Below are 72,089 nucleotides of genomic sequence, written 5' to 3'. Positions count from 1 at the left end.
GCTTGCCTGAGTTTTGTACGAAAAATATCCTACTGCACGACCCATTTATGGCCACGAACTTTTTTAAACTCACTTATTTTTAGCTCCCAATAATAAACCCCGACTGTACGGACAGCTTTGACGGCTCTTCACAGGTTGAAAATGCCCTGTTTTATCAATTTCACTTCATTTCCTCCCCTACACTCAAATACGAGTAGGCACTCATCTCCATCATCTTTATATCTTCTTTTCACTCATTTTCTTCATTAAATTTTCATAAAATCTCTATAGAATCTCCATTTTACCATCACATTACATCTTACATGATGCATTCTACTCAAGGCTAGCTACATTCTTTTTCTGAGAAGATGTGGATGCATTGATGAACATGAAATCTTGTAGACTTTTCTCCAAAGAATGTGTTACATGTCAACGTACTCTTATTTTTCTTCTCGAACACAAATATCACTGATAGGCGGCTGTGGAAGGTAAAGACGTTTAAATTCTTAAGAAATTACCTTGAAATTTATGGTCAATTTCACGCAATCAATTTCACGTGATCAATTTCATGCATTTTCAAGTCAATTTTACGTGGTTATCCAATAAACTTCAAGAAGTTCGCGGTCAATTTGACGAAGTTTCGCAGTCAATTTCACTTAGTTTCCGGTCAATTTACTGAATTGATCAGTCAACTTCATGCACCACTTGGTCAATTTCATGCATTTTATCGTCAAATTATAGCGCATTTTTATAATACGACTGTGAATTTGTAGTGCCTTTTTTTGTAATACGACTGTGAATGTTATATATTGAATACATTTGTTGTTTTATTTGCAATTATGAATTTCTTACCACTATGATCCAATTTTCTAATAAGACATTCATTTCATAGTCAATTACATGCATTTTACGGTCAATTCACTTCACTTCACGTCCATTTCCATGCATTTCACGGTTAATTTCATGTGATTCCCCCACTTCACGGTCAATTCAATTCATTTTGCGGTCAATTCCCTTCACTTCACAGTCAATTCAATTCATTTTGCAGTCAATTCCCTTTACTTCACGGTCAATTCAATTCATTTCATGGTTAATCGCTTTCACTTCATGGTCAATTCCATGCATTTCACGGTCAATTCCCTTCACTTCACGGTCAATTAAATTCCCTTAGGGCCTCTTTGATTTTTGAGGTAAGAGGTAATTACCTGGTAAATGAGTAATAATTACTTACCAGGTAATTACCGCATCGTTTCTTATACCGATGTTGACAGCTTAACTTTTGGGCGTTAAAACTGAGGATGGCTGCCAAATGAATATAGGGCCCACTGTGATGTACGTGATGTGTCAACACCATTCATCCTATATGTTAGCCTTATTTAGACCATGAACCCAAAAATGAGGCAAATCCAAAGCTCCAGTGGACCACACCATAAGAAATAATGGAAATTGAATGCTTGCCATATAAAAATTTATGTGGCCCGCAGAAGTTTTGGATGAAACTGATATTTGTGTTTACCCCTTATCAATGTTTTTATGAATTCATGAACAGGTTAGATTAGGGGTGTATACGAACCAAGCTAGCTCGGTTAGCTCGCTCTACTCGACTCGAAAAAGTTTGATTCGACTCAGTTCGAAGCTGAGTTCGAGCCAAGTCGAGCTGATTTTTTGAGTTCGAAAATGAGTTAGAGCTGAGTTCGAGCAGGCCCCGGCTTGACTCGACTCAAATCGAATCCAGCTCGAATCGAACCAGTTTGGTGACTCTGTTACTTGGCCATTGATGTTACTCACCAACTGTTTCATAAAATGACTCAATGAGATGTGGCTGGTGGCAAGGAAGGTTTGGTTGGTGGCAAGGAAGGTTTGGCCGGTGGCAAGCAAGGTATGTACATTAAACAAATACCTTTTTTCCCTTTTTTTTTATTTGGTTTTTATGTTACTTAAAATGTGTTTGATAAAGCACCTGTCAAACCATTGTCTCTGTTTGTAAAACAGTGGGTTTTTTAAGTTGCAGTTCAGGTGTTTGTGAAAATGGCTCAATGGCGAACTCGGCTCGATCTTGGCCCGAGTTGGCCCGAACTGCTAACCGAACCGAGCTGAGCTGGCTAGTCAGGCTCGAGGATCGAGCCAAGCCTAGTTCGAGTTGAGGTCAGCCAGTGTTCGAGCTGAGTCGAGCTGAGGCCAGCTCGACTCGGTTCGACTCGATGTACACCCCTAGGTTAAATGACAAATAAACATTAATGTGGGCCCAATAAACAAAATAACTTTAAATGGCGGACATTTAAGGCCATTGTTTCCTATGATATGGGCCACTTGAGCATTGCATTTGTCTCAATTTTGGACTTAGGCCCTAAAATCTTCTGATAAAACAGATGGACAGTGTGGATATGTCATGCACATCACAATGGGATCCACAAATGTAAGTCAGCTTTTTTGGACCAATTTTCGAGATGAAAATACATTTGAAAATTCAAACAAGTGAAAAGGTAATAATGACCTTTTTCAAGCGTAGTTCCCTAATACATAAAAATCAAACATGCTCTTAAGTTCACTCTCTTTGCGGTCATTTTCAATCACTTCAGGACCAAGAAGTGAGTGAAATTCATCGCGAAGTGAGTGAACTTGCCCTATAAGTGAGTGAAAATCATCGTGAACTGAGTAGCATAGATCCCTGCAATTGAGAACTTTGAAAATTTGACCGATAAGTAGGTCATATTCGAGCTAGTACAACGGTGGATTTCCTACTACTTGGTCAAATCCACCTTATACATGTGAATACTAAACGAGCTATATCATTGTGTTTGTTTTCAGAAAATGGGTTCAATAATAATCCTATACTCATATGGTGGGAAGTTAGTAAGCGAAAACAATCGATATATGTACAAGGATGGAGACTCGAAAACTATTGTTGTAGGCGTTAACACTACATATGATGAGCTTCTATTGAAAATGTACAGGATTGAGAAGAGTGGACCTGAGGATTATGATATTAGGTTAAAAGCATTGTATCCTTGCACAAACGAATCTGTCTCTCCCACTGTAATTGAAGATGACGAAGATGTAAGAATGTTCTTGGTAGCACAGTTGAAGCATCCAGATCACTACATCCCTTTATTCATCAAGACAATGTAGCGTGTTAATGAGGCAATACTAGAAGACCCGATGGCTTACAGTGCTTTCGAACATGATGCCCCAGCCATAGAAAGTTTGGGTGAGGAACATTTCTTGAAATATGAATATATGGCATCACCTTTACAGGTTCCTCTAAGCAACACTCCAGTACCCGAGCCGGCTCAGATATAAAACTTCATGATAAGTCAAGTGAGGGTGTCGGATGACGTGAAGCTCAAAAGTGAATATATGACATCACCTTCATTTACAAGAGTAGATTTGCCCTCAACATTCAATGCCAGAAACGTAAGTGGAAGCGACATTCCATTGGCTGAGCAGGCTCGAACATCGGACTTCACCACCGGCCTTCCCATTGTGCCTTTTCGAGGATACTGGTTTCACCAATGCAAACATGTCATTGTATTCATATCCACTTAATGACCTGATTGATATAGTCATTGGTTAAACATTTAAGGACAAGAGCCAGTGCAAGTATGTTTTGAGTCAATTTGCAATTCGCAACAACTTTAAATACAAGGTCCTGTTACTCCTGTATTTCACATCCAAGAAATTCATCGTGGCGCGTATGGAAGATAAGTGTGATTGGATGGTACACGCATCTAGGGTGAATGATGCGGGGACTTTCAAGATTAAGACTTACCGTCCATACATACATGTAGAATGTCACGGATGAAGAGTAATCATCGACAAGCAAGCAGTAAGCTAGCTAGTGAACTGGTTGTCAATCACATTGAGCAACGGCTGGGATTAAGGCTAAAGGACATTATATCGACAATGCAAGAGAAGTATAATATTTTTATTAGTTATAAGAAGGCATGGCGCGCTAAAGAAATTGCAATCAATCATGTAATGGGGTCTTATGAAGACTCTTGCAAAGAACTCCCGATGTACTTGCATGAGTTGAGGATAGTGAACCCGGGGACAGTGACTGCCCTGCTTGTGGATCAACAAACAGGGAGGTTCGAGAGATGTTTACGAACAGTGCGTCTGAATTTGTTGCGCTCGGAGAGTGCATCTAAATTTTTCGAACATGTTTATGAAGGGTCTTTGCCGTTGACGAGACGCATCTAAAAGGTAAGTATAAGGGTGTTTTGTTCGTTGTTACAGCTTTGGATGGAATTGACCGCGAAATATATGGAATTAACTATGAAGTGAAGGGAATTGACCGTGAAATGCATGAAATTGACCGTGAAGTGAAGTAAAATCGCCGAAATTGACCATGAAATGAATGGAAATCACCGTGAAGTGAAAGGGAATCACCGGAATTGACCGTGAAATGCATGGAATTAACCATGAAGTGAAGGGAATTGATCGTGAAATGAATGGAAATGACCGTAAAGTGAAGGGAATTGTAACGCCCTGGAAATCGGGGGTCGTGCATACACTCGACTCCCGAGTTCCCAAGTGTCACTGATAACCGATTTTCATTAACGCGTTTAATCAGGTTTAAATGTGCAGCCTGAAATTTCCTGGATCATGAAGTACAACCACACAAGTCTACTGAAATGAAAGAAATCTATCATATATACAGGTCCAAAAATATAAATGGGTCACACAAGGCGTTGTCCAACCAAAACAACAAAAGAATATTATGTCCAAAAAAGAATAAGGCTGAGCCCACTGCTCAACAATCCCAATCCTGCCCATCAAGCCGATGGAGAGCCGTCCATCAACTAGAAATAGGATAGCTCGTCCTCCCCGTCGAAGCTCGCCTCGCCAGGCTCCTCCAGCCCTGAGCCACCTGCATTTATGAACGGGGTCTGGTTGGTGTTTTAAAACACCATCCTAGAGTAGGAGTGAGTGATCAACTCAATGGGTGCTATTAATCTTAAGTTATCACAGGCATCAATTATAATATGATTTTAATGAAAAGCAGTCAATCATAAACATCTAATTAATCTTATTAATGCGCATGCATGCAGGATGATATGATGCATGCCCTCGCCACAACGCTCCCTCGAGCGACTCCATCTAACGATCCCGTATGACAATACTCCCTCTGAGCGACCTCGACTGCCGAGTCGCCACCTTAACTAATGCGATGCAATGTGATCGTGTTAGCTGAGTTATTAGTTAAGTCCATTCATCCAGTAGGTTGGGGAATCTGGTACACCCCACGTATCAATGCCCTAAACTGGTTGCGGGGCCAAGACCCCCCAATGCGTGGGGCTGAGACCCCGCAGTCCGTGATCCCGTCGGGTTCCTCATCCCCGACTTCAAGCACATGAGGAGTGCTGAGAGAAAGGGATCGCTCGCGGTCACTACGGGGAGGCACGGTATCCTAGCGTAGGCCGACAGCTCGAACATAGTGTCTCATTCTACCATGCCCGGCTCACTAGGCTGTGGACCAATTTCACGTGGTTTATTGATAGGCTACAACGGTGGTAAGGTGGATCAGGTTCCATATATAGGTGAGCAAATAGGGTTAGCAAACAAGGATGGTCAGACAGTAAGCTAGACCGCACGAGTCAGGCGAGCATAAGACGAATGACGTTGGGCAAAAAAGACCCATATAGTCGAACTACAGCCACCCGAACACACCCGCCCAAACCCACAGGTCTAGCCATAGCATAGTCCTACCGATGGGACTACCGTCTCTCATCATGTTCCCAACCAGCCCATTAGAATATTGGTAATCCATAACATGCCAACTATCACAATTATCAACTGACATAACAATATCATATTCTCATACATCTCAACCGTACAAACGAATACTCCTACCAAGCAAGTAAACATTATCAAGAAAAAAGGTGCGTGTGAGTGTGTGGGTTTGTGAGGAAGTTAAGCACTTCCTCCAATTAAAGAAATCATGAGCATAATGGTAGTAAATCATTCACCCAATAAAGCACACATATGAGGGAAAGAAATCTACAACCATGAGCAAACTATCATCCATACATAATATCCTGTGAGAGACAAGATCCACACCAATTTGAGAGCAAAGCATGCAAATCTATACAATTCCTAAGGTTTCTCTAGACTTTCCAAATATAGCATCCAAGCAATCAAAATCATTAAACTCGTATTAAAATTGGAGCTAGGCCACCTAAGAACAATAGTCCGCACCTATAGGTCGTTGGAGACTTGGAAAGCGACCTAGGAATGAGGGCTTCGGGTCGGACGGCCGGAATCCCTAAAATAAGTTCTTGTATGTGAGAAATACATGCAAATCCCTTCTCAATATATGGGTTTCAAGGAAAAGAGGGTGAAGGATCTTACCTAAATGTCCCACGGATGATTGTTGAGGTTGTGGTGGAGAGTTTCCTTTGGAGAAGGGATAAAGAGTTGAAAGGGTTGATTTCCTTGGGCCTCACCTTGATCTAGGGTCCACCTTTCTTACCTTCACTCTCTCTTTCTTCTCATCGCTCTCACTTTACTCCATTAGCAATGTTGGTTATGATGGGGGTTATGAGATAAGGGCTAGGGCTTTATTTCCTAGAGTTGGGCCAAGTGGCCTTAAGTTTCAATGAATGCCCACGATGATTCTCTAGGACTCCATATTGGCCTAGGGGAGGCCCTAACCCCCCTCCCGGCCACCAAATTTGGTGGGTAGGTGCCCTATGGCCCATTGAGGGGCCATATAAAATTCGAGAACAAACGGATGAATAGTTATGGGGTTTGAGTCAAATGTTCCGATCTTTAAATGGCCCTATAGGGGCCATTTCGGTAATTGGAGCGGTTCTGGTGGCCCTCTGGCTATGAAATTTATAAGATAGCTGCTCCATGGCCCGATGAAGGGCCATGCAAAATTCGAGGACGATCGAATCTAGGGTTTGGTCGTACGGGTCCGATTTACAATCAACGGTTACCGCTCCTCGATCAGGTCCCAGAGTTTGTGGATGGGTGTAGGAAAATTTATTAGACCTTCACCGTAAATGTAGAAAAGATCCGATGGCTGGATAGCCTGAAATCTCAGTTTTTATTTCAAGTGCCAGATTTCAATCCTGGCATTGGTGGGGTGCATTGGGCAAGTGTCAGATCCCAGTTTTGGGTGTCCACTGGGTTCGTGGTCCGCGATGGTTCATAAGCCCAGTGAGTTCTATGGTTCCCTAAATTTTTAGATTTTTCTATCCTTCACGCTTCGCAGTATAGCCCGTACGGGTTGTTGCTAGGTGCAGATAAGCCATCTAACTTGACGGCCCGCACCGGGCCTTGTCGTGACCCGTCTGGTCTATTCTAATGGGATAATCCTAGGTTGATTAACTTGTGGTACCCCACCGCGAGTGGTTTAAATAAATTGTACTAAGAAAAATCCTACGTGGACGCCTCAGGACACTATGCTGGTAAGACGGGATGTTACAATCTACCCCTCTAACAAATAAATTTCATCCTCAAAATTTGTACCTGTTCGTATTGCTGAAGCAGGCTTGGGTAATGCCTGCGGACTTTCGCTTCTGTCTCCCAAGTGGCCTTTTCTTCATCGTGATGAGTCCATAGCACCTTGACCAATGGGATGACTTTGTTGCGTAGGACCTGCTCCTTCTTATCAAGTATTCGAGTGGGTCAGAGAATATACGTGGCATTTTCCTTAAGCTCCACATGCTCCCACTTGATGATATGTGAAGGATCGGGGACGTACTTCTTCAACATTGACACATGAAAGATGTTATACACTCCGACGAGGGGCGTGGGTAGGGCCAAGTGATAGGCAACCACACCCACGCCATCCAAAATCTGGAAGGATCCTATGAACCGTGACGCGAGCTTTCCCTTCTTGCCGAAGCATAAAACGCCTTCATTGGAGAGATCTTGAGAAACACGTGGTCCCCAGCTTCAAATTCTAAGTCTCTCCGCCTTGTGTCGACATAGCTTTTTTATCTGCTTTAAGCCGTCAAGAGGCTGCGTCAGATAATTCCAATCTTCTCGGTCGTGATCTGCACCTAATCCGATCCTATCAAACTCTTCTCACCAATTTTCTCCTAACAATGCGGGGCTCGACACGGACGCCCATACAAAGCCTCGTAAGGCATCATACCGATGCTAGCCTGGAAGCTATTGTTGTAGGTGAACTCGGCATATGGGAGACAATCGTCCCAACTCTCCTGAAAGTCAAGAACACAAGCCCGCTGTTGAGGGTCAAATATTGCATATCAGACCCCAGTTATTGCCAGGATTTACAAACATAGTATTGTTTAACGGCCTGATTTAATCATGTTTGTGATGCAGGGCGTATTCACGAGCACGGACTGGAAAAGATGCTAAAAGCATGAATTTAAAGCTCAGGCATCACCAAGGCAATGGACGGGACCCCATGGGACCATGAACGAGGATTTACACATCAGAGATCAAAGAAAGTCCAGTCACTCACTTCAAACAGGCCTGAAAGACATCCAGAATGCAGGATCATGGGGTTCCCACCATCTGATTGGCTCCAAACTTTATATGAGGCCTGATGATCATGAATTAACCGTACACATCAAAAATCAGCCATTGGATCGCTGTGGAAGTGGCTCAACGGATAGAGCAGCCCCTTAAAACCTTAAGTGGGGCCCACCTAATCTCTGGATGCGCTTCAGTTTTGGACTCAACATCTTAAATTAAATGGGGAAGAAGATGGACGGAGAGGATTGTACAGATTCATCACGAGTGGACCCCATTGACATCGCCAGTGCACAGTGCGTAATTGCACTCGATGTGCATCGAATCAAGCCGATCGGGTCAGCGCTGCTGACCCGATCCTTCTCGCATACGGAAAACAGCGGGCGGACGCTGTTCGTCCGTTTTCATGTAGTGGGCCCCATCCATCATAGGTTTCGACAATCAGAGTCGTCCATATGCTCTGCAAGGTGACCAAAACCGTCACCTAGCTTTCCTTTTTGTCCCATGCACACACACACAGGTAGAGTGCATGTAAACGCAGGATAGACGGTGCAACGAAGAAATCCGTGGGCCACACCAAGTTTGATCCGAAACCAGCCATTCCCACCTGGTTTTTCATTCTTCATTCAATGGACGGAGTGGATTTTCAACTCGGCCTCAACAAATGGGCCATCGCATGTGGCAGAGTCGACTTGCGGCGACTCTGTTCCGCAGCAGGAAGCTACGGTCGACTCTGGTGGGCCACCATCATCAAACCTCATGATGATCTAAGCCATTCGGATGGAGCAGGAGTGAAAACCGACCGTGCAAGGAAGTTTGCTCGAAGATATCCGCGGTGAACATCACCGACCACGTCGTCCTTCCGGCTGCGAAAATCTCGGCTGCGTCAGCTCTGTCTGAGTAAACAGATGGGTTTCCATTTCAAATACAACCACCTCTCTCCTCCGTCCCCAGCAAGGGATAAAAGGAAGAAAAGAGAGAGCTCAGAGGGGGATGAAAGGAGGCCGTGGCTGGAAAGGAGGGAGCTTGGTTGGGACGGAAGAAAGGAAGAAAAAGCTGGAACGTGAGAGAGAGAGTGAGGCAGCGTGGAAAGGAGGACGTGAAGCTGTTTTGTTAGCTGGTTTTTTTCCTTTCCCTCTTGTTCTTTTCTTTCTCTTTTTTCTATTATCACTTGCTTTGGTTAGCCCAGCCATGTGTGGCAGCCCGCAACATGTCTTCCAAAATCTGGTTCACCCGCTCGGTTTGCCCATCTGTCTGCGGGTGGAAAGCGGTGCTAAACTTTGACTTCACTCTCATAGCCTCTTAGATGGGGGTCCAAAAGATCGACGTGAATCGTGTGTCCCGGTCCGACACAATTTCTAGCGGGAAGTCATGGAGTCGCACAATTTCCTTGATATATAGCTTGGCCAAATCATTGGCGGAGCTAGATGTCTTGATTGGCAGAAAATGGGCTGATTTGGTTAGCCTGTCCACAATCACCCATATCGAGTCATGCCTCTTCCTTGTCTTGGGCAAGCCAACAATGAAGTCCATAGATATGAAGTCCCGCTTCCACTTTGCAATGGGCATGAGCTGCAATAGACCTAGGGGTCGGCGGTGCTCGGCCTTAACTTGTTGACACGTGAGGCATTGAGACACATACTTTGCTATTTCTTTCTTCATGTTGTCCCGCCAATAATTTCACTTCAGATCCTGATACATTTTGGTACTACCCAGATACATCGCTAACTTGGAGTTGTAAGCGGCATTTAGAACTTCTTCTCGTAGTCCCTGAAGATTTGAAACACAGAGGCGGCCTCGAAACCACAACCCTCCATTGGTACCAATCCTCCACTCAGTCTTCTCATCCTTCCTTGCTTTTTTCCTCATATTCTTCAATAACTCATCGCCCTTTTGGGCTTCAATGATTTTACTGTCAACTAGTGGCTGGGCCTGAATGTGGGCTATGACCACATACGGCTCCTCCACGGTTAGCTTCGTGTCAAAGTCCCGAACGAATTCCACCATATCTCATTCTCTCACCATTAGCGGGGCTGCAAATTCGATTGCCTTTTTGCGACTCAAGGCATCCGCCACCAGATTGGCCTTGCTAGGATAATATGAGACATCGAACTTGAAGTCCTTCAACGTTTCCATCCAACGTCGCTGCCTCATGTTCAGGTCCTTCTGGGTGAAGATGTATTTGAGACTCTTATGATCAGAAAAGAGCTCAAACTCCTAATCATAAAGATAGTGTCTCCAGATCTTTAATACGAAAACTACCGCCGCAAGCTCGAGGTCATGTGTAGGGTAGTTATCCTTATGTTTTCATAATTGCCGAGACGCATAAGCAATTGCTCTATCCCTTTGCATGAGTACACATCCCAAGCCCACATGAGAAGCGTCAGTATAGTCGGTGTACTTGACCCCTTGCTCAGGTAGCACAAGCACAAGTGAGGACGTCAGTTTATCCTTCAACTCTTGGAAGGCCGCCTCCGCCTTCTCATTCCAAGTAATTTTGAGATCCTTCTGCATAAGCTGGGATAGCGGTCAGGTTATCTTCGAAAAGTCTTTAATGAATCTTCGATAATAGCCGGCGAGACCGAGAAAACTTTGCACTTCCGTAACCGACTTCGGTTGCTTCCAATCTTGTACCGCCACCACCTTGGCGAGATCCACAGATATTCCTTCCTTGGACACTACATGTCTCAGAAATTTAACCTCCTCCTTCCAGAAGGCGCATTTCCTAAATTGTGCAAACAGTTGAGTTTTCTTTAGGGTCTCGAAAACTACCCTTAAATGTTCTCCATGCTCTTCACAGCTCCTTGAATAAATCAATATGTCGTCGATGAACACGATGACGAATTTGTATAAGAATGGCCTAAAGATCCTGTTCATGAGGTCCATGAATACCGTTAGGGCATTGGTGAACCCGAACGACATAACCAGGAACTCATAATGGCCAAAATAGGTCCTGAATGCCGTTTTCTGTATATCCTCGTCCCTAACTCACAGCTGATGGTACCCTGATTGTAGATCGATCTTTGAGAAATATTGAGCACCCCTCAATTGATCGAATAAATCGTCGATTCTGTGCAACGGGTATTTTTTCCGAACCATCACTTGGTTCAATCTTCTGTAATTCACACATAGTCGTAAAGAGCCGTCTTTCTTCTTTACAAATAGGATCAGGGCTCCCCATGATGATACACTGGGTCGGATGAAGCTCGACTCTAGAAAATTATCGATTTGAGACTGTAGTTCTTCCATCTCATATGGGGACATGCGGTAAGTAAGCAAGGACATGGGTTTGGCACCCGGAACCAGATCGATCGTGAAGTCTATCTCATGTCGAGGTGGAAGTCCAGGTATGGGCTTAAACACGTCCCAAAAATCTTGGACCACCGGTGTGTCCGTTATCGAGGGTCCATCATAACCCTCCTCCAATGAAGCATAACACAAAATTCTTTCTTGGTGGCTGACCTGGAATGGGAAAATGAAGAGAATTTCGTCGCCCTTGTATATTTTCAGTCCTTGTTTCACAATTGATTTCCACCTTCATCGGTGTCAACGAGTTCATACTCAGGAAAACGTCGTAATGGAAAATCTTAGTTGCAATGAGGTCGACGAGTACCACCTTGCCCCCTAAGTCTATGGGGTAGTCACAACACATCCTCATCGCATCAGAAACAGTTCCAACGACAGCAATGATTTTCACCCTTATGATAGGAGTGAGGCGTAGCCCTAAGCGCTTGACAGTTTCATGCGATATGAGTGAAACAATAGCTCCAGTGTCCACTAGTAGAAGTATGAGAGTACCTTTAACGTGGGCCGTCACATCGAAAGCCGTAAGATTGAGAATAACTGCATCTTGGTCATCGGCCGCTAAGGCATGAACCCGAGCTTGCTGTGAAAAATTTGATCGTTGCATAGGCCGTTGTGGTGGTCTAACTTGAGGTGGTGATGGACGGCGAAACTGCTGACTATGCCTCATTGCCCGTAAAGGAGGAATCTGCAAAGCCTGCTGTGGGGGCCTATTGTTGCGCTGTGGTGGCATGAAGTCGAGGTCCCTCATCCTGGTAAAACAATAAGGATCAAAGTGACCCGCCCTCTTACAGTAGCTACATGTCTGGGCAGGTCGTGCAGAGGGGGCCGGTGTGGCGGCCAGTTGGGGAGGAGAGTTAGGGCACGGCTTTTTTTCTGTAAAAGAAGAGGACGACCCCTCCATCCTGTTTCGTGGCCCTAACTGCGAATGAGTCTGTGCGACACGCTCCTCATCCTGCTCCGCCCGCGTCGACATCTCAACGAGCTCGGCATATGTTATGATGTTGGTACAACACATCTTCGAGCGGATGCCGCTCCTCAACCTTGTTGAAAATTGCCTTATCCTAATCGCCTCGTTGGTGATCATTTCAGATGCGTAGCGCGACAACTCGGTGAACCGATTCTCGTACTGCGCTACAGTCATTCCCCCTTGTTGGAGGTGGAGGAATTCATTCTCCCTCTCATGCTGGTACGTCTGAGATAGATATTTCTCATTGAAGCGGCTTTCAAACTCCTCCCGTGTCCACATGTGGTCCTCGGGGATGGAGCGGAGGATGCTCTCCCACCATAGATCCGCCTCTTTCTCAAAGAGGTAGGAAATGAGTTCAACATTCTTGGCTTCTGTGCAATGGAGAGGTCGAAGCAGTTTGGTGACTCGGTTGAGCTAGTACTCCGCTTCCTTGGGGCAGTGGGTGCCTGCAAACGTAGGCAGCCTGTACCACTGGTACCGCTCAAATAGGTTGCTCATATTGTTTGCGGGTGCAGTTAAGCCGCGTTGCGCCGGTTGCGGCATACCCATGTTCTAGGTCATGGCTCCCATCATAGTGGCCATCATCTGTTGTTACTGTTGTATATTAGTGATCATCATCTGTTGTTGTTGTTGCATGAGAAGCAACATCTGGTCTACTCGATCCATAACTTGTGGTGTAGGAGGTACGGGTGCCACGGCTTGCGGTGGCAGAGCACTCGGGGCCGCCTCCTGGGTAGTACTACCCGTATTTTGAGAACTGTTCCCCCCTTGGGGGCCTTGTTGATCGTCGGGGAGGAGGTCCCTATCGACTAGGCCGCCGTGAGGAAGGCGGATGTATTGACCTTCCGGTCACGGAGGCATTTCCTGGAAAGAAATTTCGTAAAGTATTAGTCACCAAAACATCGCATACACTAGACATACCAGACCTATAGCCTGTTATTCATGACTATAACCACAACACAGGCAAGGCACACTTCTAGCAAAGAGAACTTCAAGTCAATCTACACATTAGCATTAATTTCAAAATGCCATTAACATAGCCAGTTACATGCTGCAACATGGATTACACAGATTACTATATATGCTAAACGAAAAGGAAATATAAGCTAGTTAAACAAAAGTCCTACGCATCCATCAGTACATAAGATTAGACTTAAACAACTTAAAACAGACTACTAATCATCAGCAGAGTCGTGGTGCTACTCGTCCGAGTCAGGCGAAAGTGGCGGTGCTTCTTCCCTTTTGCTGCAGCAGAGCAGGGCCTTTATGGCCCGATACATCTTCTTGTTCCACTTCTCTTGCTTCGCTTGGTTCTCCTCGATCCTTGCTTGGTTCTCCTCGATCCTAGCCATCCTAGTGTAGAGTGCTTCCAAGCGCCCAATTATGTCCGAAGTGGCAAGGGATCCACCGCCAACTCCTTCAGCTCCATCAGCTTCACCCTCGCCTTCATTTTCATCGTCGCTCTCATCGTCCCCATCACTCTCCTCTTCTTCTTCACTAGCATCCCCATATTGGTCGATGCGGGCTTATCGCTGCTTGGGGCCTATTCCCATCCTATTCAATATGTCATCCCCCAGTAGTTGAGTCGGTACCGGATTTCCATTCGATCCGCCTACTCCATATTGTTGAGCCAACCGACAGACTAGGCGACTAAATGGGAGGCACGTACTCTTCCTCGTAGCTCTCGCGACCTGCACAATCCTGGTAGAGTACTATGTTGGGAAGGCACACATTTGCCCCCTATCCCACCTGATATAGGTACTCTACCATATAGTAGGAGCACTCAGAGCGGTTTAGTAACCTCAGATAAATATTTTAAGTGCAGATGCAGTGAAACACTCGGTACTCTGGCTTAAGGTTGGTCGAGCTCAGACTGACCTCTTGCTGCCCCCACTTCCACTAGGCAACCTGCCCACACAAGAAGCGGGTCCGCTCCTTATGGGCTCGACTCATGTTCAAATCCTTCTCGTCGATCTGCACCTCCCCTAGTGGCACTCCTAGTACGCTGGTAATGACCTCCACCCCAATTGGGAACCTCTTGCCTCCCACCACTAGATCAAAGCCCGGTGGCTCGAATTGAGGGTTTCTAATCCGCAAGTAGAAAGCCCTAGCTTGACCTTCATCTGCCTGGAAGTCTTCATAGAATACTGGGCCCCATCCCTTTTACATAAGTTGACCGAGTAGGGTGTACTTATCGAACAGATGCTCCTCCACGAAGGCTTCGAAAGCGACACTGCGTACGCGAAAATTTCCTCTATCCTCAACGGGTAGTCGGGACATTTAAATCGCGGGAGCCCCTTGAGAGTCCTTCTTGTGCTTGGATCGGACTTCCACTATTTCCTTCCCCTTCGAATCGCCCCTTTGATTACTTCACCTCTCTCGGCTCGGCCCTCGCTCGGCGGTTGTTGGTCTTTTCTTCCCCATAAGTGAAAGAATCACCAGGATGGAGAAGAAGGCGGTGACGATAGGCAGAAATGTCATTTCTTTGGCAAGGAGATGGATGGTTGTTGTTGGTTTTGTGATGTGGGATGTTTGGAAATGAGAGAGTGGAGGTAGGTTAGGGAGATGGAATTGAAAATGGGAGAACTATGGTTTTTTTTATTTTTTGAAGATGGACTTTAAAGATGTGGTTTGGGGGAAATGGGTTGAGTGTGGGTTTGAAGAAATGAACTTGAAGATTGGTTGAAGGTATGGGATTTGAGAAGGGTTTTGAGATGGGTTTTATGAGAAATGGAGTTGGAGAATGGGAGTTGAGATGTGGGTTTAAAGAAATGACTAAGAAGGGTTTTGAGATGGGTTTTGGGAAATGAAATTTTGAAATGGGGAAGAAGAGAGTGAAATGAGTGGGGTTTTGGTGAATGAGTATTGAAAGAAATATGGGTGGTGAGAGAGGATGGGAAATGTGCAAGAGATGAAGGTGGGTTTGATGTTGAATGGGTGGAACAAGAAGGAATGGATTTTGTGAAAGAGAAGAAAATGGTTTGGAGGAATGGGTTTTGGGAATGGAGTTTGGAGATGATGGAGGGGAGAGGGTTTTTCTCTCTTTTTTTTTTCTTTTCCAAGTGTTTGGGAGCAATGGTAAGGAAGGAAATGAAGTGGTTTGAGTCCTATTTGTAAGGAGAGAGGACCCCACTCGTGTGCATGTACTAAAGGGGAGAGGGGTGCTCGAATTTGGCCTGGGTGAGGCCACACCGGCACGCTGGAACCCTAGGCGTGGCCATGCCGGATGGGCGTGGCCACGCCAGTACACTGGAAATCTGGGCGTGGCCACGCCGGACGCTGGAGATCTAGCGTGGCTTAGCGTGAGCTGGGTGTGGGCACGCTGGTGGGTTGGGCATGGGCACACCAGCATTCTGAGCACTTGGGCGTGGGCACGCCGGGGCCCTACTTGTGTCTTGTTATTTTTTGATTTTTCGAGCACCAGTAAAGCCCCCCAAGACATGTCATATATGAATTTGGGGTAGGATAAGCCGATCTACACAATGGGCCTGGTGGTTTCGTGAGATTCCCCCCAATTTACGGCCAAAATCTCAGGTTTCTTCTGTTCCACTAATCTCGATAAAATCTCACTCACTCCTAAGTCCCTACCCTCAAATGGGTCGAATCTAATAACTTGACACGATACTAGTTCATTCGCACGTGGATGTTAGCTTCGACCTTCAAATTGTTCAACCTCCGGCTCGCTCCTATCCGTGGATAGAGATCCGGTACGACTCCCAGACCCATTTTCTAGCGTCGTTACCTACTCTTGCTATCAATCCAAATCCCTAGGAAGTCTCGCTATCCATCCAAGACTGCCGGTTCGAGGTATGGGATGGGTCCTAACGTCTTAAATCTCTGTTGAGTTTTCCTAATACGTATCCCCTCAAGTCAGCGGGCGCGTAGTAAGTTCATGGCCCATGGCTCAATTAATTCCAAATCATGCTTTGATACTAACTTGTAACGCCCTGAAAATCGAGGGTCGTGCATACAATCGACTCCCGAGTTCCCGAGTGTCACTGATAACCGATTTTCATTAATGCGTTTAATCAGGTTTAAATGCGCAACCTGGAATTTCCTGGATCATGAAGCACAACTACACAAATCTACTAAAATGAAAGAAATCTATCATATATACAGGTCCAAAAATATAAATGAGTCGCACAAGGCGTTGCCTAACCAAAACAACAAAAGAATACTATGTCCAAAAAAGAATAAGGCTGAGCCCACTACTCAGCAATCCCAATCCTACCCATCAAGCCGATGGAGAGCTGTCCATCAACTGGAAATAGGATAGCTCGTCCTCCTCGTCGAAGCTCGCCTCACCATACTCCTCCAGCTCTGAGCCACCTGCATCTATGAATGGGTCTAGTTGGTGTTTTAAAACACCGTCCCAGAGTGGGAGTTAGTGATCAACTCAGTGGGTGCTATTAATCTTAAGTTATCACATGCATCAATTATAATATGATCTTAATGAAAAGTAGTCAATCATAAACATCTAATTAATCTTATTAATGCGCATACATGCAAGATGATATAAAGCATGCCCTCGCCACAACGCTCCCTCGGGCGACTCCATCTAACGATCACGCATGACAACACTCCCTTAAAGCGACCTCGACTGCCGAGTCGCTATCCTAACTAGTGCGATGCAATGCGATCATGTTAACCGAGTTATTAGTTAAGTCCATTCATCCAGCAGGTTGAGGAATCCGGTACACCCCACGTATCAATGCCCTAAACTGGTTGCGGGGCCAAGACCCCCCAATGCGTGGAGCTGAGACCTCGCGATCCGTGATCTTGTCGAGTTTCTTATCCCTGACTTCAAGCACATGAGGAGTGCTGAGAGAAAGGGATCGCTCGCGGTCACTACGGGGAGGCGCGATACCCCAGTGTAGGCCGACAGCTCGGACACAATGTCTCATTCTACCATGCCAGGCTCACAAGGCTGTGGACCAATTTCACGTAGTTTATTGATGGGTTACAATAGTGGTAGGATGGATCAGGTTCCATACATAGGTGAGCAAACAGGGTTAGCAAATAAGGTTAGTCAGACAGTAGGCTAGACCGCACGAGTCAAGCGAGCATGAGACGAGTGACATCGGGCACAAAAGACCCATGTAGTCGAACTACAGCCACCCAAACACACCCGCCCGAACCCATAGGTCTAGCCATAGCATAGTCCTACCGATGGGACTACCGTCTCTCATCATGTTCCCGACCAGCTCATTAGAATTTTGGCGATCCATAACATACCAACTATCCCGATTATCAACTGACATAACAATATCATATTCTCATGTATCTCAACCATACAAACGAATACTCCTACCAAGCAAGTAAAGATTATCAAGAAACAAGGTGCGTGTGAGTGTGTGGGTTTGTGAGGAAGTTAAGCACTTCCTCCAACTAAAGAAATATGAGCATAATGATAGTAAATCATTCACCCAATAAAGCACACATATGAGGAAAATGAATCTACAACCATGAGCAAACTATCATCCATACATAATATCATGTGAGAGGCAAGATCCACACCAATTTGAGAGCTAAGCATGCAAATCTATACAATTCTTAAGGTTTCTCTAGACTTTCCAAATATAGCATCTAAGCAATCAAAATCATTAAATTCGTATTAAAATTGGTGCTATGCCACCTAAAAACAATAGTCCGCACCTATAGGTCGTTGGAAACTTGGAGAGCGACCTAGGAATGAGGGCTTCAGGTCGGACGACCGGAATCCCTAAAACAAGTTCTTGCATGTGAGAAATACATGCAAATTCCTTTCCAATAGATGGGTTTCAAGGAAAAGAGGGTGAAGGATCTTACCTAAATGTCCCACGGACGATTGTTGAGGTTGTGGTGGAGAGTTTCCTTTGGAGAAGGGATAGAGAGTTGAAAGGGTTGATTCCCTTGGGCCCCACCTTGATCTAGGGTCCACCTTTCTTACCTTCACTCTCTCTTTCTTCTCCTTGCTCTCACTTTACTCCCTTGGCAAGTTGGTTGTGGTGGGGGTTATGAGATGCTAGGGTTTTATTTCCTATAGTTGGGCCAGGTGGCCTTAAGTTTCAATGAATGCCCACAATGACCCCCTAGAACTCCATATTGGCCTAGGGGCGGCCCTAACACCGCTCCCGGCCACCAAATTTGGTGGGTAGGTGCCCTATAGCCCATTGAGGGGCCATATAAAATTTGGGAATAAACGGATGAACGGTTATGGGGTTTGAGTCAAAGGTTCCGATCTTTAAATGGCCCTCTAGGGGCCATTCCGGTGATTGGAGCGGCTCTGGTGGCCCTTTGGCTATGAAATTTATAGGATAGCTACTCCATTGCCCGATGAAGGGCCACGCGAAATTCGAGGACGATCGGATTTAGGGTTTGGTCGTACGAGTCCGATTTACGATCAAAGGTCACCACTCCTCGATCGGGTCCCAGAGTTTGTGGATGGGTGTAGGAAAATTTATTAGACCTTCACCATAAATGTAGAAGAGATCCGACGGCTGGATAGCCTGGAATCTCAGTTTTTATTTCAAGTGCCAGATTCCTATCCCGGCATTGGTGGGGTGCATTGGGCAAGTGCCAAATCCCAGTTATGGGTGTCCACTGGATCCGTGGTTCGCGATGGTCCACAAGCCCAGTGAGCTCTATAGTTTCATAAATTTTTAGATTTTTCTGACCTTCACGCGTCGCGGTATAGCCCGTATGGGCTGTTGTTAGGTGCAAACGAGCCATCTGGCTTGACGGTTCGCACTGGGCCCTGTCGTGACCAGTTTGGTCTATTCTAATTGGCTAATCCTAGGTTGATTAAATTGTGGTACCCCACCACGTGTGGTTTAAATAAATGGTCCTGAGAAAAATTCTACGTGGACGCCTCATGACACTATGCTGGTAGGACGGGATGTTACAGGAATTGACCATGAAGTGAAGGGGATTGACCATGATGGGGAATCACCGGAATTAACCGTGAACTGCATGGAATTGTCCGTGAAGTGAATGGAATTGACCATGAAATGAATGGAAGTGACCGTGAAATGAAGGGAATTGACCGTGAAATGCATGGAATTAACCGTGAAGTAAAGGAAAATCGCCGGAATTGACTGTGAAGTGAGTTATATATTTAAGTCGTGAGTCGAATTTCACTTAGTCCTCAGTCAATTCCATTAACTTTGCGGTCATTTTAAGTCAATGCACGGTCAATTTAACTCAGTTCATGGTCATTTTATCTCAATTTACGGTTATTTTAACTCAGTTCACATTCATTTTAGCTAAGTCACAGTCATTTAAACTCAGTTCACGATCATTTTTACTCAGTTCACGGTCATTTTAACTCATTTTATGGTCATTTTAACTCAGTTCATGGTCCTCATCAATAACTCAGTGGGTCCTCGGTCTATTAACTCAGTCGGTGCTCAATCTCTTTCACTCAGTCTTCGTTTAGTTTCACATCTCATTTCGTTCTTTGTTTGAAAAACCCTCAATGTAGGCCATTTGAGCATTGAATTTGCTCATTTATCAGGACATGTCATACCATTCAGTGTTTTAAAAAAAATGAGTTGTGGACCGTGTGAATATATAGTATAATATATAATGGGGTCCACAAAAAGAAAGCAGGGATTTGAATATACTTGTCATTCGAAGCTTCTTAGATGGGGGACCATTTTCGTCCTATGTTGGGTTCACAAAAGTCGAAAATGACGTGTGTGGGGTGTGCATTCTCAACCAGATAAATGGAGCTTTTACTCTTAGGGTGGACAGTCAGAAAAGGGGAAAGAAGAAAGCAGTAAAGGGAAGGTTTTACTGCTAGGGTGGACAATCATAGAGGGGGAGAAGTAATTAGAAAATGCGATTCTTCAGCTAGGATGAAGGATCAGCGAGAGAAAAGAAGAAAAAACCAAATTTTAAAAGGAGATGCGGCTGACAAGCTTCGAAGGTGCGTCTGGTAAAAGTAGGGGCATTTTCGACCTATGAAAAGCTCTCCGCACAGTAGGGGCTTAGTCTTGGAAGGTAAAAATAAGTGGGCTTTGAAAGGTTCATGAGCCATGAATGGGTCGTACAGTAGGGAAAAACTTGTTTTTGTATTCAGGTTGGTTTTTGGAGAGTATCTTCATCCAACGCAGTTTGGCTAGTGATGTTGCCATCAGCCAGGTGCCTAGTGGTCGGTGTTATGTGGACCCACCATGATGTAGGTGTTTTATCCACCTCGTTCATCCACTTTGAAAGATAATTTTAGGGCTTTATGCAAAAAAAATAAAATGAGGTAAATCTAACTCTCAGGTAGACCATGTCATGGGGAAAAAAGTTTTGATTGAATGTCCACCATTAAAAATATTGCAAGATATCTTATTCATTTAAGTATGAATTTTGTTATGCAGGACAATGACATTCATTCATGAGCAATACATACATACATACATACATACATACATACATACATACATATATATATATATATATATATATATATATATATATATATATATATATATATATATATATATATGAGCTTGATCCAAAACTTTTGTGGCCCGGAGAAGTTTTTAGTGGTGGGCATTCAACCAACATTGTGCAGTCCACTCGAGATTTGGATTAACCTCATTTTTTACTCATACCATAAAATGATAAGAAAGAATTGGTGGACGACATGGATGAAACACACACATCATGCATCATGGTGGGGCCCATAGAGCACCCACCATTGGCCATTGGCTAGTGGCAGGGTGAGTAGCAGATCCGTTTCCATCTTCGTCCTGCCTAGCTAGGACGTGGATTTCTCCTGCACAAGGATGCCGCGTGGGGCCCACCAAAATATATTTAAGAAATCCATTCTGTCCATCCATTTTATGAACTAGTTTTCGGACATTTGAGCAACGATGAGATGTATCCAACACTCAGTAGGCCACACGAGAGGAAACAATGGGAATTCAGTAAGCATCATTGAAGCATTCTTGCCGTCATAAAAGTTTTGTATTAGGCTATCTTTCTCTTTTTTTTTTTTCACTTCATTCCATTCTCAATAACCTTATAAACGGTTTGGATATCATATAAGCATCAAGGTAGAGTCCACGAAGCTTTCAACAATAGGAATTTATTTCCCCAATTTGGTCTCATGTGACCCACTTAAGTTTTTTATATGCCTCATTTTTTTTCAAACTTTCTAAAACTAGCTCACAAAATGGATGGTGGGAATGGATTTCTTACAGTGCCCGCATGTAGAATCCTTGCATAAGAACTTATTGGGAAAGACTTAGGGCATGTTTGTTAACGCTGAATTTATGTACTTAACGCAGAATTTGAAAAATGTTTCATGTTTAGTGGTGTTTGTCAATGCAGAAGAAAGAAAGCGCCCCACCATGTTGAAAATTTTCCGTGACAGGAGTCCTTAATGTTAAAAATTTTCAGTAATAGTAGTCTAGCTTAATGGGAATAAAGAATGCGCTCTATGATTATTAGTATTGAAAAATAAGCCGAATCCAAGACTCAAGTGGGCTGTAGTAAAGGAAAATGTGGGTAGGGAAATTCCTACCATTGAAACCTCCCTAGGGTCAACAGTGATGCTTACATGTCATACATACCGTTCATAATGGGATGAGCTGAAAACAAATATACTAACTTGATTCAAAACTTTCATGGCCCCACGAATATTTCAACTGTAGACGTTCAATTCTCACATTTTTTGCCTAGTCGACCATTGGATCCAGCTCATTTTTGGCCTCTTCTCTTAAAATGAACTCACAAAACGGATGGACATGGTGGAATTATTAAAAAAATCATCATGGTGGGCCCCACATAGGTTCCCAATGTAGGAGCAGGAGTCTTTCTTAGGAAATCTGCGTCCTACCCAATCTGCATGCATCCAGGTGCACCATTGTCTCACTAGATCTATAGGCCTAAGAGGAATTGAGGGCCTTATGAATAAATGATATTTTAGTTTATTTGAATTAAATATAATGATTTTATTTTCATTTAATAAACAAAAATCTATATAATGTAGAGCATTTCCAAATCGGAGATAGGGGCAAATGTGTCAAATTAACATATTTCAAACATTTCAAATGTTTGTTAACAAACAAGTTGTTTCAAATTCAGTACTTAAATTTTAGACTTCAGCCATAATTATCAAACAAGTTTTTTAACTTCCGATTTCAGATTCAAGCATCAGATTTAGGGGGTGTTTGGCTCATGGCATTGGGAAGGATTAGGTGGGATGGGATTCAAAAAACATAATTATTGCACATTGCAGGGATTGTCCCCTGATACCATGGGATAAGCTTAATTCCATGCTATGTTTATAATACGGTGGTACATTGAATGGATATACCCACCATCATTTGAAACTATTGAGAATAACACCTGTGTGTTATATCCAAACCTATCATTTGTTTTGTAACCCCATTTTATGACATGGGCCTAAAAATGAGGCCGATCCAAAACTTATGTGGCCCTAAAGAAGTTTTCAATGGTAGGTATTCAATCGCCATTGCTTTCTATTGTGGGGTCCACTTGAGCTTTAGATCTACCTGATTTTTTAGGCCATGCTCTAAAATGATCTTGAAAAATGGGTGGACGGTGTGGATATAGCCCACACATCATGGTGGGACCTACACAACTTGCTAACATTGAGTGGAATTGGCACGGGGCTCAATGTAATTTCATCTAATCTAATTCCAAGCTTTTCCATTCATCTAAAACATTGAATGGAATTGGCACGGGACCAAATGCAATTTCATCCCACCTAATCCCATCTAATACCATGCCCCAAACGCCCCCTTAGGGCCCGTTTGGCCGGTCGGATTGGAAGGGAACGGATGGCATTGGAAGGGATTGGAAGTTAAATCCCGAGATTGGCTGGGCATGCCAAACAGAGTCGGTGATCTGATCCAAATCCCATGGATCTTAAGACAATCCACTGACAATACCATCATTACCTGTAAATCCCATCCAATCCACCCTAATCCGTTCAAATTTGCCTGGGACGTGTTTGGTTTGAGGGATTGGAAGAGATGAGAAGGTTTAATCCCGGGATCGGTCGGGCGTGCCAAACAGACTGGATATAGCAATCCCATGGATCTCAAGACAATCCACTGACAACACCATCATTACCTAGAAATCCATGCCATTCACCCTAATACCATGCAATCCCTTCCAATTCACCCTGCCAAACGGGCCCTTTGGGGGTGTTTGGCGCATGGTATTGGGAAGGATTAGGTGGGATGGGATTAAAAAAATGTAATTAGTACATTTGGTAGGGATTGTTTCCTGTTACCATGGGATAAGCTTAATTCCATGCTATGTTTGTAACATGGTGGTACATTGAATGAATATACCCACCATCATTTGAAACCATTGAGAATAACACATATGTGTTATATCCAAATTGTTCATCTATTTTGTAACCTCATTTTATGGCATGGGCCTATAAATGAGGCAGATCCAAAACTTATGGGGCCCCAAAGAAGTTTTCAATGGTCGGTATTCAATCCCCGCTGCTTTCTATGGTGGGGTCCACTTGAGCTTTAGATCTACCTGATTTTTGGCCCTTGCTCTAAAATGATCTCGAAAAATGGGTTGACGGTGTGGATATAGCCCACACATCATGGGGGGACCTACACAACTTGCTAACATTGAGTAGAATTGGCACAGGACGCAATGCAATTCCATCTAATCTAATTCCAAACCTTTTTCCATTCTTCCCAAACATTGAGTGGAATTGGCATGGGACCAAATGCAATTTCATCCCACCTAATCCCATTTAATACCATGCGCCAAACGCCCCCTTAAGGATTTAGACTTTGGATGTCATATTCAATCTTTAGACTTCAAATTTAACAAACAAAGCCTTAGCCCCATTTGTTAAATCTAAAGTCTTAAGACTAAGGGCCTATTTGTTAACTCTTAAAATTAACACTTAACACGAAATTGAGAAATGGCTCGTATTAAGAGTTGTTTGTTAACACTGAAATCGGAAAGCGCTGAGTCATTTTTCGGGATATTTCGCTGAATTCTTTCGGTGATGGGAGTCTGGCTTAATGGTGAACGCTGAATGCGCTCCATAAATTTTTCTATTAAAAGAAATTTTTGATTCTAAAATTACCCTTACTACTACGGATATTTTTTTCTCTTAGAAAACTATCTTTTAACATGTGAAATTTATTTATGCCCTACCGTAATTTATGTGTTTGATCCACACCGTCCATCAACTTTTTCAGATCATTCTTGAGCATGCACCCAAAAAAAAGGTATATGTAATACTCAAGTGGGCCACACCATAAAAACCAATGGAAATTTAATAAAACTCAAGTCCACCATTAAAAACCTTTTGGGGCATAAAAGTTTTGGATCAAGATGATCTTTGTTTTGTTACCTTCATTTGGCCTGTATGACCTAATCAACAGATTGGATGTCAAATAAACAGTACTGTTGACCTTAGGAGAATTTTAATGGTGGATATCCAATCATCATTGTTTTCTTGTGGTATGGTCCACCTGAGATTTATATCCCTCTCAATTTTTTTTTTATGAAGCCCTAAAATGACCAGTAAAAATGGATGAACAGAATGGATGAAAAACATACATCATAATGGAGCCCACAGAGCACCGACCACAAGCCACGGGGTTGATGGCAGGGGAGTAGATACGTATCGTGGGAAGACGAGCGCCTACGCTCCACGAGCTTCGAGTTGTGCGAACGGTTCAAAGGAGATCAAAGTTACATGGCCCACAATGATGTATTTATTATATCCACGCCGTTCATCCATTTTTTGAGATCATTTTATAGCAGTAGCCAAAAAATGAATCATATCCAATGCTCGATTGGACTGCACCAAAAATAGCAGTGGGATAATGATTTTCACTGTTAAAAATTTCATATGGCCCACCATAATGTTTATTTTTCATCCAATTTGTTCATAAGCTCACAAATACCTGGATGAAGAGGAAAAACAAATTTCATATTGATATGAAACTTTTGTGACCCCAAAAAGGATTTCAATGGTAGGCATTCAATCCCCCACTACTTTTTGCAGCGTGGTACACTTGATCTTTAGATCTATCTTATTTTTATGCTCAAGCCTTAAGACAAGTACGAAAAATGGATGGAAGGTTTGGATATAACACATACTTCATTACGTGACCCACATAGGTGTGTGGCACACCGGCCAATCCACTTCCGTCTAGATCGGACGCAGATTTCCGGAAACGGATTAGTTACTCCCCCTGACACCAGCTCGGGCTGGTGGTTGGTGCTCTGTGGGCCCCACCATGATGAATGTATTTCATCCATTCCGTTCATTCATTTTTAAATATTGTTTTACGGCTTGATCCCAAAAATGAGAGGTATATAAATCCAAGGTGAACCACACCACATGAAAACAATAGCGATTGGATATCCACCATTAAAATCCTCCTAAGGCCACTGTACTGTTTATTTGATATCCAATCTGTTGATTAGGTCATATAGGCCCAGATGAAGGGAAAAATTAAAAATCAGGTGGATCCAAAACTTTTATGGCCCCTAAAATGTTTTTAATGGTCGACGCTCATTAAACATTGTTTCCTCTAATATGGTCCAACTGAGATTGGGATATACCTCATTTTTGGTCTCATATAGTAAAATGATCTGTAAAAATAGATGGACGGAATGGATGAAACACATACATCATGGTGAGCCCCACAGAGCACTGACCACAAGCCATTGGCAAGGTGTCAGGAGAGTAGTCAATCCGTTTCCCGAATTTCCTGCGAAGGACGCTGATTAGCCACTGACGGGTTGATTAGCGAGAATGGCTACTTAACATGTTATGTGTGGGACCATAACATGTTATGTGTGGGACCAACCATGATGTATTTGTTGTATCCACACCGTCCATCCATTTGGTGATATAAATTTAAGGTATGAGCCAAATAACTAGTCAGATCCAAAGCTCGAGTGAACCCCACAACAGAAAACAGTGGAGATAGTGCCGTCCACCCTTAAAATTTTCTAAGGGCCACGAAAGTTTTAGATCAAGTTGAAATTTGATTTTTTACCTTCTTTCATGTCTGTCTTAACTTATGAACACGTTAGATCTCAGATAAACATCATAGTAGACCTTAAGAAGGTTTCAACGGTAGGCGTCACTCTTCCCACTGTTTTATGTGGTGGGGTCCACTCCAGATTTGAATCTGACTCATTCTTTGTCCCATGCCTTAAAATGATATCTCCAAATAGATGGATGGTGTGGATACAACACATACATCATGGTGGGTCCCACAAAACTTAGTGATGTCACTTCAGTGGCCAGTCTCAAACTCAACCTGTCGGTATCGAATCCGCCTCCTCCGTGAAAGACTCCCGCAAGAACTTCTGCAAAAGATTCTGTGTGGGGCCTACCGTGATGTTTGTGAGAAAATTAGTCCATCCATCCATTTTTGGAGCTTATTTTATGGTATGCAACAAAAAATAAGATGTATCCAAAACTTAAATGGGCCACATAATAAGAAATAATGGAGATTTTGTGACCACCCTTGAAACATTTATATGGCCACAAAAGTTTTGTATCAGTTTAAGTTCATGATGTTTTCACTTCATCTAGTATAGGAAGGTTCTAACCGTAGGCATTCCTTTCCCATTGTTTCATCTTGTATTGCCTACTTGAGTTTTGGATACTCCTCATTCCGGTCGAATGTCCGAAAATGAGTTTTGGAAACTAATCATAAGGAATTTATCTGTTTTTTTATATGAATAATGATATTTTAATTTCCTCTTAATTACTATAATTTATTTAAATTAAATAGAATAATTTTATTTTTATTTAATAAAAAATAATTTTTTTATAATGTAAAACATTTCCAAACAGGAGATAGAGGCAAATGCGTCAAATTAATATATTTCAGACATTTCAGATGTTTGTTAACAAATATATTGTCTCAAATCCGGTACTTAATTTTAAGACTTCCACCATAATTGCCAAACAAGTTTTCTAACTTCAGATTTCAGATTCAACCTTCAGATTTCAGATTTAGGCTTTAGACTTCAGATTTAACAAACGGGACCTAAGGCCCCATTTGTTAAATTTGAAGTTTAAAGCTTGAATCTGAAATCTGAAGCCTAAATATGAAATCTGAAGTCAAAAAACTTGTTTGGTAATTATGGCGGAAGTCTGAAAATTAAGTACCGAATTTGAAACAACGTGTTTGTTAACAAACATAAGAAATGTCTAAAATACGTTAATTGTTAATTTGACGCATTTGCCCCTATCTCCTATTTTGAAATGTTTTACATTATAAAGAAATTATTTTGTATTAAATGAAAATAAAATTATTCTATTTAATTCAAATAAATTAAAGTAATTAAGAGAAAATTAAAATAACATTATTCATTAAAAAAAAGATAAAATATCATTATTCATAAAAAACAGATAAATTCCTTATGTTGCCCCACAAATATTTCAAATTAGGACATTCAATCCTCAAGTTTTGGGCCCACTTGATTATTGGATCCACCTCAGTTTTGGTCCCATGTCCTAGAATAACCTCACAAAACCGATGGGCAGGATAGGTTTATCACAAACACGGAGGTGGGCCCCACTTACATTTCAAGCGCAGGGAATTTTGCAAGAGGCTTTAGCGGTAAATCCGGCATATGAACGGATGCTAGGCTAATCTTCCCGACGGGAAGGTTGGCACCTCGATGTTGGCTCTTCTCCACCTGAGGCTGTAGTATATTGCAAGAGTTAGACTGGTCGCCCATTAAAGCGGTACGTGAGCTGGGTTGAAAATATCGTGAGACAGTTCCATCCATATTTGGTGCAGGCGTTAGAGCATTGAGATGCGGATTTCCTAATAAAGTTCCAGCGCAAGGATTTTGGGTGGGCCCCACTGTGATGTTTGTGAGAAATCCAACACGTTCATCCATTTTTCAAGCTCATTTTAGGACATTCGACTAGAATGAGGAGTATCCAAAACTCAAGTAAGCCATACAAGATGAAACAGTGGGGAAAGGAATGTCTACCGTTGAACCCTTCCTAGACTCCACCTTGATGTAAGGTCATTTTGACTAAAATAAAGTGAAAACACTGTGAACTTAAGCCGATACAAAACTTTCGTGGCCATATAAATGTTTCAACGGTGGTCACAAAATCCCCACTATTTCTTATCACGTGGCCCAATTAAGTTTTGGATAAATCTTATTTTTGAACACATGTCCTAAAATGAACTCGAAAGATGAATGGACAGCCTGGCTTTCTCACAAACATCGCAGTAACCCCACACAGAATCTTTCGCACGGAGTTCCCGCGGAAGGCTTTCACAAGAGGCGGATTAGATACTGACCGGTTGAGGAGGACGTCGCCAAGTTCTCTGGGACCCACCATGATGTATGCATTGTATCCACGCCATCCATCCATTTGGAGATATCATTTTAGGTCATTTGACAAAGAATAAGTCATATCCAAATATGGAATGGACCCCACCATAGAAAACAGTGGGAAGAGTGACGAGCACTGTTGAAACCTTCCTAAGGTCTACTATGATGTTTATTTGAGATCCAATGTGTTCATAAGTTAAGACAGAGACACAAAAGAAGGTAAAACACAAATTTCAGCCTGATCGAAAACTTTTGTGGCCCTTGTAAATTTTTAATGGTGGACGGCACTCTCTCCACTGTTTTTTGTTGTGGGGTCCACTCGAGCTTTGGATCCGACTCATTATTTGTCTCATACCCTAAATTTATATCATCAAATGGATGGACGGTGTGGATACAACACATACATTATGGTAGGTCCCACATACTTGGTGACATCACTTCAGCAGTGATTCTCGTTGATCAACCTATTGGTAGCTAATCCACGTCCTTTGCAGGAAATCCGTGTCCGATCTGGACGGAAGCAGATTGGCTGGTGTACCACACACCAGCTATGTAGCTGGTGTATTGACGTCAGCAAGTTCCATGGGTGATGTCATGAAGTATGTGTTATATCCAAGCCGTCCATCCATTTTTCGAGCTCATCTTAAGGCTTGAGCCGAAAAATAGGGCGGATCTAAAGATCAAGTGTACCACACTTCAAAAAGCAGTGTGGGATTGAATGTCTACCATTGAAATCCTTTTTGGGGTCAGAAGTCTTGGATCAATATGAAATTTGTTTTTCCTCTTCATCCAGGTATTTTGACCTTATGAATAGATTGGATGGAAAATAAACATTATGGTGGGCCCTGCGAATTTTTTAACGGTGAAAATCATTACCCCCCTGCTATTTTTGGTGCGGTCCATGTGAGCTTTGGATATGATTCATTTTTTGGCTAAAGCTTTAAAATGATCTTGAAAAATGGATGAACGGTGTGGATATAATAAATACATCATTGTGGGCCCATGTAACTTTGATCTTCTTTATTCAATTTCCATTGGTTTTTATGGTGTGGCCCACTTGAGTTTTACATGTACCTCATTTTTGGACTTATGCTCTAGAATGATCTGAAAAAGTTGATGGACGGTGTGGATCAAATATATAAATCATGATAGGGCATAAATAAGTTTCACATGTTAAAAGTTAGTTTTCATTATACAAATAATTTAAAAGAGAAAAAATTTCATATTGATCAAAGACTTCTAAAAATGGGTAATTTTGGAAGCAAAAATTTTTTAATAGAAAATTTTGTGTTGCGCATTCCGCGCTTACCATTAAGTCAAACTCCTATCACATCACGGAAAGAATTCAATGAAATATCGTAGGAAATTACTTAGCGCTTTTCGATTTCAGCGTCAACAAACAACTCTAATTTTAAGAGTTAACAAACTGGCCCTGAATCTGAAATCTGGGACCTGAATTTGAAATATGAAGTCTGAATATGAAATATGAAGTCAAAAAACCTATTTGATAATTATGGCTGTCTAAGTCTGAAAATTAAGTACTGAATTTGAAACAACCTATTTGTTAACAAACATTTGAAATGTCTGAAATATGTCAACTTGACACATTTGCCCCCATCTCCGGTTTGAAAATGTTTTACATTATAACAAATTTATTATATTTTTATTAAATGAAAATAAAATTATTATATTTAATTCAAATAAACTAAAATACTTAATAGAAAACTAAAATATCATTATTCATAAGGCCCTCAAATCCTCTTACTGGGAAGATTGTCATTAGAGGTGGGCAGATTTGACCCGATCCGGCGAATCCGACCCGATCCGACTCGCTCCGAATAGAACCGACGGCTTAGATAAGGCCTGATCGAGTCTGTCCTTACAGATCCGATCGTTTTTCGGATCAAGTTCGGGCAGAGGTGTATCCGGACAGAACCGATCCGAAAACTCGAACCGAAATGGTCTGAACCGACCCGACCCGACTCGACCCGGGATGTAAATATATTTCTAACTACAAGTTTCGCTCACTCGCCCCCTAGGCTTTTCGTTCGGCGCCAAAAAATCCCGCCCAACTCTATATCTCTATTTCTCATTATCTCTCTATTATATCTTCTATCTCTCTCTCTCTCTCTATATCTGTCTCTCTATTTATGTTGAAGAAGAAAGCTAGCTAGATGTACTGTGATGTATCCATCAGCGGCATTTGTATGGACTTAGATGATCCGATCATTGATCCGATGGTAACCCTCGCGGATAGGGAATGCTCCAAAAAATTTCTCCAGACAGAAGATTATTGTAACCCTTTTGATACGTAGTCTACAACCATGGTGAGTCCAGAATACAGCAACGATCCAGATTGGATGCCACAGATGTTGGAATATTTATGAGTGCCCATCATTAATGGTCTGCGACCATCTGTCCAACAGCTCCGATCACTCTGGAGATGCTTCTGATCACCTGTTCACGGCCTCGAAATGAACGGAGTCATGTGGACACGATCACTTTAGATATGTCTGTTGGAGAGAAATAAATCTGAGAAATGAGGTATAGGTGTGTACGAAAGAGAGAGGGAAAGAGAGAGTCGCGGCTGAAGAATAGTCGGCATACAGCTGTTTACAGGCTGTTGTCAAGTTGAAGGAAGCAGATTGCCAGTGTACGAAGCGGGTAGACTGGTGTAACGGGTCTGATCACGAGGTAAGTGTTATATCCAAATCGTCCATCCATTTGGCGAGCTCATTTTAAGGCTTGAAACAAAAAATAAGACAAATCTAACCATCAACTGGACCACACTTCAAAAACTAGCGGGAGATTGAACGTCTACCATTGAAACCCTTTTTAGGGTCATAGAAGTTTTGGATCAATATGAAATTTGTTTTTCCTCTTGAAATTTATTTTTCCTATTCATACAGTTACTTGTGACCTTATAAATAGATTGGATGTAAAATAAACGGTATAGTAGGTTCTACAAATTTTTTAATGGTGAAAATCATTATCTCTATTACTATTTATGGTGTGGTCTAGATGATCTTTGGATATGATTTTTTTTTTTTGCATAATGCTCTAAAATGATCTTTAAAATTAGATGAACGGTGTAGATATAATAAATACATTACTGTGGGGCCATGTAAGATGTAACTTTGATCTCCTTTGAACCGTTCTCACAGCTCGAAGATCGAGGAGACATCAGTGCTGTCTCGCACGATACGTGCTAAGACAGCTATATAGGTTAGCTGTGGTGCTAGCTAAAGACTTGTAAAGCTTCTTCAAGAAGCTACATATTTGGTGTAAAACTTATCTAAGAAGCTACATACGAAATCGGATTGTGTACTGAGTAACGCTTTTATCATACCGAGTAAACTCATTTGGGACCACCGTGAATGTATGTGGTTTATCCACACCGTCCATCCATTTTTCCGGATAATTTCAGGCGTTGATCCCAAAATTGAAGTAAATCCAAAACTCAAGTGGACCATGCCACAGGAAAGAGTGTGGAATAATGATTTCCACCGTTGAACCTTCCTAGGGCCCACAGTAATGTTTATGTTTCATGAAAGCTGTTAATATGATCACAAAGACATACATGAAGATAAAACACAAACATCAGCTTGATCCAAAACTTCCGTGGCCTCTAAGAATTTTTCAATGGTAGAGGTTCAATAAAACTGTTTCATGTGGTGTGGTCCACTTGAGCTTTGGATATACTTAATTTTTGGTCTCAAACCCTAGATTTATCCGTTAACATGGATGAACGGAGTTGATAAAATAAATAAATAATTGTGGATCCTAAAGAGTTTACTCAGTACGCTAAGGTTATCGAGTTACTCAGTACGCAATCTGCTTCCGCTATATACCTTTACGTTTCTATCCTGCTGAGTAAATTATGTGGGTCCATCTTGAATTTTTTTTTGGTTTATCCGCACCGTTCATCAGTTTTTTCAGATCATTTTAGAGGTTGATACTAAATTTTAAGTAAATTTAATAATCAAGTAGATCGCACCATACGAAACACTGATAATAATGATTTCTACACCGTTGAAGGAAATGAAAGATCCGAACCTTACCCAATCCGATCCGACTCAATTTTCTTGACTGAGTCGGACTCGGATCGGTCCAAGGAAGCATGTGATAGGGTCGGATCGGGTAAGATGGCCCAGACTCGGTCCCGGATCTGTCCGAGTTCTAGTCAGTTCATGCAAAACACGGACAGGGTCGAGTTGGACCCAATCCGATTCGACTCGGTCCGATGCCCAGCTCTAATTGTCATTATGTGTCGTGTACGCTTGAGCACCAGTAGCAACAAAATCTTCAAATAAGGCCCACATAACTAGTGAGACAATGATGCCCACCTTAGGTGCATCCGTACGCATGCGAATTGAGTAGGACGTGGATTTCCTGGGAAAGGCTTTCGCAAGAAGCTCTTGTACTAGGAACCTGTGTGGGGCCTACCATGATGTTTTTGATAAATCCACCACGCTTCATCCATTTTGCGAGATCATTTTAGGAGAAGAGGCAAAAAATGAGCCAGATCCAATACTCAACTGGGCCAAAAATATGAGAATTGAACGTCCACAATTGAAATATTTGTGGGGCTACATAAGTTTTGAATCAGGCTAGTATATTTGTTTTCAGTTCATCCCATTATGAATGGCATGGATGGCATGTAAGCATCATTGTCGACCTTAGGGAGGTTTTAACGATAAGATTTTCCCTATACACCTTTTCCTTTACTACAACCCACTTAAGTCTTGGATTCGGCTTATTTTTGGACTTTTACCCTAAAACGAGCTCAAAAAACAGATGGACGTTGTGGATTTATCAAAAACATCATGGTGGGCCCCACGATGGTTTCCAAATTCTGCATAGGATTGGGTACCACAGATGGGGATTTCCTGCTAAAGCCTTATGCGAGAAGTTCCTGCGCAAGGATGTTGGGTGGGGTCCACTTGAATATATGTGAGAAATTCATTCCGTCCATCTATTTTTCAAGCTCATTTTAGGACATTCAACCAAAAATAAGGTGGATACAAAACTCAAATGGGTCACTCGAGAGGGAAAATTAGGAAAAGAAGTTCATATAGTTGAAGCCTTTTTAAGCTCCACCTTGATGTTTATATGTATACCAAACCGTTTATAAGGTCATTCCCAAATGGGTAAAGTGAAAGCACCTAAAATATAGCTTGATATATAACTTTTATGGCCATAAAAATGCTTCAATGGTGTTCACTAAATTCCTATTGTTTCCTCTTATATGGCACACTTATGTATTTGACAAACTTCGATTTTAGTCACACGTCCTTAAATGACCTCGCAAAATGGATGGAGCAAGTGAATTTTTCAAAAACATCTCGATGGACCCACCCAACATCATTGCGCATGAAGTTTGTGGGAAAGCAGGAAATCCGCGTCCAAGTGCTACTTGGACACGGATTTCCCATTAAAGTCCTCCTGTACTGTAAACTTAGGTGGGGCCCACCGTGATGTTTGTCAGGAATCCTCTCCGTCCATCCGTTTTGTGAGCCCATTTTAGGAGAGTATACCAAAATTGAGCAGGATCCAAGCCTCGAGTGGGCCGTACTAAAGGAAAAAGGTGGTTAGGGAAATTCCTACAGTTGAAACCTCCCTGGGTTTGACAATGATGTTTCCATGCCATCCATACCGTTAATAACTTCATTCCTACTGGGATGAACTGAAAACATAAATATTAGCATGATTCAAAACTTATGTTAGCCCATGAATATTTCAACTATGGATGTTCAATTATCACGTTTTCAGCCTACTTGAGTATTAGATACAGTTCATTTTTGGCATGGTATCCTAAAATGAACTCACAAAAGAGATGGATGGGGAGGATTTCTCCCAAACATCACAGTAGGCCCACCCGGATTCCTAGCGTAGGAACTTCATTCGAAAGGCTTTCACGGGAAATCCGCCTCCTTAATAGGGTAGCGTGGTTACGAAGACATCACCAAGTTATGTGGGCCCACTATGATATATGTGCTTTATCTACATTGTCCATCTATTTAGATATATAATTTTAGGGCATGAGTTAAAGAATGAGGCGGATCCAAATATGTAGTTGACCCACCACAAAAAATAGTGCGGAGATTGATGCCTACCGTTGAAACCTTCCTACAGCTTACCATGATTTTTATTTGAAATCCAACCTACTCACAAGTTAACACAGACATGATATAAGTGAAAAAAATAAATATCAGCTTGATTAAGAACTTTCGTGGCCTATTTAAGTTTTTAACGGTGGGCGTCTTTTAATGGCGGGCGTCACTCTTCCCACTGTTTTCTGTGGTGAGGTCCATTGGAGCTTTGGATTTGATTCATTCTTTGGATCTTTACCTAAAATTATCTCTCCAAATGGATAGACGGCGTGGATACAAAACATAAATCATAATAGGCCCATAGAACTTGGTGACGTCACCTCCATATATGGTGGTGCGCTTTCCTTCTTCTGCTTTAACAAACACCACTAAATATGGAACATTTTCCAAATTCCGCATTAATTACAAAAATTCAGCATTAACAAACAGACCCTTAAATCCGAGTGGGCTAGCTATACCTCGTGGCTGTCTGATTTTTCATTTGAGCTCGAGAATTACCTAATTATTATTCTTTACTTTTATTTAAAAGCAGTGGATATTTTCATCCCATAAAAGATGCATGAAAAAAGCAATTAAATTTGTAAGCTAGTGATCTATGTGATATATACATGACATCCATTATTGGGATATTATATGGCATGAGAGTTAAAATATAAAAGGACCCGATCCAAAGCTAAGTGCCCTACACTACACTAGTCTTAAAATATTTACTATGTATCAAGAGTTGTTTCCTTCTCAGGGCTCACGTTTATGTTTATTTGTCATCTAACATGTTCATAAGGTCATACAAACATAGGTAAGAGGGGAAACAAAAATATTAGCTTGATACAAAATTTTCATAGCTATTAATAAGATTTTATCATGGATATTAAATTCTCACCGTTTCTCGTGTTGTTGTCCACCTGAGCTTTGGATTTACCTCATTTTTTGGTTCCTATTTTAAATTTAATTAGCATAACAGATGAGTGGCATAGATAAGTTATATATCTCATAATTGGCTCTACATTTTTTCATGGCCCTGGTTTTGGCAGTCAAAAAGTCTACTATCGATCAACACTGAAAATCGTGCATCAATGACATATATAAATAATTATTACCTATTTATAATTATTTATAAATGGGAATTAAAAAACAAGCATCCCCTTATTAATGGGTTTGATTAAAGATACACACAATGACAGTTATAAAAAACACACACATGGTTGGCATCCCATCTTAATTATTCCATGTGGTGTGATGCACATAAGCTGGTTGCTTCCTCATTTATTGCCTTAGGATCTAATTTAAATGATATAAACTATTATGGGTCATTTGGCACCGTGGAAACATCGACGGTAATTAACGGGAAACAAAAAAAAGTAAGTGCATTTGGAAGTGAGAGCTTAACAAACTGTGAAATTTTTTATTAAATATATAGGGTATAAATATAATGTAGAGTAGTTGTATGTACAGTTGTATAGGTACAAAATAAGAAAAGTATAAATGATAATATTTATATGCACTCCCCTCTCAAACTTGAGGTGGTGCTAAGGAAATCATTAAGAGACTGGAGATGAGATAAAGGAAAGGAGAGACATTATGTGACTTCGTAAAAAAAAAAAAAGAAGAGTCAATTACTTAAGGAGTGTAAAGGTATAGGCGTCGCAAGATTGATACCCATGCCAACGAGTAATCGTTATATCTAGACAATCACAATAGTAGTTTAAGCCATGGTACGATACTCGGTTTTGGTAGTATATTAGGAAATGTGTTGTTGCTTTTTTACTTTTTTATGAGATAAAAAAGCCTCCAAGAAAAATACAAAAGCTTGTAATGGACTTTTAATCATAAACAATTCAAGCAAATTTTGAATCTAAATATGCATGTAGCTCAATGGAATAAGATGCAGAGAATAAGAGAGTTGTCTCGAGAGTATATCGAATATAACAAATAATACATAAGACAACTGCTAGATGAATAGATCGAGGTGCGCTAAAAAATTAATTGACATGGTAGACTGCATAGCCAATGTCAGGTCAAGAAATGGTAGGATAAATTAAGTTGCCAACAAGTTGTTGATAAAAAAAAAAAAGGCTGGATTTTAAAGAAGTTCACTATTGGTAGAACCAAGCTTGGCATTCAACTCAACTAGAGTGTCGACTTGCTTTTATATCATTTGTTGATTAATATATAGAAGCAAGGTATGTGGCAAAAAAAAAAGTCAATTACTTAAGGAGTGTAAAGGTATAGGCGTCGCAAGATTGATACCCATGCCAACGAGTAATCGTTATATCTAGACAATCACAATAGTAGTTTAAGCCATGGTACGATACTCGGTTTTGGTAGTATATTAGGAAATGTGTTGTTGCTTTTTTACTTTTCTATGAGATAAAAAAGCCCTCAAGAAAAATACAAAAGCTTGTAATGGACTTTTAATCATAAACAATTCAAGCAAATTTTGAATCGAAACATGCATGTAGCTCAATGGAATAAGATGCAGAGAATAAGAGAGTTGTCTCGAGAGTATATCGAATATAGCGATTAATACATAGGACAACTGCTAGATGAATAGATCGAGGTGCGCTAAAAAATTAATTGACATGGTAGACTGCATAGCCAATGTCAGGTCAAGAAATGGTAAGATAAATTAAGTTGCCAACAAGTTGTTGATTAAAAAAAAAGTTGAATTTTAAAGAAGTTCACTATCGATAGAACCAAGCTTGGCATTCAACTCAACTAGAGTGTCGACTTGCTTTTATATCATTTGTTGATTGATATTTAGAAGTAAGGTATGTGGCATAATTGATTTGAGAGAGTAAACAACCACATTTAGAATATGTAACTTCCAAACCTATAAAATAACATAAAAATTTAAAATATTTCATATTGAATTATTGATTTTGATGTTATCTAATCCAATGTATAACAGTTGCATCACCACCATAAATAATCATGTCATCAACATAAAGTAGTAGAACGGCTCCTCATTTGGTGGCATTGGAGTTAAATAAGGTTGGATCGTGATGGCTCTTTTCAAAAATCAATTGGCATTAATGCATAGCTGAACTTAGCAAACTAAGTGTGAGACGCTTGTTTTAGACCATATAATGCCTATCAAAGTCAACACATATTTCTTTATATCAAATTCTCAAAGTGGCAGTTACATATAAACTTCCTCTTGAAGATCTCCATTAAAAAATGCATTTTTTATATCGAGTTAATATAGCGGCCATTGCGGATGACAAAAACATAAAATAAGGTATGAATAGTGGTCACATCAGTAAATGGTGCAAATGTTTCAACATAGTCAATTCCAAATTGCTGATTGTAGCCGTTAGCTACAATACGAGCTTTGTAGTGATCAATGCTAACATTAACTTCTATTTTTTATTTTGTATAACAACAACCAATTATATGTTTGCCAAGCGGAAGAGAAGCAAGGTCCCATATGTGCATTCGAGGGAGGATATCAAGTTCTTCTATCATAACTTGTTGCGATTTATGATGTTAAGTAGCTTCATTATAAGATTGAGACTCAAAGTAAAAAATGCACGGTTGTAAGGGACGAGCAATATTGTGAAATGAAGGTTTCATAATCTACAAAACAACAAGGTAGAACAAATGTTTAAAATTACAACGAATAACAGAAGAGAAACAAGGACCCGTGCATGCATTCAAGCATAGATATTATTCTATCATAATCTGTTGCCATTCAAGACCTTGGATGGCTTCCTTGTAAGACTTAGGCTCAAAGTAGAAATGCACGGTTGCAAGGGATGCACAATGTTGTGGTAGGAAGGTTTCAAAATTAGTAAAACGAGAAGGCAAAACAAATATCTAAAACTGCAACAACAGGTCCAAAAGTTGTATGCAGAACATGGTCAATAGGTAAAATCTCTTTAAATTAGTCTCTTCAAGTTCACATGATATATACAGCCTCAAATTTGTACTAGGTTAATTTTTATAAGACATTTCTACTTAGTGATTTATACCTTATTAACGGGTTTGACGGAAGATATATGCCATGGCGATTATAGAAACTGTTACGCTTCGAATTCTAATTACTCAATACCCAAATTCAGATAACGTGAACTGTTATATTTGATTTTCATCATATCATAGATGTCCATTCAAAACATATTAACAGTGAAGTGTGAACTGACCGTGTTGCCTGCTAACAAGCTAATTTTTTTTTAAGAAAGGCTAAATGAAAATTTACCAATATTTTTAATTAACCCAAACTATAACTCTTTAAATAATTATTCAACTACAATGTAATTTTTTAACTTCCTAATGACATCTACTAAATTAAATAAGGCCTCAGTAATAACGACTCACCTACTCAAAGGAATTTTCAAAATAGGGTGAGCATACACAAGCTTAGTTGGATCATTTCTTACCCAAGTTTAAAACATTCAGATTACATCAAAATTTTATAAATAAGTGATATAAATAAATTTAAATAAAGAAAATAAAAAACGTAAATTTAAATATTAAAATTATAAATATATCATGAATATAATACTTTCTATAAATTATGGTAAACAGTAAATTAGTAGGCTTTAAAAAGTTTTTAATGATAGGAGTTCAATCCCAACTGTTTTTTTTTTTTAGGGTGTGATCTCACTTGATCTTTGAATTGCGTATTTTTTATTTTATTTTTACTGATGCCTTAAAATGAACGGATAAAATGAATGAACGGTGTGGATAAAATACAAACATTATGGTGGGGCCCACGGAGCTATTCCACTATCCGCTTGGGCGGCGGAGGAGCCTCTAGCTATCCGTGTTTCCAAACATCACGTGCACCCGCCCATATCCAGTCATTGTCACAAAACCCGGAAATTCACCGTACAAGTGAGCCACGCAATCAATCGAGAGGGGATGCCCACCCTTGATTTTTGTAGAAGGCCCACCATGTTATCATACTCCATCCAATCCATCAACATGAAACGCATACCTAGATCCGGTACACCTCAAAAATCAGTACATAACAAATACAGAAACTTGAGTGGGGCTAACGTGAATGAAGGGTTGGCATACTCTCCCATTTTTTTCTCACCTGTGTGGCCCACCTGAGCCATGGGTTTTCCTGATTTTTGGTCCCAGACGTAAACAAGGGATCAGCGTTCATATAGTCCGAGTGGATGTCAACAGCACATCCTGTGGGGCCCACAACACTTTTCTGCAGTATATTGTGTCGAAAACACTCGCAGTGGCTAACATACTCCGAGAAGATGCTCGATCAGTTAACATGCACCAGAGGTAATCTATCTTCCAACGGTTTATTTTCTTACCAACACGTGGCCCGCCTGATGACCGGACCTTACTCAATGATCTCGCACACACGTGCGAGAGACGTGCAACGGTTCTTACTCGCGTGGATCGTCTCAACATTTCAGATCCTTCCGGCACAAGTTAACGAACCCCGAAATGAAATGAAATGAAACACATAGATCTTTTTGAATTATGCACAACGCGACACGCGTACTTGCAAAGAACACGTGGCTTTTCATCTTCTGACAAGTTCTGTTCGTCAATCCCTAATCTAGACCATTGGTCTGTAGTGGCCCACCCCGGATATACCATCACAGCCTTCAGATCTTTAGCCTCCAGATAGACAGTTCACCTGAGAAATATTAACGGTCTGAACTAAAACAGAAAAGAAAATCATACATCATGGCCTATCAAAGTAGAAAAGGATCAATGGTCAGGATTACCGAAAAGCGGGCCCCACTTGTGGAATTGGACACTCGCGTAAAGAAGCAAACCGACTATAGCGTAATACATCATTCAGTTATATATGAGAAAAAAACTTCGATAGTCTGCGAGATTATGATGGATTATACGCAGGCACGTACAAATTACATAGGAATCGGATAATGGAAATAGAGTAAGTGAAATAAACGGTCCAGATAATGGGTGGGAGTTTAGATGTATCATGGACTAAAATTGGAATTTATTTGATTATCTGATCATACGATTAGTGGACACTTGTTAGACGGTTAAAATAGAAGAATATCCAACGGTCTAATTTCTACAAACAAGTGTCCACGAATCAGAAGCTAGGATTGCTCAGCCAATCTGAATCCGGGAGTGTGACCTAGAGACGGTGGGTTACGGAATTTAATTGGTACAATTTGAGGTAATCTATACCACGTGTACGATACCTCAGTGCCTGCGTATGAAGTGTCATACTCTGCCCGTGTATCGTGCAACTCCGCTACGTATATTCGCCGCTCTCTCCACAGATCAAAGTTTCAAATCCAACAAAATAAAGAAAAAGGGTGGAAAAGAAAGAAAAAAAAGGAAAAAAGAAAAAAAAAGGAGAGATCTGAAACATCGTGCAATCTCCACCGTCCGATCTCCATCATCGGTTCATATGAGTCCCGAGCTGCTGCTGCTCTTGCTCCAATGTCGCCGGCGATGGTAGATTTCAGATCCCCGCTTCAAAACCCTAACCCTAATTCCAAAGGCCCGACTCATCACTCTTCCATTTCCAGACGCCCTTTCAATATCTCCCAACCAAACATGTCGTCTTCCACCGATGGCAGTTCCCGTAATTTCGATGCCGAGGGCACTTCCCGCAATTTCAGCATGTCTTTCACTTCTCCACTGCCGGCGGTGGCGCCGTCGGTATCGGGATCGTCGAGGCCCAGGCTCGTTAAGGTGAGGCGCCATCTGGGTTCCCAACAAAGCAAGCCTTCGACGCCAGCTACGGCCGGTCGGAATGATCCCGGCTTCAACCCGTTCCGTCCGGCCATGGCGGTTTCGGAGAGTTTGGATCGAGGGGTTGGTGGTAGAATGCGGGACGCGGAGGGTCGGGTGGGTTCGGGTTTCGATTTTTTCCGATCAGGTGCGGTGGTCTCGGACGGCTTGGATGGAGCTGATTTGGGTTTCGATCTGTTCCGGCCAAGGGCGCCTGTTTCGGATGGTTTGGATCAAGGCGATGATGGTAAAATGAGGGGTATGGAGAATATGGTTGATTTGGGTTTGGATATGTATGGGACGAGTGAGTCGGTTTCAGATGGTTCCGAACGAGGTGATGGCACTGGAATGAATGTGGCAGCGAGTCAGGTTGATTTGGGTTTTGATCTGCTTCGGCCGAAGGCACCTGTTTCGGATGGTTCCGATGGAATGGATGATATAAGAATGCAGGCCACGCATGATTGGACTGAACATCTGTTTAAGCCGAGTGCTTCGGTCTTTGGTGGTTCTGATCAAGCCAGTGATGGGAAAATGGGTCCCACGGGGCGTCAGGCTGATTTGGGTTTCAATCTGTCTTGGCAAAATGCCACAGTTTCGAGTGGTCTGGATCGAGCAGATGATAGAACGCGGGTACTGCAGGACCAGCTGTACGGTTCAAATCCTTTCTTGTCGCAGGAAAATAAGAGCATGGATGGTTCCAGAGGTTCGAAGTGGGAAAGCTTTGAGTTCGGGAAGTCCAGTGATTCAGGTTTCAAGTTTGCAGCGAAGCCGTTCTTGAATTTGGATTCGGGAAATGTGCTTCCGGATGAGATGAGGAAGTTGAAAATAGGAAGTGAAACAGCATCTTCAAATGTGGACAGTTCAGGTTTTACATTCTCTGCTGGCCGGAAGGGGAGTTCAAGCTCGAGTTCAAATTCGAATCTGAATTTTGGTGAGGTTCCGAAGAAAGACAATGTTTTTGTATTCGGAAGCAGCGGGAAGAAAAGTTCAATTTCAGGTACAAACTCAGCGGATGAAAGCAAGGTGTCTGGGCTCCCGGATGAGATAAGGAAATTGAAAATCGACGAGAAAGCTAAAGATGCTACTCATAACACTAAGATGGATGAAAAGGTAAGTTTTTTCTTTGGAAGTAATAAGAGCTTAGCTGGTTCTTTTGATGGGAGCACAGAAACGATTCTTCCTGATGAAATGAAAAAGTTGAATATCGGTAGCAGTGCTGGAGTGGATGATAGCAAGGTGTCTGGGCTCCCAGATGAGACGGGGAAATTGAATACTGAAGAGAAAGCTAAAGATGCTAATCATAGCTTTAAGATTGATGAAAAGGGTGCTTTTTCCTTTGGAAGTAATAAGAATGTCCCTGGTTCTTTTGGTGGAAGCACAGAAACTCTTCTTCCCGATGAGATGAAGAAGTTGAACATCGGAAGCAGAATTGGAGTTGACACTGGTGGAACTGATACGGGTTGTTCTTCCTCTACAACCTCTGTTCAAGATGAAAGCAACATGCCTGGGCTCCCTGATGAGATGAGGAAGTTGAAAATTGAAGAGAAAGCTAAAGATGCTAATCTTAGCTCTAAGATGGATGAAAAGATCGGTTTCGTCTTCGGACGCAGTAAGAATGTCACTGATAGCACCAGTAGAACTGATATGGGCCATTCTTCCTCTTCAACCGCTGTAAAAGATGGGCAATTTAGAAATTCCGGTTATGGGGTTTTCAGTGATTCTGCTTTGGGTAGTACCTCTGTTCCAACACCGTGTACATTTCAGTTGGGAATGCAAAGTAACAATTTGGGCACCAGTCAGATTCCCCCCATTGAGCCAAAGGGCGATCCGTCTTTGTCATCGATGGGCCATGCTTCTCAATCAGCTGGGAACATCTTTGACCGGCCTGCTGCTGATTGGTCTGAGAAGAAGCCCAACTTATGTTTTACAAGCACGCGGGAAGGGTTAGAGACACCTCGAGCGGATCTCAGAACACCAAACCAGGATGCTCCTTGTGCTTCAATGGATAACTTGTTTCCTGGGTTAGGCCAAAATTTGGAATTCAGCGCGAAGCGGGGAACATTGAAGAACCTAAGGTCGAACAAGAAGAGGGGCAAATTGAGGCCAATTCAGCAGCGGGATGGGACCCATTTTATTTCAAGTGAGAAAAGCTCCCAAGAAAATTCAGAGTTGGGTTCTCTTGGAAGCTATTCGCCAATGGATTTCTCTCCATATCAAGAAGAAATTTCATCTGCTGATCAATGTTCGAGAGAAACTTCGGTAGCTTCTGATCAGTCTGTCCCCTTTGCGACAAACCGTGTATCAACAGATACAAACCAATCGGTTCCTATGGATGCAAGAGATGAAGATCTGCTTGCTTCAACACAGCATTTGAATACCAATCAAAGTGATCCGAAATGCAGAGAATTAAACAGTGAAGGATCCAAGCATTTTGTCGAGGGAAGTTTTGGTGTCAACAGCTTACCTTCTGAAAAAGAGAAAACTATTAATAATGATATTAACATAGAGATGCAAGCAGACGATGGTGGCAACATGTTCTGTTTTTCTTCTCGTTCAGAAGATTTTGGTGAGACCAACTTCACCTTTGCTGCACCTCCTCCTACACTAGGTCCATTATCAGCAGCAAAGCGCCATTACAGAAAGAAAAACAGGGGAAAAGTTGCTCCTGATTCATATTCCTCAACTCCAAATGCAAAAGCTGGCTTGGCTTCTCCTGCCCCGCAGTTCTTTCCACCTTCTAGTTCTTTGCAGCATTCACACAGTGAAGGTCAAAAGGGAGAGTCAGCTGTCTCTCAGAATGAAGCATATAAAGAACAAGGTGTTAGGCAGGAGTCTCTCTCCACTGCTGCTGCCACTGCTGCAGCACAGGAGGCTTGCGAAAAGTGGCGACTCAGGTTTTTACTTGTCCTTCCCCTAATTTTAGCTGAGGAAAGATGTGATCCTCTACATGTGACTATGCATATGATTCTTGGGTTTTCATTTTGTACACAGAGGGGCTATGGATAAGTGATCTAGATGGTACACATGAAAACCCTACCTTGGATGGACCTCGCCCTGAAAAACTCTCAGATTGAAAGATCCTAGCTGGCTAGCCATCCATTATTTGTCCTTTTCTTTCAGTTGAATGTGGGTCCTTGCTGTATTTCTTTCCTTAACTGTCTATCCGCGGGGCATCCATGAAAGGGTTTAGGATTGTTCCGTCAAGAAGAGTTTTGGCATTGGCTATTCATTGTGTGCCCATCAGATCGAAGGTCTAGATTATTCAGAGAATTGTCCCCACATGCACAAAATGACCCACACCCTTGGGTTGAGTGTCATATAATCCTCATTTTAGACGTCTGGTATTCTGGTTGGGAAAGTTCCAATCCATTATTGTGGTGGATTAGATTTCTGTAGTTGTTGTTTGTATTGCTTTGTATAGATTGTAATCAATCTGATTAATCTGAAAAAAGATTGTAATCACTATGATTAATAATGCTTTTAATCCCACTTCCTAATCATTTGAAAATTTTGGATTTAATGTACATCAGGGGAAACCAAGCATATGCAAGTGGAAATCTATCTAAAGCTGAGGATTATTACACTCGGGGAGTGAATTGTGTATCTCCAAAAGAGACAACTAGAAGCTGCGTCAGGGCTTTGATGCTTTGTTATAGCAACCGCGCAGCAACACGGATGTCTGTTGGAAGAATGAGAGATGCACTTGGTGACTGTATGATGGCTGCTTCAATAGATCCCAACTTTTTAAAGGTCCAAGTTAGAGCTGCAAAGTAAGGTTTTCCTTGCGTCCTCTTCTCTTTTTGACTCTTGGGCATTCTTTCACTATGAGTTATTGCTACATGAACTTGACTTTTTCATTTTTTTTTTCCTTTTTGTGAGACAACCACTCCATGAACTTGACTTTGATTGATCTTTTACTTGTTATTGCTTATGAATCAGTATTACAGTAATTGATTAAATTCATGGTTAGTTTACGCGATACTAATTTACTATTGTTACACGATTTCCATGCCTTGGGCCTCTGGGGATATAGGGGTTACGTTACATATTAATGTTGGAATGAATGGCCCGGAATCATCTTTGAAGAAGATCACCTCTAGAAGTGGTTGGCTATGAAAAATTGATGTCCAAATGGAAAATGGACCCATATATGCAACTCATAATGTGTTTGGGTGTTTTTCGTCCGTATGAGATTGTGGGGGCAGACACGAGTATTGTGTATGGGGGCTGATGTCACATAAGGGAGGTTTACATTTGGGGAGAGTCATTTAAGGGTAGTTGATTTGGAGGGAAATTGGATATGGAAGGTAGTGTAGATAATAGCTGATAAAATGCTACGAGGAAAGAGAAGAGTCACATTGATTGATTGGAAATATTTTTTGTAGGAGAAAGGGGTTCCAGTGAGTGAAGTTGGAGGCCTTTTATGGGGCTGTTAGTGGTTAACAGTGTGGGTCCCATTAGTATTGTGGAAAAACAGAGTAAAATGAAAAAGTCGAGGAAAGGGTTGGACATAAGTGGCATTATTGTCCCAACAACCCCACCCCCCCCAAGTGTAAAGACAGAGAACAACTTTTCTTTTCTTTTTTCCTAAAGAAAAAGCGGGCCTGATAAGTCCTATCCCTTCTTTTCTTTGTTCATACTTTTAAGCTATATGGTCATCCACATGAGATTGCTATTTTCCCTTAGATTCCTTCTTTTCATGTTTCATTTACACCCTTTCCACATAAATTGGTACCAAAGCGGTTCATGCTTGGGCCATCATCTCTCTCAGTTGATCTGGAGGTGTTCGTACGAAAATCTTATGATGGGATTTGATCCAAATCAATTCAGAGGCCATCATCATTGAGTCAATCTGGAGGTCTTTGTACAAAAATCTAATGATGGGATTTGATCCAAATCAATTCAGAGAGATTTATATGACCAAACTTGATGTTTATCATGTTGGAAATGGTGGTGGAAGAGTGAGCACTCTCCAAGATGGTGTTTAGGGGAATGCTCTAGAGCAACATGTGATTTCAAGAGCTTCAATTCAATGGTATACTAACAAGATTCATAAGTTATTGGAGCAGTTGACTAGAAACTTGGGCATGATGGTTTGCATGGTCTTGGTGAGCCGATTAGGAATCGTGGCTCATTCTATCAACCTCAATGGTAAGGAACTTTGCTTGCCTAGTTGAGTGATAAGGAGGAAGTCTTACTCAATTTACCCTGTGGAGTCGTCAGTAATCACATTAGGCCTTGATTTGGAATTCCGAATCAAAGTGGATTACATGAATTTATGTGTATATCCACATCGAGGAATTCCTTGATTGGTTGGTACTTGGTGGCGCTAGAGAGGTTCTTTGTTCACATAAAAGTCTGTGATGGTTGGAAGGTAAGTTTTTTATTTTTTTGAAGGATAGGTTGGAAGGTAAAATGGGTGGTGATCAAACTTAAAGATACACATCGGCATGGCTGGAGCAACTTCAGATTCAACGGGGGTGGCAAGGAAAACAATATATTAAAACCTAGTATGGTATGAAGAACTCAAAAGGAAAAAAAAAAAAAGAAAAATCTTTTGAACGGTTATAGTCAGATCCTACCTTATCAATACAGTAGTGCTGAAAATGATGGCGAACTATCGAAGACTATGTAGAGGATTTTTTTTTCCTCAGTTATCCTCTTGGTATGATTTGTAAAGAGTAAATCCCATTTGGTTTGCTACATCTAAAGATTACTAATCCAAGATTTGGCATCATGAGAACATCACGTCACGTACACCATTGCATACGTATTAGAGGAGGAGGCGGGCTGCACCGATTTCCCTATGGCTAGGCAAGTATCCGTGATCATGCCGAAGACCCCATATGCATGTGTGAGCATCTGGAAGACCCTACGCTGGGACTATACACATGGGATGCTTTATGGAGTGATCCAGACCGTTGGATCGGAGGGACGTGACGATCGGTCCATTGGATTACATGATCGGGCCATTAATCGTGGATCGTCCATACTAGTTTTTTTAGATTTTATTAGCTTATAGGATTTAGTTTTGTTTATGTTATGTTTGGACGCCATAATGAGTGTTTCTATTTGATTTTAGTTATATTAGGGCTATTTTTTGTCAAAATTCACAAAACAGGGTGTTTATTGTAATTTTTGAACTTTCTTGAAGCTATAAAAGAGGGTTGGCGTGTGAACCTCTCCCTCATTGGATTTTGTGATAAAAAAGAGAAAAGCTCTTGTTTTCTTCTTCCATCTTCTTGTGATTTGAAAATACTTCCATGCGATTTGGAAGGGAGATTGGTGCGAGGCTAATCTTCATCAACAGAGGTGCGAGGTCTTTATCTATCCCCACACCATTTTCTATTTTCTCCCCCATCCAGATATATATATATTTTTTCCAGGTTCTTCATTATCCCACCCAAATCTTCATCTTCTCTCAAAATTAACTTTCTCATACCAATCCACAATCCAAACCATAACCGACCTAAACTCATCCACACCACGCCAAACGTGTGACCGTACGACCACACCTGTGAATCCCACCTTGCCCTTTTTTGGTTTCCCATCACCATTATATCAAAACCCCTTTCTTCCATCCACAAAACCCTAACCCTAAACCTAAAATTCCTAATTTTCCTACTTTTTCAAATTACCGAAACCCTAACTTTCACCCTAGGTAGGTTTCCTATTTTGAAATATAATATACCCTATGCTAATTGGATGTCCCTACATCCATTAAATCCTAGTTTCTTTTTAATGAATGATCTTGTGTTACGATGTTAGTAGCTTAGGCTAGGATTATGCATGATGTTCTTTTGATTTTCATGATATTTGTGATGATTATAGCGATGTTTGTGTTTTTTTTTTTTTTTGTTAAATATCTTAATTCGGCTACTTGATCTCACATGTTATTTGGTTCATGCATCGGTCTTGCATCACATCCATACACCATGTTTGCTCAAGTCGAAGACCGAAAAGCATCTTACTTACATCCACCTCTCATAAAAAAAAGAAAAGAATAGGAAAGAAAGAAAAGCATCTTGCATCCCACCTCATTGCATGGTTGAAGAGAGGAGGTGAAGTTAGGTAATCAAAGGATGTTTGGTTGCTTTTTCGATTGGTAAACATGAAAGCATGATGTGCTATGTCAAATGTAATGCTTTTGATATGAGAGTGTGGCATATTCCGTTAGGTTGTCCTTGGCAATTTGACTTGGATGTTGTGCATAAGGGAAGGCACCTTCATGTTCATTTAGAACAATGCAAAGATCACTTTAGCCCCTATGCGTGAGGATACTAGCCCTATGGGGGTGTTTGAGTTTTTTAACTTCCCCTGTAAATCACTGCAAATAAGTAATTATTATTTTCATTGGTAATTCTTGCACCCTTCCCAGCGGAATAGCTATCTTATAAAAATATCTTCTTAATGAAGTGATCAATATTGCCAACATGTAATTTGATAGGATGGTAATCAACCTTAAACTGGAGCAAGTGTACAATTCAGTTGAATGGATGCAGGTGTTTGGGTCCTAGAATGGGTGAGTTTGGCCCCCATCCCAGCTTTGTTTGTCTGCAAAAAATGGTAGTTGGTTTTTCCTGTTGTGGGAAATCTTGACTTCATGTTATGAATTGATGAGTAGCTTATTTTGTCACTGTGAGCACTGCCTTCCATTTAGACTATTATTTAATGACTAAAACGGTCTCCTTGTCTCTACTTATTGTTGAAATGTTTCTGCAGTTGTTATCTTGCACTTGGGGAAATTGAAGAAGCATTGAAACATTTCAAGAAGTGCTTGCAAGCAGGAAATGATGTGAGTTTTGACCAAAAAATAAGAATAGAAGCTTCTGATGGTCTCCAAAAAGCTCGGGTACTGCAATTTTTTTATTTTTTATTTTTTTATAAATTGCTTATGTTACTGTATCTTCCCATTGCTATATTTATCAAGTCAATCTGGTAGTTAGCCCCTATCAGCCAAAAAACCTTTTGTTTAGAAGTATATGATGCATTTTTAGCTTTCCTCTAGTCCTCTTGCTAGAGCTTTTTTTCACTAACCGGATATGTCTACTAGGTACCAAGCTTTCCTTTTTGTAAGATACTTCTGTTGCTAGGATTTAGGGGTGTTTGATTTTCCAATTACAACAGTAAATGGCTGTAAGTGGGAATTTTTGTGGCTGTAAATGGCATTTGCGGTTTTGCAATAAATTTTTTTGTTCTCTCTCTCTCTCTCTCAAAAAAGAAAAAGAAAAAAGAGAGGCTGTAAATGGTAATGATTACTTCTGTAATTGTGTGACATCACCTACATTTGATTGCAATGATGAGTTTGCTATCGTTCTTTGTTTCACCCAGAAATTACTGTAAAAATGGTAGTTTTATAATGTAAAAATATAATCACTACAATTTCCTTTACCTGTTTCCTTTACAAGTGTATTTGACTTTTCGATTTACGAGTCGTACTTCTTGTTTAAACAAACACCTTGAAATGATAACTATGAATCATTTACTTTGAATTACTGTTGTATTTGGAAAACCAAACATGCCCTTAATGAACTTATGACTTTTGTTGGAATGCCCCTCACTTCTATTGGATTTTATTTTTCCAGTGTAGCTAGTGGCTAGCCACCTCTGGATCCCTTCCTTTTACCTTTTATAAAGTTTTTCTTCCAACAAAGTCTGAATTCATTTTTAAAAAAACACGCACACACAAAGAGGAAAAATGAGGACATATTTACTGCATTTGATATAGTTAGTACTTCTGTGATAGTGTGGAATGGAGTGATAGGATTCACGTGTAGCTGATCTAATGTAGGGGCATTTTCACACCGAGCTCGAGTGGGGTTGCCTGTGGGATGCAGGGGCAGGCTCGGGGTGGGCGGCCCGTGTGAGGTGGGTGGCTCGTGAGAGGCAGGCCTCACTCGTTTGATTCAGGTGGCTTGTGATTCAGGTGGCTCGTGTGAGGCGATACTCATGTGATTTGGGGCCCACGAGGGGGGTTCGACCGAGGTCCTAACCCATGAGATGTGGGGCCTGGGCTATGAGATGAAGGGATTGATTCGCCATACTTTAATAGTTCGAGCTTTTAGAGCAAATGGTTAATTGCCCTGCATCAATCCCAATTAGTTGGGCCAAGGTTAGAAGATGATGGTGATATAATTAGTACTGATGTCCTTGTTATGAATGGGCAATCAGTGTATGGGGTCCACATGGGGGTCCAATCAGCATGTGGTTCCATAAGTTTATATGGTCGAGGCTATTTTTATAGTATCAGTTAGTGAATTATTAAGCAAGTTTCACTATACTTTCTATGCATGTTCCCTTTAGTGGATGTTAGTTAGCATTTTTGTCACTTATTTTGTGTGCCGGTTTTCTATTGTCATGTGATGTCTAAATGACATGAATGGTCCCACTTGGAAGCCTTTTCTTAGCTTTCAATCAAGACCAAGGTTGTGTGATTCAAATATCATTGGAGTCTCAGGGGCGAGGAGATCAATGAATTCATAAGCTTGATGATGGTGCTGCATAATCAAGGTATTCCGGGAGTGGATGGGGATAGGTAGGTTTGGAATCCATTTTGTTCTGGGCCTTTTTCGTTAAACTCTGTCTATACTCCTGTCACGCCCCAGACTCAGTAATCGGACTCATGAGGAACCCGATAGCCGTTTCTGGCCGCGGCAGCCTCCGTAGTACCCCATTTTCAGCTTCTGAGGCAGGTTCCGATCCTGGGATCCTACAAGGAGGATTTCCATAACCGTATAACCATTTCCAATATGAGCATACCCAAGATCACAACAAGTAAATCTCGAAAGTAACAAAGGGACACATCACAAAATCCACTATAAATTTGAACTTTTACAAGCACATAACTGAAAAGAAATACATCTGATAACGAAAGAAGGAAGAAGATCTGCAACACTGGGGGTCCTTGGCTCAACTCTAATCCAAGCTCCGCCGCTACGATGCTGACCTAGGATTTCCTGCACGCATCAATCGTGCATAAGCTTATAGAAGCTTAGAGGGTCGTGGAAGTGTGTGACAATAGTGCGCAGAAGAATAATAGGAGGTATAGGAAGGGAAACATGATCAATGACAATATTACTAGCCTTACTGAGGCTTATCGTGAATGCAATGCAATGAGTACTGGGCGCCTTACCAAGGTGATGCATAAAGGGGGCTTAAGTAGCCGATGCAAATGCGATGTGAAGTGATGCCAGTGCTCATATCTAAATCCACATATCAAGTACATTTTCAATCATAAGGAAATCATCGGGGTCTAGTACACTGCTGGATGACTGCCGCTCTCCACCCGCACAGTCAAACGAGCGTAAGAGACCTCACTACCCGCCTGTGGACAGCCAATCACCAACAAGGCTTATCGGCAATAGACCCATTTACGAGCTGGTCAGACTCAGCCTAGTAATGCCTTCTTACACTAGGCAGGTAAGGCCACACCCCTACCCAACCGACTACACGACAGTGGGAGTCGTGGCCTAACGGTATAAGGCCTTCGTGCGCTCATAGTTTCCACTCGGTCACGGCGTTGGGGCAGATCCTTGGTACCATGGAAGTTTTGAGAATTTCACCCATGAGCATCATATGCACCCAGTATGCTCAAGTAATATTTCTGGTGTTTACACATACGGCCATCTATGAATGTCCCTGTGGAGGCAAAGCCTTGATGAAGCAAGGGTGGTATCATCATGAAATGCGATGCCAATGTATGAATCACGCATACAGATTATGCACTAGCTTCAAGCACTTGATGTGCACAAGGGGAGAAACTCCATCCCTCTATCATATCAACCCAATGACAACACACAATGCAATCCATTCACGTAAATGATGCATATGGGTCATAATGGTGTACGTGCGCTACTCAGTGATGATGACGTAAATCATACTCCTCATTCCCAAGGAGGGACAAGGTTTAGATACATAGACATGTACTCTAAAGAGAATTCCTCTAGTGGGGGCCCAATACTTGGGGTAGCCCACAATCTAAGAGGGTCATAAAGGCCCAAAGAAGAAGCGGTCCTAATAAGGGTCCAAGGTGGGCCTTCAACCACCTATAACAACCCTATGGGCCTACCTTAAGGCCACCAAGGAGGACATCCAACCTCAACTGGGTCCCAAAAAGGTAGCCCGCTACTTACACGCATATAAAGTAAGGCTCAAGGCCTAAGCAATCCAAGGCCTAGTGAGCTATGCACTAAGCCCAACACCTAGGCAACATGGTGGGCCCTCAAGCAAGGTTGGGCCCAACCATAAAGATCATGAGCACACTCATTGTGGTGGGCCTAATGGGCAGCCCGTTATTCCAACCTATGGGCAATTCTTATGTTTGAAATAAGTGAGTTGGGCCTCACATCTTGGCCCAAGCATGGGGTTAATTTAATGGGCAACCAAGGGCCCAGCTACTTGAGTATTTTGGCCCATAAAACCCATCACAATAGTGTATCAAATATAGGCCCAAAGATCAGGGGCTTATCAAGAAAGTTCCAGGACAATGGGCCTAGGAAACCCAATAATAACTATGAATATTGGTCCAATAAAATCCAATAGAAGTGGGCCTTAAGAGTGCACTAATTAAGCCCAAAATCCAATTAAAAATAGGGCAAGATATGTGTAATAATATTTCCAAATTTGGTGGGTCATGCTGCCCCAAAACATACATTTATGGGCAGCCACTTCGGGCCTAGTGCTGAAATTCCAGCCCTCCCACTATCTGGGCTTGCTGGAAATTCAATAATAATTAATTTATACAATTATTCTGATCCCTGGTGACTCACACATGTTACAAAGGGTTCCACCAGATGGAGGAGTGAATAAAACACATAAATCAGGTGGGCCATGTTGCTGGACTGGACGTCTAGCAGCAGCCCAATGGGTTCGGCGTCCCATGGTGGATGGTCCAAGGGTTGGGACGTCCCCCCCCTTAAACACATCAAGGTGGGTCCCATATGTGGACATTCCACAAGGCAGATGGGCCACTCACACGTGATCCACAATGGAGAGGATGGCGTGGATAAAACATTCATCATAGTGGGCCTTAGGAGGGTGGACGGTCAGCCTATGGCTGGACGCCAGCCCTATTGGAAAGTCTAGCTATGGGCTGCCATTCCAGCAGCCGTACTTCAATTTTCTGAGGTGAAATTGGTGGCCCACATCCCCAAGGTGGGTCCCAACATGATGGGCCACAAGATCGGCTACTAGGGAAGCCATAAACCCAAGGAAAACATGGAGGAACTTCATGGACAGCAAGGTTGTGAATTAAAAATTCTGCTATACATATGTTGCTGCCCATACAATGTATACCCCAAAAAGTGGGCCTAAACTTCACCTAGGAGGGGAGGGATGGATGTTTAATATTTTTCCCATAAAATACAGCAAGGTGGGGTCCACAAAAGTGGCCCACCCCTCGGGAAATCAAGCTGGAATTTGTGTTTTCCCCTCATTCCATAGGGTTGGACGGTCCAGCAAGGTGGATCGCCCGCCCCCCTTATGGGCCTCTTTTTGGGTGCTATTGCATGGGTAATCTGAGGTGTGATCCATCACACTTCAAGGTGGGGTCCACTCCTTCAAATTACACCCCACAACATGAAGAAAAACAGTGGAAATTATAGATCAAATCCATGCCAAACATCAGCTATAACAATCCATGCAAACAGTCCAGATTTTTGGACAGCTATATATGGCTGGACATACCAGTCCATAACGAAATAAACACAGCCATTAAAGAGGGGTGTGGCCTTCCTTAGTGGGCCCCACACATGTCCAGACCAAGGCCTCAAGCCAAGTCACTTGCATGCATCAAATAAGGTGGTAAATGGGACACCCAACACCATGAAATGGGTGGTAGGGACGTCCCACCATTGTTGAAATTTCTGAACCCACACATTTCATCATCCATCATAAGAGAAGAGAGAGGAAAAGACAATCCGGCCATGGGGTAGGGCCCCGCCACTAATGTGCCCTCCCAAGAACAATCACACCCATAGATCTACAATGATTTGTACTTACAATCATACAACTAACACTTGCATGATCTTTAATCATAATGGATGGTTGAGAAGCCATCTCAACATGATGTTAAGGTCTAGATGACCTTAGGATGTTGTAGATCATGAGATACATCATGAGGGGGTCCATGGAGAATGGCCTCATCATGGAACATGTCATGCATGTAGGATGGGCCAAAGGGCCACATCCATGGGATCAAATGGGATCCCCACCATGGATTGGTGGGTCCCATATGATCCATTCATGAAGAAATAAGAAGATTAGGGGATAGAAAAGAAATCAACAAAAATATAGTCACCCACATGCAACCCAAGCTCTCAAACTTCCACACCATGTAGATCTTGGACCAATGAAGAGATTTTGATGGTTGAGATGAGTTTTTAATGGTGGGATTGGAGGGATTTTGGAGCTTTGAGGGCTGGAAAAATGGGAGAAAAAGGGACGTTGGGAGAGAAGGGTTGCTAGCATGGAGAGAATGAGGAGGGAGAGATAAAGAGAGAGGGTGTAATGATTATTTTGTAAGAAAAGGCAATGATTGCCTATGGGAGGAGAAAACAAAGTTATAGGGTAAGGTAGGTTTTGTGTAGTGTATGGGGTGGGTAGTGTTAGTTATGGAATTTTGTGTTGTGTGTGTAGTGTGCTTTGGAACTTGTGCCAAGGGTGGGGTCACATGCATCATATCTAAGTGGGTCACATGATTAAGGGTTATACAATGAAATGTTCATAACTTTTGATCTATATATCGAATGGACGCACAAGACGCGTCGTCGGAACCGCGACGACGATGCGGTCAAGATGGCATAGGTCTCGGGCTGATCCGAGTCGGGTCAACGTGACCGGACTTAAGGATGACTGCAAACACTATCCAAGGGTCGCGGGTCGCCGAGATTCGACAGGTAAGACCGCGGGACCAAGAGAAATGAAATGCATACCTACACACACATGCACATACAAGAACTCAGGTCGGGTCTCACAATCCTCCCTACCAATAAAGAAATTGTCCTTGAAATTGCCAAAACCGAAACAACAAAAATGCATAATCATCATATATATATATATGTCTAAATCATCAATCACAAGAGAAAGCAATACAAGCAATGCGAGCAATCAATCATTGAACAAATGGGGATAACGCTCTCTAATCTTGGCCTCGCGTTCCCAAGACGCCTCGACCTCCGAATAATGACCACATTGCACCTTCACCAAGGGAATGACCTTGGTCTTGAGGACCTGCTCTTTCAGATCAAGAATACGAATCGACTACTCAATGTAGGAAGCATCCTCACGGACCTCGACTAGCTGCCAATCAATCACAAGGATAATGTCCGACCCCCATTTCCTCAACATAGAAATATAGAACTCGTCATGGGTCACGGATAATTCAGGAGGTAAGGCAAGCATATAGGCCACAGCGCCCACGCGCTTGGTAATCTCAAAAGGTCTAATGAATCTCGGGGCAAACTTGCCCTTCACACCAAAGCGAACTATGCCTTTCATAGACGAGACCTTGAGATATACCATGTCCCCAACTGCAAACGCGAGGGGTCAACACTGACGATTAGCAAAACTCTTCTGCCAGCTTTGAGCTGTGCGCATCTTCTGCCTGATAACATCAATGGCCTCCGACGTCTGCTGCACAAGCTCGGGACCTAAGAGACGACGCTCTCCAACTTCGGTTCAACAGCTAGGAGATCTGCACGGTCTACCATAAAGTGCCTCAAAAGGAACCATGCTGATAGTCGCCTGATAGCTATTGTTGTATGCGAACTCGGCGAGGCGTAAATGCTCATCCCAACTACCCGCGAAGTCGATCACACAAGCTCTGAGCATATTCTCAAGGATCTGGTTGACCTTTTCGGTCTGCCTATCCGTCTGCGGATGATAAGCGGTGCTGAGATGCAAAGTGGCCCCCATCACCTGCTAGAAACTCCTCCAAAACTGAGACGTAAATCTGGAGTCTCGGTCTGAAACGATCGTAATTGGGATGCCGTGCAGTCTCATTATCTCCTCAATGAATACCTTTGCAAGCCGGTCCATAGACCAGGAAGCACGCACCGGAAATTAGCCGACTTTGTCAGACGATCGACGATAACCCAGATGGTATCGTGACCGTGCTGAGTTCTCGGCAAACCTGCAATGAAGTCCATCGATATATGCTCCCACTTCCACACTGGGACACTCAACGGCTGCAAGGGACCAGGGGGTCTCTGGTGATTGGCCTTGACACGCTGACATGTGTCACACTCGGCCACAAAACTAGCATGGGAAGTGGCCTCCTAAAAAATGGAAAAAAATCCCAAAAGAACCATAAATCTTTATCTTAAATGAAAAGTACTCACTAAGAGATATTAAGGGGCAAGAACATACCTCTGTCAAGCTCGAGAAGAGATTCGATCAATAAAAGGGGATTTTTGAGCAGTAGGGATGTGAAAGGGTGGAAACGTGATTTTTTCCATAGCTTGGGCTTCGTTACTTTTGAAAACACAGGAAATGGACCTTCTTGTAAAGCCAATTGATAGGCTAAAGTTCCCTCTTCGATGGCTTCGTGGATAGAGAGAATCGAAAAATCAAATTTGGTAGCCGGAAGGGTGCTTGTCGATGCCCCATTAGTTTTAAGACATTTTGTTCAACGTGAATTTTACAACCATTAACAATTGTCATTAGTTCTCAGCTATATATGTGGATGCCCTTTTGTAGATGGTTAAGCTTATCTAATGTGTATTGTACGTATATTCTCCATCTGCAACATGACCCGTTATTTGGATTGTCTGGATGGCTCTGCATCATTGCCACATGCGGGAATGGTGGGTCACCAACATTTTGCATTAGCAGCTGAACTAACATCATACAAAACCTTGTTGTTGTTGTTGTGTTTTATTTATTTTTATTTTTTTAAATAAAATAAAATAAAAACATGAGCATAGTGTATCATACACTATGCTACATATTTGTAGCGTATGCTAACGCGGTATGCTACAGGGAAATACATTATTTTTGTAGGCTACATAGCATACGCTACAAGCCACGTAACAATGCTATTTAGAACACTGCTACAGATCTTTTAGTGACAAGGTGTCGACTCTGGATTAAGTTTCACAAGGCCAGGTGGTTAGTTATATATTGGGTTAGAGTGACTAATGTTTTCAAGGCTTGCCATTTGGAGCTCTTCCATGGCAGCTGGGGGGTTCTCTCTTCTTCGTATTAGTTGGGTGATTTCTTAAAATCCCTTTTGTATTTCTATCTTCTTCTTTTTTATTTATTTATTTAAATAAATTTTCTGTCACCCTTAAAAAAAGGCACCATCTCTCAGGAAGGAATTGCTGGATTGGACTATTGGACTTGTTTGTTGGGAATGGCTTCTCAATCATGTATTTGTGTGCTAGCTTTGTTTCCGTAACAAAATTTTCATTTGTCATTAAAAAAGAGAAAGGATGGGAGCTCTGTGAAGATTGGGTGGAATTCCCATCAGAACTATGCACAACTAACATTTATGGAGGGATTGCAACTGACCCTTTTAATCGCCAAGGGCTTAAGAGGGAACTAAATAAATGTATATTATCAACATTTTTGGTAGTCCGTAGGAACTGAAATCCACCCATTCCTTTTTAACGCTGCTTTGTAAATTATTGTATAACTTGCATATGCTTTTTGTCTGTGTTTATGAGAATTTTTGCACTATAAATGTGATCAGTGATTTTCAATTGTCTGTATTGTTGATGAAACTAATAAATTAATGGTGTAATTAAATAAATTAATCTTCCTTCTGCTTTAATTCAAGGAAATAATTTTTTAATTAGAAAAGCTGTGTTGCTAACCATCTTATTTCGAGATTCTCTCAGTAGTGGCTTTATTGGTTCTGTGGCTTTCATCTAATTTTTGCTGATTCTCATTATAGACTTTTGAGGACATGTCTGGTCATTGTTGTGACTGATTGGGTGATATTTCTGACTGGCAGCAAGTAGCTGAGTATATGGATCGTTCTGCTGTACTTTTGCGCCAGAGAAAATCCAATGATGCAGCCAATGCATTGGAAATACTCAATGAAGCTTTGTCAATAAGCAACTATTCTGATAACTTGTTTGAAATGAAGGCTGAGGCTCTCTTAATGGTACATCCTTTCTTATTACTTTTAAAAACTTCACTACACCTCACTTATGCTTATGTGCATAGTTTGGCCACATTTAGCAATAGCCATCCATTTGTTTTTCTGGTGTATAAGGTAGTATATGATGCTCGATTGAGATATATTTGTTCAACCCAGCTACTGTCCAGATGGGACCTACCTTCCAACAACTAAACCATACTGATCTGGTGGATGAATTGTATATGCTTTAATATCTAGTCTATCAGATCCTGACCGTCTCGTGAAAATGGTCATCTACACTTGGTGGTATGTTTATGGGGGCCAAGTTGGACAATTAGGATAATTTGATTGGGGGTATCTTACGTCCATCACCATACAATCAATTTGGATTACCAGAACCCATTTCTCACATGTACAGTTTGTCGGGTAGAGCAAAATTTCAATTGAGCTTTGCATATCAACTCCTGAGTCATGCATGTGAAGTTTGACCTTGGTGCTTCTTTTAAGTTCTGGTGTCAAATGCATATGCAGCTGCGGAAATATGAAGAGGTAGTAAAGTTGTGTGAGCAGACACTGGATTCTTCTGAGAGAAATTCTACTTTAATTGGTGATGATGGCAAGTTAAGACCTGTGGATGGTTCTGAAAGTTTAAAGAATTCCTCTACAAGGCTTTGGCGGTGGCGCCTGATTTCTAAGTCCTACTTTTATATGGGAAGGCTCGAGGAGGCTCTTGATGTGCTTCAAAAGCATGAGCAAGTGGGGCCCTTCGCAGAAAGGTAACGATAATTCTTTGTTTCATATAGTTAATTTTTGCATGCTTCATGGTAGGAACAAGATATTTAATACTGGTGAAGGTGGCCGTAACAGCCACCCTTATGGCTGTCACAATATGGGTTGTAATGGCTGTTACCGCTCTGGTATCGCTCATTTTTTTAAAAAAGGAAGAAAATTTATTATCTTGATAGTGGCCTGTCATGGGTCAATAACGGTACTTTACTGCTTCATAATCAGCCCGTTACGGGTGTTACAGGCCCATTACAGGTCATTCTTTCAGAACAGGCGTTACAGCCTGTATATGGCATAACGGGTCCCACCCTTACTGTCAAGGATGTTAATAATCATTTTTAATACCATGGGCGGGAATAAGGATATTCTTCTTCATGGTAGGAATAGCGATAGTCTTCTTGGTATGGTCAGAGGTTCTAATGGCAATGAAAACTGGTTCAGGTTTGGAAGCAAGATGCTAGAATCTTCAGTTGCATTTGCTGTCACTGTGCGGGAACTATTACGCCATAAAGTAAGTCCTTTTAATTCCTTTTAGAATTTTTTTTTTTTTTTTTTTCATGTGCTTCTTAAAAAGTTTTAATTGCAATACCAACCTATTATAATTTAAAAGCATTGATGGTATTTGATTTGAATCATCCTTAAAAAAAAGGGTATAATCATCCTTAAGAAAAGGTATCTGATAAGAAACATGTCTCCTCCTCTGTTTTTCTTCGGTTGAAATTATAGAATTCGTTTTATTTTAGAAATATAGTATTACTTACTAGCATCTGCATGTGAAGCTGGTTTTATGCATTTTAGTTATGGTTATATGTGGATTTTTATTATTATTTTTTTTGATGCTTCACATTTGATTTAAAAGATCAGGAGGAAAAATACATCAACTTAAAAGGAAACTAGGTTATGATACACCAAGGAAGATTGGCCAACCCCCTCTAGCAAAGGAGTTTGCTAGATCATTTGCCTGTCCCAACATGGATAAGCAAAATGCTCAACCTAGACGCTAAGAGGTGAATCTCATTAAATATAGAAGCAAGCCTCTAAGGTTCCCCTTGACCCTCAATCGGTGAGTTGATGCTCTTGGAGTCACCTTTGACAATAATTGGCCTGGAGAGATTGGAGTTGAAGAGTCGAAGACCTTTCAATCATCACCAACACTTGTTGGCCTAGAAAACAATTACACGATCAATCCTTTATCATCACCCAACCGATTTTCTCTTTTTGATCTCTGCTCCCCGACTATTCCCGCATAAGATCGTCATTGAGCCACTGGATTTATTCTTCCCTTCCCCCTTCTCTTACTTTGGCCCTTTTGTCTCTTTAGAGCCAGATATTTTTCATAGTTTCGCCGAGTGTGCTGGTTTTTTTTTTTTTTTTTTTGTTCTCTATGAACTCATGTCCTGGATGTTGAGAGTGCCACCCCTCTCTCCTCTTTGTCAACTGCTTGAATGTCATGGAATAATTTTTGGCTTTGCTCGAGTGTGCACAAACTCTACTCTCTTGAATGTCTGGCCCAAGTCCTTGTTATTTGTAAGCGTACTGTGCGAAGATACTATGGGGCTCCCATCCTCTTGAGGATTGAATGCATTGATTGATTTGTATAGAGAAGTGGGAAACTAGGACTCAAACCCCTTGTCATCGTAATGTGTTGCTACCAAGGCATAGAACTGAAGAGCGTTCGGTCCCATTGAGGAACTTTCCTCTGAGGAACAAGAGAAGGAACCCATAATACCTCCCTTTTCATTTGCACAAGTTCTTACTATGTTCTTTTTTGTCACTTCTCTACCCCTAGTGATTGGAGTAGCTTTCCCACCTTCAATGCTGGCTATGCGCCCAAAGCCTTCTTAATGCAGGGGCATTTTCACATCGGGCTTGAGTGGGGTGGCCTGTGGGATGTAGGGGCACACTCGGGGTGGGCGGCCCGTGTGAGGCGGGTAGCTCGTGTGAAGCGGAACCCATGTGAAGTGGGGCTCACGAGGAGGGTTCGGCCAAGGTCCTAACTTATGGGATGTGGGGCTTGGACTATGAGATAAATGGATTAATTTGCCATGATCTATCAGTTCGAGCTTTTAGAGCAAGTGGTTAATTGTCCTGCATCACTTCTGAACCTTGGCCTGATCTTACTCCTTGATAGGGGAAGTACTTCTCTATTTCCTCCCGGGCCTTGTGTATGTTGTGCATTCCAAGTTGTTCCCCCCCCCCCCCCCAAAGTCATCGAGGAGTCTTTGGAAGCATTCTTAACTGTTGGTCCCCCTACCTCTGAACAACGAGGACTTTCCAAAGCTTCTTCTAAACTACTGATCAAACCTAAAATCTGATTATGTTTACGAATCTTGATAGGATTTGATATGCTTTCACCCTAAATCTTGTCCTGCTAATTGCCTGCCAAGAAAATGTTAGTCGAAAAGAAGACATTAGAAACTTTCGCCAACTTTGGAGGAGACTCGTGCAATACGAGTCCTTGAGTGGAGAGGGGAATTGAGAGGGCCTCTAGAGTTGGGACATGCCTTAACTCCAGATATGTTGCAGTCTGCTCAGTCTTACCAACCTCAGGCTCCTGCAGACTCACAAATGACGGGGGTTAGGTGGGAGACTTTGAAATTTGAATTTCTCCTTGTGGCTGCATCTCATTCCTTGCATCCCCTATGTGGTGAACAGACATCCTCGAGGGTCAACCACTATGCAGAACATTACTGACACATGGACATCTTTTGTAAGGTTTTCCATCCATGTCATCATCCTCCCATGCTCTTTTCACTGGAATATTCCTTGGCCCTACTACCACTTCTTCCTTCGGGAGGCTAGCACATTTTTTTTGGCTGGTCGCACCTGACTATCCTCTGCTTCTCTTCTCCCTTGTTCATTGTATATCTGAAATTTTCTACTTTCTATCCATATCTACCCCCAGGCCCCAGCTGCTCATTTTTCCAATCAATGAGTAGAGCCTTTAAGCTTGGGTACCCTTTCCATGTAATTGTCATAGAGTCCACTTTCAGGACCACCCTGTAGGTCACCTTGAAACACACATGATGGAGGATGCCATAAAACCGGAACCATGAGACTCTGTATGCCTCCTGTGCTCATTAGAAGGTCCCCTTGAAGCACACATGAAGGGGGATGCCATAAAACTAGAACCATGAGACCCCGTACACCTCTTGCGCCTCCTCAGACCATGGGAGGATTGATCCTACTAGGTAGCACTTACCAATGGCCGCTTAATATGTGTCCCCGTCTGTGAAACACTTGATCACCATTTTTTTTTTTTTAAATTTTAATTTTAATTTTAATTTTTAATTTTTATAATGATCTATACCTTTGACCCTCTTAAAGCAGTCTCCTGCAGGCTTGCATAGCCAAATTCTCAGGCCTCAATTTGGTTATGGTTTGTCCTGAACCTTAAAAGCATATCAATGTGTACGCAAGCGAGGATTCTTTTCATTTTCAGTGTTTGCATCTAACCTCACCCTCTAATTTCTTCTAGATTTTCCCACCCAAACCCTGCAAATCAACGGCCCTCTTTCAAGCCTTGGAGCTGGAGATGTAGCTTTTGAATGATCATTAGGTTGATCTGAAAGAGTTTCTGTGTAAGAATGTTTCATAGAGCAAGGATCCAGCTGGCAGCTGCAAGCCATTCCATCTCCCTGATGTTGTAGCAAAGGCCAATGAAATTTTCCACCCAGGTGCTGGCATGGAAGTGGCCTTAGCTCTCCCCTCTTTTTTTTGAGATCTGACTTCCCTTTCAAAGGAGGTACTGGAAGGTGGGGTATCTGATCAGTAGGGGATTGGTTTAGCCTTAAAGAATTCCTGTCAATATATGGGAAAAAGGATCCTGAACTGCTTGCTGGAAATCCCAACGCAGTTCCTCATGGGTGCTTCAGCTACAGTTCTGGATTTGAAACACATGAACATGAATTCCTGATTTCTGAAGTCCTCCACCAATGAGGAATGGCCATTGCAACTATTACCTCCCTTACCAAAGAACCATTGTAATTCAACCCGAGTCCAATTTTCAGGGAATCCCTCAATAAATAGGGTGAATCTTCCTCTCTCTCTGCTCCTTTTTGCATCATGATTCTCAATAATCACCCGATCACCAGTGTCTTCGCCGATGTCCTTCTCTCTCTCTAACGCATGACTTCTCTTCTTGTTCATTTTCTTTTATTTGGGAATTATCTGGATATCCAATGTATGCTCAGCTTTTCAGTTTGTACAAGTGGGCTGATGGGTAGTTGATCCAGACCATCAGTTGGGTTCCACCTTTGATTGCTATGCTCTAAAAATTCCTAGATGGGCCATGCCTAACCTCCTCTGTGGGTTTCTTCAGACCAATGGTCTGGATCACTGGACCGTGTTGCCCCCTTGTACGAACTAGCTACTGTTATGCACACCATTGGTTTGAGGATCCTATAAATTGAATCTCTTCAGGTAACTAAACATCTGAGCTTTTGGTCAGTTTAGTACTGCATAATTCGCTGTGTGGCTTCATAGTAGTCATAATGATCCCTCAGTGGAAGATCAACTTCGACATTGTCTTTTGGCCACCATGGTTCAAGCGGGGGAGTCAAGTCAGGATTCATGGAAGTCCGGTGAGGGGGGTCGACTCATCTGAGTTGGGCATATGTAGGGGGGTGACTTGTGGTACTGAAACTTGGACGAGTTGGCAATCAATGATCAAGTGATGCATCTAGAGCTGAAGCTTGGCCTTGTGGGAAGGGCTTGTCTTTTTAACTTTGAGGTTCTTGGGGCCTGTTATTGTGGAAGGCGACTCTATTAATGTCATAGCCTGGGCCCAAAAAAATCTCTCTGATTTTTGGAAGCTTTCCTATTATTTGAAGAAATTGGTTTCTGGGCCTCTAATCTAAACATAACATTTGCTCATGTTGGTCATCAGGCTGGGGATGTCTTTTCCTTTTCCATCAATAATTTTTGGTTCTCTCTCAAAAGTGGGGTGGAAATGATCCTTGGTTCTTCTAAACTGCAGGCTGCAGGGAATGAAGCTTTTCTAGCAGGAAGACATTCAGAAGCAGTTGAACATTATACTGCTGCTATAGCATGCAATGTGGAATCACGCCCTTTTGCTGCAATATGTTTTTGCAACCGTGCTGCTGCACACCAAGCTCTAGGCCAAATTACAGATGCCATTGCGGATTGCAGTCTGGCAATAGCTCTTGATTCAAATTATCCAAAGGTTTGTTGAAACATGGTTTTGTTTCTTAATACATGCGCACACCACCACCGCCGCCACTGCTTTGTCCCAGCTATTTGGGATCAGCTTCATGATTGCTTGGCGGAAGTTCAATGATACCTGACATGAGATATTTAGCAATTGCCTTCCTCTATTGTTTTGTAGGCAATTTCTAGAAGGGCCACCTTACATGAGATGATTCGAGACTACGGGCAGGCAATTAATGATCTTCATAGGCTCATTTCTCTTCTTGAAAAGCAGACTGAAGATAAGGGCAATCAGTCTGGAACGTCAGGAAGATCGACTAGTGGTGCAAATGACCTCAGACAGGCTCGTATACGGCTTGTTACAATGGAAGAAGAAGCCAAGAAAGAAATCCCATTGGATATGTACCTGATCTTGTAAGTTTCTTTCAATTATTTGCATTCGGTGGAATTGTTTATGATTTGCAATTCAAAGTTTCCATCAAACAGTTATAGCAAGGTGCAACTGTAAGTCTGTAATGCACTACTAATTATAGTCCATAGCAAAGCCTCAAGTAGGAATTTGGATCATCATACAATGATGTCTTGGTGAAAGAATCATCCATGTGTATCAAGTCTTTGGCATTAGCTGTTGCATCATGTTGGTGTAGGAATGCCTCCTGTTTTGTAAAGGGGAACATGCACCATTTTACCCTTTGAGCTTGTTTGTACACATTTCCCGAATTTGATGTAGGAGCTTTGCTAAGCGCACGCACGTGTGCAATAAAGCTCATTTACGCGCCCCACGTGCCAGCATGGCACATAGGTGTGAGATCCAATCAATCCGTCATGTTGGTCTGACCTTCTACCTGTCTTTCTGAAAATAAATCCGGTCCACTTAGCATGTGGGCCCCAATATTGGAAACCGGTGGATGGGTTAGAAAACGTCAGCCAATTTTTCCAGAGCTGTGACCAGTGGATCAGTCTGATTCTTGGCATAGGGCATCAGTGTTGTGGACCTTGTCGTTCCCTTCTGATGGATGGATTGGATCTTGAACCTATTTTGCCATGCTGGTATTCGTGTGGTGTGTACATGAGCTTTATTGCACATGCATTTGCTCTTTGCAATGCTCTTGTTTTTATTTTGCCTTTATAGATGCAACCAATGTAGCAATGTGGTCTACTCATCAGGTGGTCCACATGTGCATGCTCTAAAATAATTCGCTGTTTTCATGCCATGGTTTTAGATAGGGGTGTACACAAACTGAGCTAGCTCGGTTAGCTCGCTCAACTCAACTCGAAAAAGCTTGATTCAACTCCGTTCGAAGCTGAGTTCGAGCCTAGTCGAGCTGATTTTTTGAGCTCGAAAATGAGTTTGAGCCAAGTTTGAGCAGGCCCCAGCTCGACTCGACTCGGATCGAATCTAGCTTGAATCGAACCAGTTTGGTGACTCGGTTACTTTGCCATTGATGTTGCTCACCAAGTGTTTGATAAAATGACTCAACGAAGTGTGGCTGGTGGCAAGGAATGTATGTTCAAGAAACAAATACCCTTTTTTCCTTGGTTTTTCTTGGTTTTTATGTTGCTGAGAAGGTGTTTGATAAAATACCTGTAAAACCATTGCTTCTGTTTCACATACAGATGGGTTTTGAAGGTGCAGTCCAGGTGTTTGTGGAAATGCCTCAATGGCGAACTTGGCTCGACTCGGCCCGAGCTGCTAACCGAACTGAGCCAAGCTGGCCAGTCAGGCTCAAGGACCGAGCCGAGCTGAGTTCGAGCTGAGTTCGAGCTGAGGTCAGCCAGTGGCCGAGCCGAGTCGAGCAGAGGCCAGCTCGACTCAGTTCGACTCAATGCACACCCCTAGTTTTCGAACTCTGTTTCGGAATCTAATTAGGCAAGCGGCCCAAACCGTTGTAACTTATGTGGTTTTGGGTGAAACCAATGGGTCATGCAGTGACTTGTTGAGCAGCATACGGCAGAATGGTTTGATTTCCTGTGGAAACAAATTGACTTTTTGAGGCCTTGTTGATTTGGTTTATGTTCTGGTTCCTTGCTTTGTATAGGTGCCACCTGGTTGTTGAGCAGAGTATCTTGATTTTTGGGCCTGGTTATCAACCTGGTTGGGCTCTCCTGAACATGGTTTTAAGACTAGGATGTGTACGATATGACTCATCCAAGTCAACTGTACTCACACGAGTCCCCTTGCCCCCCGACTCCGGCAAGTCACTACTCTACTTGAGACCAAACGAGTCAATCCGAGTTGCCGGGCATGTTTGGCGGCACTTGTGTTTGTGGGCTTACGAGAACTCTTCTTTTTTGTAGGGGATGCCCTTTTTGTTTAATGAATCAGATTTCTGATAGAAGATGATTATTGGGTCTTTACATGTCACATAGAAATGTGTTCATTTTTATTTTTATTATTATTTTTTTTAAGGCAACACTACCAGTGATTGAACCCTGGATCTCTCTCTCTCTCTCTCTCTCTCTCTCACACACACACACACACACACACACACACACACACACACACTATAATGTCTCTACCAGCTCATCAAACGCGGAGGCGGCAAAATGTGTTCAACTTCTTTTTTTCTTTCTATGCGGATAATAGGCTATTGTCACCAGCTGCATCTTACTGAAATCACTTGTTATGACAATGCAGGGGAATTGAGCCATCATGCACTGCATCTGACATAAAAAAGGCCTACCGCAAAGCAGCACTTAGACATCATCCAGATAAGGTCCGTTAGGGCATACTCTTTTTGACTTTGATTTTTCAATTCTTTTCCTTTTTTCTTTACCCTCTCTGTAAATGGTTTTTGTGGCTGTAGGCTGGTCAATTCTTGGCAAGGAGTGAGAATGGGGACGATTGTGTCTGGAAAGAAGTAGCTGATGAGATCCACAAGGACGCTGACAGGCTTTTTAAGATGATTGGAGAAGCATATGCAGTAATCTCAGACCCCACCAAGGTCTGCATCTTTATCTAAATACATCAATATTTGTGCACTTTAGCTTCTGTGCATGTATGCCACGTGTTCCCCAGATCTTTATGTATCTGGCATCATATGTTTTTGTGAAGTAGCATGGCATGTTTGGTCCAAACAAGGGGGGGGGGGGGGCGTGACCTGACACAAATTCCAAGCCCAACCTGAATTCCTCTATATTCAGGCCCAACCTGATCCAGCACTAGCTGGACCAAAGTACTTGTGATTATTCCCAACTGGACCCAACCTGACCCGAATTTACGCAGCATGAACCCAACCCAATTACAAATTGGGTTGGTTTTTTCCAACCTGAGGACCTTGACAACCCCATCCAACCTGAGCTTGGGTTGGTTCAATCAGGCTTGGTTTAACCCAAATCCAAGTTGCAGTCCTAATAGTGTGTATTTCTTCTTTTTTTGAAGCATCCGTTGCATGCATGGAAAGCGATTCTGCTGATTCTCCAAATTTATTTGGTCTGCCCTACACTGATTTTCTTTCCAATTGCAGCGTTTACGATATGATGCTGAGGAGGAGATAAGGAATGCCCAGAAGAAAGGGAATGGAAGCGGCACTCCTAGAAGTCCAGGTGATGTTCCCAGCTACCCATTTGAGAAAAGCAGCAACAGGCGGCAGTGGCGGGACTCATGGAAGCCCTTTGGAAGCCCACATCAGCGATGGTCTGAAGCCTCTCGATCAAACAGGTATTCTTCATGAATGCACCGACTTGAGGGAGTTGCAGAGGCTCCCGAATCACATTATATCCATTTGGTTCCACGTGGATTAGTTCAGCGACATTTTCAGGCATGGGCTCAATTTTGATAGACAGAATGGCTGCTATTACATCAGCCCAAGAGCGCGTGAAGTATCCAAGATGGAATGGTAACATGGGTGTTTGTGACATGCATTTGGTCTGGGCAGGTTGTCTTGCAGACCGATCCCACAGCAAATGTTTCATAACCCAGTAATCAGGCCAGTCCACTCTTCCTTCAGGCAGCATCTGCACGAAAAAGATGGAAGGTAAAAAAGGATAGCCAACGGCTCACACTCATACACTTAGCGTACTCGAGACCCGACCTGATTTCTGGTTTAGAGGCCCACGTGAAGAATGGCCTCGAATTCTTAAATGTTTGCCATATTGGCATGTGTTTGGTGTTCGCAGTGACATTTCTCATACCGATACCTACCTACAGGCACGGTCACACATGAATAAGTTGCAGTTCCAAAAGAGCTATAAATATTATCACTAACAATGATGAAGGACACAAAAAAGTTTGTGGTCCTTGATAGAGAGCTTAAAAGATCGGTTTCTAATGGAGGAAGGATGATTGCTGTGGACTGTGAGTTATGGCCCACTAGATGGAGGAGATTTGCCGTAATTTCCACCTTCTCTTTGCAGGGAAAGAGAAATATTGAGTAATCTTATCATTCTTTTCTCCGCACTCTCTAGTGCTTACTCTTTTGTTGTTGTTGGAGTTTTGGTTGCAAATGACTTCGATTTGAAATGGTTGTAGGCGTTTGGGATTGGTTTTCCTTGCCTGAGATGGTAGTCTGGGAATGAAACATTCTATGTAAATTAGGAGGATCTGTGTTTGGATTGTATATTATTAACATTCTTATATATCTATATATGAATTCTTTCATGTCAGGGAAATGACTTTTGCACATGTTTTGGGATGGGCCGTGTGCAATCGAGTACCTGTTTTCAACCTCTTTTAGATCATAAGATCGGTATATGTTGGTTAATCTGATCCGAGGCCACCTCATGGATGGGCCAGGGGTTGAAGATTGTGCTGCGATTAGTTGTTACCAACCATTTGGTATGTTGACATTATTTCTCTGGGCTGCTGCTGTAATTCTTTCATCAATGTATAGATGTGGATGATGGATTGGATTAGTTGGGAATGCTGAGCTGGTGAGAATTTTGGGTGGCGCCTAACTAGGAGGTGGCCTGCAGATTGAATGGTCTAGATCCATTGCAATCAAGGGTTTCTTTTTCTTTTCTTTTTATTTTGGTAAGTTGTGATTTCTACTAAACTCAGGTTTTGCAAAAGAGTTCTGCTGGAATATATCTTGATGCATTGCCGGACTCTAGTCTTTCAGTCTGGGGTCATCTTCGAATGATCCAAACCGTTCATATGACACCCTTCACTTCTTATGGTGGAAAAACAAACAAATAAAAGAACTTCATTGGATTATTTCATCCCTTGATTTGGCTCTTTTGCTATGATCATGAACGGTCACCATAACCTTTATAAATAAGCAATGGGTGGAAATATTCAATCAAAAGAGAGAGTGTGTGTGTGTTATCAAATAAATGGATTGTGTCATTAAAAAGGCCCAAATCAAAGGTCCTATATACATATAAACTAGGTGAATCAAACATTTTTCTTTTGATTTGACATTTCTGCTGTTTTGGATTACATAAAAAGAGGAGTCCATTTGCTTTTCTTTTGAAGGAGTAATTTTTATTTATTTATTTTTTTAATATTGAAAATCAATAGCTCAACAGGCATGTTGATTATGCTATGTTATCAATGCAAGATAGCATATACGTGGCCTGTTTGATGAAAAGGCCAGAAATTTTACTGAAGGTCTTTCCCCATTGGGTCCCACCTGATGCACGGTTCAGATGGGTTGCATGTGTTGCGTGGAAAAGTCGTCATCTCTTCTTTGGGAAGGTTAGCTAGAAGCCTAGAACACATGCGGACAGTATTGAAATAGGATAAGCTAGTATTTTAGCCGTTGGAGAGGGATTCTTTCCACCGATCCAAACTGTTTATATGATGGTTTCACAATGCATGTCTGAAGGTTTCATCATTTTGATTGTTCGAGGATTGAAGAGATCGTCCATATGAAGAAAAAGAGATAAATGATAAAAGCGTTGAAATATTCCAATATAAGAATTTGAGTTTTTGGATATCCCCCATCTAAGGTGAGGCCCATCACATCAACGGTCTGGATCATTGAAAGAGGGCATCAGATTGAAAGGCGAAACTCTGAAAATATCCTGCAGCGATGCCTCTAGAGCTATCCTTGTAATGTAATGATTTTGAGAAATCAGATCCGTTCATCCGTTTGGTGAGCTCATTTTAAGACCTGAGACAAAAAATGAGGAGGGTCCAAGACTCATGTGAGCCGCAATAAAGGAAAAAGGTGGGTAGGGAAATTCCTACCGTTGAAACCTCCCTGGGCCTACAGTGATGTTGACATGCAATCCATACCGTTCGTAATGTCATTCCTACTAAGATGAACTGAAAACACAAATATTAGCTTGATTCAAAACTCTTGTGGCCCCACGAATATTTCAACTGTGGACGTTTAATCCTCTCGTTTTCAGCCCACTTGAATAGTCGATCTGGCTCATTTTTGGCACTGAAACCTAAAATGATCTTAAAAAACGTATGGACGGATTTGATTTCTCACAAACACTATGGTGGCCCCACTTAGGTTTCCAGCGCAGGAACTTCCTGCGTAAGGCTTTTGAAATTCGCGTCCGTGGTATGGGAAACGGATAGGCTACTCCGGGAACGGATTGGCTACTCCCCCTCACACTAGCCCTGGGGCTGGTGGTCGGTGCTCTGTGGGCCCAACTATAATGTATGTGTTTCATCCATCATGTTCATTCATTTTTAAAGGTCATTTTAGGCTTTGTTTCAAAAAATGAGAGGTATGTAAAACTCAAGTGGACCACACCACATGAAAACAATAGTGATTGGAGATCCACCATTAAAATCCTCCTAAGGCCCACTGTACTGTTTATTTAACATCTAATCTGTTGATTATGTCATACATTCCCAGATGAAGGGAAAAAACAAAAATCAGCTTGATCCAAAACTTTTATGGGCCCCAAAATATTTTTAATGGTCAACACTCATTCAACTCTATTTTCTGTAATGTGGTCGAATTGAGATTGGGATATGCCTCATTTTTGGTATCGTAGAGTAAAAGGATCTGTAAAAATATATGGACGGAATGGATGAAACACATACATCATGGTGGCCCCACAGAGCACCGACCATCAGCCATTGGCTGGTGTAAGGGGGAGTAGCCAATCGGTTTCCGGCTACTCCTACTCCCCTGCCACCAGCCGGTGGCGGATGGTCGGTGCTATGTGGACCCCACCATGATGTATATGTTTCATCCATTCCGTTCATCCATTTTTAAATACCATTTTATATTTAATAAAAAATATGAGAGGGATATATATGTCAGGTGAACCACACCACATAAAATCAATAGTGATTGTATATCCACCATTAAAATCCTCC

At 41.9% G+C, this 72,089-nt stretch overlaps 1 protein-coding gene across 1 annotated transcript; it reads left to right on the top strand.

The window, feature by feature from the left end:
* Positions 1-41,364: 41,364 nt before the first annotated feature.
* On the top strand, positions 41,365-69,466 carry LOC131250873 (uncharacterized). The gene is made up of 11 exons (XM_058251252.1): positions 41,365-44,717; positions 45,354-45,593; positions 49,546-49,675; positions 58,778-58,930; positions 59,438-59,682; positions 60,134-60,203; positions 64,671-64,877; positions 65,040-65,275; positions 67,500-67,578; positions 67,669-67,806; positions 68,329-69,466. The coding sequence occupies exons 1-11, from the start codon at positions 41,530-41,532 to the stop codon at positions 68,533-68,535; spliced, it is 4,893 nt and encodes a 1,630-aa protein (XP_058107235.1). The 5' UTR covers positions 41,365-41,529; the 3' UTR covers positions 68,536-69,466.
* Positions 69,467-72,089: the final 2,623 nt, after the last annotated feature.

Source organism: Magnolia sinica, chromosome 7 (assembly GCF_029962835.1).
Source record: "Magnolia sinica isolate HGM2019 chromosome 7, MsV1, whole genome shotgun sequence".
In the NCBI taxonomy this organism is placed as follows: domain Eukaryota; kingdom Viridiplantae; phylum Streptophyta; class Magnoliopsida; order Magnoliales; family Magnoliaceae; genus Magnolia; species Magnolia sinica.
The sequence above is the reverse complement of the archived record's forward strand: the minus strand, read 5'-3'. Positions and strand labels throughout refer to the sequence as shown.

What these genes read in the sequence shown, in the direction of transcription:
- LOC131250873 (XM_058251252.1), top strand. Translation starts at nt 41,530, where the DNA reads ATGTCGCCGGCGATGGTAGATTTCAGATCCCCGCTTCAAAACCCTAAC. An exon ending in GGGAACTATTACGCCATAAA is followed by an intron (nt 60,204 to 64,670) that starts GTAAGTCCTTTT and finishes TCTAAACTGCAG; the next exon opens with GCTGCAGGGAATGAAGCTTT. An exon ending in TAATCTCAGACCCCACCAAG is followed by an intron (nt 67,807 to 68,328) that starts GTCTGCATCTTT and finishes TTCCAATTGCAG; the next exon opens with CGTTTACGATATGATGCTGA.